The sequence below is a fragment of the Podarcis raffonei genome, chromosome 11 (assembly GCF_027172205.1).
Source record: "Podarcis raffonei isolate rPodRaf1 chromosome 11, rPodRaf1.pri, whole genome shotgun sequence".
Classification (NCBI taxonomy): domain Eukaryota; kingdom Metazoa; phylum Chordata; class Lepidosauria; order Squamata; family Lacertidae; genus Podarcis; species Podarcis raffonei.
This window is the reverse complement of record NC_070612.1, coordinates 58,545,425-58,617,513: the sequence shown is the minus strand read 5'-3', so window position 1 is coordinate 58,617,513 and position 72,089 is coordinate 58,545,425. Positions and strand designations below refer to the sequence as shown.

The following is a 72,089-nucleotide window of genomic DNA, read 5'->3' as shown; positions in this document are numbered from 1 at the left end:
GGGAAAGTGAAGTGAAATAATTCAGCTCATGGTTTTATATACTATCTCAAAGACAAATATGGTAGCCATCAGAATTTGTTATGGAATGGTTTGAAATTTGACTCTGTTTCAAGTGTAATCAAATATTTTTTTTGTGCCCACCCAGCACATATTTGTAGATTAGACCATTGGTCCCACCCACAAAATGTGGCAGAAATTTGCACAAAATTTGCACATGTTCTGATTTGTGTGCATAGATGGGCATTTATAAATTATTAGAACAATTTGAATAGAAACACAGTACATCTGACCACAGTGGGGAAGACTGAAAAGATCAGGTGATCTCTTACCCTCCTTAGCATCTCTTAATTTTGTTGCTAAGCATAAGACTAGGTTGGTAAACGATTTTTCTATAAGAGGCTATTAAAAGGTAAAGGGACCCCTGACTGTTAAGTCCAGTCGTAGACGACTCTGGGGTTGTGACGCTCATCTTGCTTTATTGGCCGAGGGAGCCACCGTTTGTCCGCAGACAGCTTCCAGGTCATGTGGCCAGCATGACTAAGCTGTTTCTGGAGAACCTGAGCAGTGCACGGAAGAAGAAGAGTTTGGATTTGATATCCTGCTTTATCACTACCCTAAGGAGTCTCAAAGCGGCTAACATTCTCCTTTCTGGAGCTCTGGAGCCAACTGACGATTCCCAGGTAAGATCCTCCCTCTATTGTGTGGGCAGGTAGTCCCTCCCCTACCTGGTCTGGTCACCTTGGACAACTGACTGAAGTAGGCGGAGACCTCCAGGTATCCCACCTGAGGGAAGGCGAAGCCAAGCCTGTGCTAATGGAGCCACACAGGGTCCAGGGGCTGCGCGCGACCACACAAAGGGCGCCCCTGTTTAATGTGGGGAGCGGTCATTCTCCTTTCCCTTCCTCCCCCACAACAAACACTCTGTGAGGTGAGTGGGGCTGAGAGACTTCAGAGAAGTGTGACTAGCCCAAGGTCACCCAGCAGCTGCATGTGGAGGAGCGGAGACATGAACCTGGTTCACCAGATTACGAGACTACCGCTCTTAACCACTAAACCACATTGGCTCTGCCTTTTACCTTCCCGCCGGAGCGGTACCTATTTATCTACTTGCACTTTGACGTGCTTTCGAACTGCTAGGTTGGCAGGAGCAGGGACCGAGCAATGGGAGCTCACCCCGTCGCGTGGATTCAAACCGCCAACATTCTGATTGGCAAGTCCTAGGCTCTGTGGCTCCGACCGTAGCGCCACCCGCGTCCATTAACTCACCTAAAAACAGGGGTGACACACAAGGAATAAGTTGTCTGACAGACAGAATGTCAATAAGTGATGGGTTCCCCATCATTGCATTTCTGTACAGGCAAAGATGTAACCTGCTGAATTTCTGCCTGCCATAAAGCGGCTAAAGACTTAAGAGCCTTGCTCTCCCGCAGCACCAGCCCTCAACCATGAGTTATAAACCAGTTTAGTTGCTGGAGGTTTTTGATTAACTGGCTGGCAATACGACATTCAGTGCAAGACCAGGCATGGTATTTTAGACTGGGGTGTGGTGGGGTCAGATGAGATTTAAGATTTATAGCAACCAAGGTTCAAATGCCTATGCTTGGATAAGTTCAAGATGAGATTGGTAAAAAGCAAGCAGTGCATTCCAAGAGCATTTGTTGTGATTATTTATAGCAGTGTTATTAGCATAGGTCAAGCGGTTGCTCTTTTCTTCCCCTACAAAAAGAATTTGAACCTTTTACATGGGTATACACATTTAAGTGCTTATACTATCACCCATAAGAATCCCTGTATTCCTCTCATGTTGCTGCTACAATAAACTTCACAGTAGCCTCCCCCAAAACATTTCTCTGGATTACAGTTTTGGATTACATACATACATAGATATATGCATCATTTTATTTGCATACCGCCTTAATAAAGTTAAGTCCAGTAGCACCTTAGAGACCAACTAAGTTTGTTCTTGGTCTAAGCTTTTGTGTGCATGCACACTTCTAGAACCATGCTCAAAGTGGTTTACAACATTAAAAATACATAATTCAAAGTAATCATCAACATTAAATAAACATTGAAAATATACACAACCAAATCAAACAAATGCCACATAAATCATAATATACAAAAATTAATGGTAATAACAGCAACAACCACCCACCCACAACCCAAAACAATGCCCCAGCACAAAAGCCTCAGCCTTTGTAGCTGGAGTCAGTCAAGGCTCACCTTGTTAAATAATTTAATTCACTGAAATTGTAAATGCTTTTATGCATTTACTTATATGCATTTAAACTATGTGTTTAAATTTGATTGGTTAGTAACTGAATTCTAGAGAGTTCTTGTGTGATTGGCTAACATTGGACACATGGGAGGCATCTAGTGAAGGAGAGACGCTGTTTTATGTGAAACAAGATGACTGTTTTAGAATCCACTGTGAACACTGCTAAGTTGAAAAGAGTGTCGGAATGCTTCTTCTCTGTTTGAAAGAAAGAGAGCAAAGTTGCAGGGAAAGGCACAAGTTGAAATCTCTCATAGGAGTTGCAAGGCATGGCCGAACTGAGGTGCAGAAGGCTGAGCTCTGGAAAGAAAGGAAAATACAGTTGTTTGGGAAGTTAGAAGAAGAGACTGTAAGCCCATGCTTGGAGAAGCACGTGACTGTAAATATTAATCTATAACTACAGGTTTCTGCAACCGGGACATGGGTGGCGCTGTGGGTTAAACCACAGAGCCTAGGACTTGCTGATCAGAAGGTCGGCGGCTCGAATCCCCACAATGGGGTGAACTCCCGTTGCTCAGTCCCTGCTCCTGCCAACCTAGCAGTTCGAAAGCATGTCAAAGTGCAAGTAGATAAATAGGTACCGCTCCGGCAGGAAGGTAAACGGCGTTTCCATGCGCTGCTCTGGTTCGCCAGAAGCGGCTTAGTCATGCTGGCCACATGACCCGGGAGCTGTACGCCGGCTCCCTCGGCCAATAAAGCGAGATGAGCGCCACAACCCCAGAGTCGGTCACGACTGGACCTAATGGTCAGGGGTATATATATATATATATATATATATATATATATATATATATATAAAGTTGAGCTTATTATTTGCAACTCTTACTTCAACACACCTTTCCAGGCCAGGTGAAAAAAGGCCTGCAAGGCGGGAAGCAGGTATTCCAGGACTCACAGCCAAGATAACATGCAGGGTTATTGTACACTACCATGGGTGTAGCCAGGATTTTTGTTGGGGGGGCAGTAGGCCTTTGTTGGGGGGGGGCAGAACCTCAGCTATGTATTGCTTTTTTATTGATTTAGAGCGGGCAGCTGCCCCTCCCTGTCCCCGTTGTCTACGCCTATGTACACTACTTTCTCAAAACAACAACAACAACAACACAACAACACTCTGTCTAACAACACTGGGCTGCAGGGCTTACGTATTCCTGCTCTCTCAACCACAGTGTCCACCCCCCCCAAAATGGGACTAGTAAAGCTGAACTTTATTTTCATTTGCTGTGGTAAGGTACCTTTTCTAACATTTATAAACTCAGGGGACTCCCCCTCCTTGGTTTTTGACATGTCAAAAGGCAAAAGACTTACAAAAGAAACCAAAAACCTTTTCTATTCTCTGTGTTCATTAAGTTACTCAGTTATGAATGTGCTGACATTGCCTCTTAAAACATCATATAATAGACCCTCACAAGCTTTTGCTCCCGTTGGCATGGGGGATATTTTAACAGTTTATACTCAATCAATCTTCCTCTCCTCATTGGTTCTTTCCCTGTGAACTCCAGAATGAAAAACGATACGCTTCTGATCTTGCATATTAAACCATAACTGATGTTTATTTAATCGATTTTCAGTCTCCCGAGCTAAAATGTCAATTGGAAAGCATTTGAAACATGCAGTTAGGCCATGAAACATCTGAGTGCGAATCTATGGAGGGAATCTATTGTAAGCATGACTATGATCAATATGAATCAATACATTTACTTCTCTTGGTCCTGTCAATGATTTTTATTCTTATTATTACTGAATGAAATGTCAGCAGTCTGACTTTATTTATTTATTTATGGAGGAAGGCTGTTCTGGAACTGGCTTTTGGTACAAGACGAAGTGAAAAAGGTCGCAGCTCAAGGACAGAGCATCCAAGGTTCATTCAGAAGGTCCAAGGTACAATTCCTGGCTAGGGCTGGCGGGGATTCAAATCAGTTCACACTGAAAGGCAAACTTTCCTAATTTGCAGTTTCCAAGACCGTATAAGAACCAAAACACAGCCATCCTTCAAAATTGACACTTCTCTGAGTTTTGCCATGCATCTCTTTCATACACATGCAAGTACCGTGTATAAAAATGCATATACGTGAGTAAGGTGCGCACAGAAATGCATATATTAGTGAAAATGACATACACAAATGCATTGCATTAGGGGAAATTACTTTGCAAGATTGGGTATATTAGGCAAAACTGCACACAAACATGTATATTAGGAGGGAGGTCATGATGACTATTTTAAAATTGCAAACTGATGTGGAAATGTGGACAAGTGAATTTAAGATTGGGAAAATGAGGGAAACTCAGGGAAACCAAAATTGACATATTTGCCCCTCTCTATTCCCAGGTAGGGCTGGGAGAAAATGCTGTCTGAAATCACGGAGAGTTGCTAATAGTCAGTGAGGACAGTATTGAGCTGTTGTTGTTTAGTTGTGTCTGATGCTTCGTGACCCCCTGGACCAGAGCACGCCAGGCACTCCTGTTTTCCACCGCCTCCTGCAGTTTTGTCAAATTCATGCTGGTAGCTTCGAGAACATTGTCCAACCATCTCATCCTCTGTTGTCCCCTTCTCCTCCTACTGGATTGGGACTGAGTGCAACACTCAGCCATAGACTGTACAAAAGAGTAGATTGAAAATCTGCCAAGAGTTTGCTCAATTTGTCCAGTACTGAACTCCCCACACTCATTGATGCCACAGATGCATGATGTCTGCAGCCGGTGCAGGGAAGAGCGAGGAAATGAACACAGGAGAACACAGGGTTGAATCAGGCTACAACTTTATTGATTACAGGTAAGAGTAGATAAGAGTTAGGGACGCGGGTGGCGCTGTGGGTTAAACCACAGAGCCTAGGACTTGCTGATCAGAAGGTTGGCGGTTCGAATCCCTGCGACGGGGTGAGCTCCCGTTGCTCAGTCCCTGCTCCTGCCAACCTAGCAGTTCGAAAGCACATCAAAGTGCAAGTAGATAAATAGGCACCACTCCGGTGGGAAGGTAAACGGTGTTTCCGTGCGCTGCTCTGGTTCGCCAGAAGCGGCTTAGTCATGCTGGCCACATGACCCGGAAGCTGTACGCCGGCTCCCTTGGCCAATAAAGCGAGATGAGTGCCACAACCCCAGAGTCGGTCACGACTGGACCTAATGGTCAGGGGTCCCTTTACCTTTAAGAGTAGGTTTGGCTAAGGCATTGTGCATGATAGGAACCCGGTGGGGTTGAACTTGTGCTGGGGATTGGACCCCAACATGGACTGGATGCCACAACCCCATGCAGGCCGCCATTGGGAGAAGTGTATTGGCCCACTGGTCCCCCACTGGACTCCCAGATAGAGTCACCCCTCCTGGACTCCTCTAACAGAGTACCCCTGTGACTAAGGATCCGGCCCAATGCCTTATCCACCCAAGTTGTGACAGCTGCTATGAGGTAGGCAAAAATCTGCAATCCGGCCAATTTGCTTGCAGGAAAAATTCCTCCCTGGCCCTGAATATGGGAACCAATTAACCACCAACGTCCTTATGCTAACCTGCCCACTCCCCCACTGAGCAGGTCCCTAACAGTCTGGGTGGGGTGTAAATCCTGTGTCGGTCAGCCAAGAGGGCAGCCTGCTCCAGGACGCCCTCCTAAATACCCCAGGGTTGGGCAGGGCACAGCCCCCATATTGATGTCCTGATAGTCTTGTGGACCAGGCCTGCCCAAACAGTGGGTCTGGCATGGCCAGGGGAGGGCAGGGCCAAGTGGCCACCCCTCTCCTCTGACCAGGTAGGACAAAGGTGATTTTCTCTGGATATGGCCACAGCCGCACCATGTGACAAAATCTGCCCGGCCTGAAGCCCCAGGTGTGCAGATATTCTCATTTCATATATTGCAGGCTTCCTCAACCTCGGCCCTCCAGATGTTTTTGGCCTACAACTCCCATGATCCCTAGCTAGCAGGACCAGTGGTCAGGGATGATGGGGATTGTAATCTCAAAACATCTGGAGGGCCCAGGTTGAAGAATCCTGATATACTGTGTATGCAAGTCACACTGGTTTATTTGAAATTGGTCTGCATGTACATCGGATCCTCCCTTAAAGAGGGCACGTGTTGCGGGGAGACCTGGCAACCAAACCCAGTGTTGTGGGTGGGTTTGATTGATTAGTCGCAACACCCAATTGGTAGATCCCTTGATGATGGGTTTAATCAGGCCAATGGGACACAAGCTAAACAGATCAAGGGACCTAGATATACCTATGCATGTGACCCAGAGCTTCCTCTTTCGGTGCGTACATCAGAACACCCGCCCACCTCTCCCTACTTTTAGGGCTTTGCGCTTGACCTTGCTATGCCATTGTGTGTCGTCTGTCATTGGGACAGGGGCATGGCAGGAATTTTCCCCACTTGGCTGATTGGCTGGTGCCATTTGGGTTTCGCCTGCCGCGTAACAAATTCTCACAACTTGTATGGTTGCGGATAGGCTCTGGTTCAGGTGATAGGGATGGGAGAACGCTCTCGCCATCCCTATGTGAAGGGTATTCCATTAAAGGAATCCAGGGACTCAATGGTTGGTCAACCCTGTGAGGGGGTTGTGCCCGTGCCTGAGTCCAGGGGGACATCTGGGTGGTGGACATAGCCTGTTCCCGGCTTTCCGCTTATCCAGGTGTTCACCCTAGGCTGACCTATGCTGGTGCCCTGGGTCAGCGCTACCTTCAACCAGCTAGTCAAACCAGAGCCTATGCAACCACTCACTTGCTGTAATCAATAAAGTTGTGGCCTAAATTCTGCCAAAAACCAAACCAAAATTTGAGTCTTGTCTGAATTTATTTAAGGGGGAGGTTTAAAGGTCTGAACACGCAAATGTGCTTAAGGCTGAGCCTTCATGGCTCGCCATAATGTTGCTTAGTGCTGCAGTATGTAACAAAAAGAGAGTGGAACCTTGTAGATTATTAGTCTTCCACGTTTCTCAGCAACTGCTCATACACATTTAACAAAGCGCTGTGCTTGAAAGAGCTTTCACGAGCAAACTCGGAGGTAGTAATAATATCTCCCCTCTCAAGGAAACAGCCAAACGTTTTCCGAACACTAGAGCGACAGTCAGTTGTCGCACAATACTCTGAACAGTCTTCCAAGTGTAATAAATTGGTCCAAGTCTAGCAAGACAAAGCACCTGGCTAGGCAAGAAAGAAATTCGGTGCACGGTGCCAGGAAAGGCTGATTAATATTCTCCCGCCCCCTGGAGTTAATTTTGCCATTCTCTCATCAGGTACTTTGAGGGAAGCTGCTCATACATGAAGACAGCTATTACTGTGGAATTATTCCACTGCAAACTTTAATCAGGGCTGGAAAAGAAGTCTGGGCAGATGAGAGGCCCTGATCCTGGCTGCGAGTTTTGGAGGGCCTCTGAGGCTGAAAGCTGACACCAGCCAGCTGAGAAACGGGACGTGTGTAGAGGCCGTATCCAAGACAACAGAGTATTTTCCTTGACATGGATTTGTGCAGCAAGGTTAAAGTTCTGTGAAAGCAACAGCTGTTGTAAAAACATTGTATTAAATATGCTTAGAACTGGAAAATGTGCATTATTCGTCTTGGACTCATGGGCAGGAATGCAGGATGTGTAAAATATTTTACATAAACTTCTTGTTGCAAGAAACCTTTTAAAAAAAAGTATTCTGTGCCCTATACTCATATGAAAAATAAGATTTTCCTGCTTGCACATATTATCTTCCAAATAAGTATTTTGTGGTTTAAAATACATGCAGGTCAAACCTAAGCATGATTACTCAGAAGAAGTTGTTCCAAGATCAGTGGGACTTGCTCCCATATACATGAGCATATGAGAGTAGTTTTACTGGGCAATCCTGGGCACGTTTGCACAAAAGTAAGTCTACTAAATTCAATGGGATTTACTCTCTAGACTGAGCAGGTTTAGGATTGCAACCTTACTGTGACTCAAATTAATAATTTTAAACTGAGCCACAATTTATGTGCACTAACATATATTTGTAAATGAGTTTTGATCCATGATTTTCCCATTGTTGTTGTTGTTGTTTAGTCATTTAGTCGTGTCCAACTCTTCGTGACCCCCTGGACCAGAGCACGCCAGGCCCTCCTGTCTTCCACTGCCTCCCGCAGTTTGGTCAGACTCATGTTTGTAGCTTCAAGAACACTATCCAGCCATCTCATCCTCTGTCGCCCCCTTCTCCTTGTGCCCTCCATCTTTCCCAGCATCAGGGTCTTTTCCAGGGAGTCTTCTCTTCTCATGAGGTGGCCAAAGTCTTGGAGCCTCAGCTTCACGATCTGCCCTTCCAGTGAGCACTCAGGGCTGATTTCCTTAAGAATGATTTCCCCATACCTCCCTCCATTTTAAGCCCCATGTATGATGTCTTTTCCAAATTCTGCACGACCACTTTCTGGCATGTGATTACCTCTGGCTAAGGTGGTACAAACATTTCTGGTTTCTCCACATTGAAGAGCTGCTTCAATAAAATGCCTCTTGATCAAATCTCTTCCCCCTTCATAAAAGCCTCTTGTTTTTATGTGCCATTTTCCAAGTCATAAGACACTCTTCGTGCAAAGTCAACGGCACAAGAAGAAATCAATATATGCTTGTGTAATACGTCATACCAGTCAACTGTCCCGAAGTTGTCTCTGCTTCTGTTTGAATTCTGGGATGCCCCACTGCCACTGCCTCTGCTCTGCTCCCACTGCCTCCGCAGCGGTCGGGGCGGCTGTGGCAGTCTCTGCCATGGCTTCTGCCACCGCCGCTGCCTCCACCGCACATCTGCAAGCAGGCACAACACACCTGGAAGCAAACTTCTAAATAATAATAATAATAATAATAATAATAATAATAATAATAATTTATTATTTATACCCCGCCCATCTGGCTGAGTTTCCCCAGCCACTCTGGGCGGCTCCCAATCAGTGTTAAAAACAGTACAGCGTTACATATTAAAAACTTCCCTGAACAGGGCTGCCTTAAGATGTCTTCTGAATGTCAGGTAATTATTTATCTCTTTGACATCTGATGGGAGGGCGTTCCACAGGGCGGGCGCCACTACCGAGAAGGCCCTCTGTCTGGTTCCCTGTAGCCTCACTTCTCGCAATGAGGGAACCGCCAGAAGGCCCTTGGCGCTGGATCTCAGTGTCCGGGCTGAACGATGGGGGTGGAGACGCTCCTTCAGGTATACAGGACCGAGGCCGTTTAGGGCTTTAAAGGTCAGCACCAACACTTTGAATCGTGCTCGGAAACGTACTGGGAGCCAATGCAGATCTCTCAGAACCGGTGTTATGTGGTCCCGGCGGCCACTCCCAGTCACCAGTCTAGCTGCCGCATTCTGGATTAATTGCAGTTTCCGGGTCACCTTCAAAGGTAGCCCCACGTAGAGCGCGTTGCAGTAGTCCAAGCGTGAGATAACTAGAGCATGCACCACTCTGGCGAGACAGTTCGCGGGCAGGTAGGGTCTTAGCCTGCGTACCAGGTGGAGCTGGTAGACAGCTGCCCTGGACACAGAGTTAACCTGCGCCTCCATGGACAGCTGTGAGTCCAAAATGACTCCCAGGCTGCGCACCTGGTCCTTCAGGGGCACAGTTACCCCATTCAAGACCAGGGAATCCCCCACACCAACCCGCTCCCTGTCCCCCAAAAACAGTACTTCTGTCTTGTCAGGATTCAACCTCAATCTGTTAGCCGCCATCCATCCTCCAACCGCGTCCAGGCACTCACACAGGACCTTCACCGCCTTCACTGGTTCTGATTTAAAGGAGAGGTAGAGCTGGGTGTCATCTGCATACTGATGAACACCCAGTCCAAACCCCCTGATGATCTCTCCCAGCGGCTTCATATAGATATTAAAAAGCATGGGGGAGAGGACAGAACCCTGAGGCACCCCACAAGTGAGAGCCCAGGGGTCTGAACACTCATCCCCCACCACCACTTTCTGGACACGGCCCAGGAGGAAGGAGCGGAACCACTGTATGACAGTGCCCCCAGCTCCCAGCCCCTCTAGACGGTCCAGAAGGATGTTATGGTCGATGGTGTCAAAGGCCGCTGAGAGATCCAGCAGAACTAGGAAACAGCTCTCACCTTTGTCCCTAGCCCGCCGGAGATCATCAACCAGCGCGACCAAGGCAGTTTCAGTCCCATGGTGAGGCCTGAATCCTGATTGGAAGGGATCCAAATGGTCCGTTTCCTCCAGGCGTGCTTGGAGTTGTTCAGCAACCACCCGCTCAATCACCTTGCCCAAGAATGGCAGATTTGAGACTGGGCGATAGTTGGCCAAATTGGCCGGGTCTAAAGATGTTTTTTTAAGAAGCGGTTTAATGACCGCCTCTTTCAGCGGGTCTGGGAAGGCTCCCTCACAGAGGGAAGCATTCACCACCCCGCAGAGCCCATCGCCCAGCCCTTCCCGGCTTGCTTTTATCAGCCAGGATGGGCAAGGATCAAGGAGACAGGTGGTCGGTTTCACTTGTCCAAGCAGCCTGTCCACATCCTCGGAGGTAACAGATTGGAATTGATCCCATGTAACAGGACCAGACAGAACTCTAGCACTCTCCCGCCCTGGCCCTGCTCCCACGGTGGAGTCTACCTCCTTCTGAATCTGAGCGATTTTATCTGCAAAAAACTTGGCAAAAGCATTGCAGGAGATCTTGGGGTCCCTACCAGGCCCCGGTGGTACAGGTGGTTCCGATAGATTGCGAACCACTTGAAAAAGTCTCCTGCTGCTGTTTTCTGCAGATGCAATGGAGGCGGCGAAGAAGGCCCTCTTCGCCGTCGCCATTGCCACTTGGTAGGCTCGACGTTGAGCTCTAACCCGTGTCCGGTCTGATTCAGAATGAGTTTTCCGCCACCGGCGCTCTAGCCGTCTCAACGATTGTTTCATCACCCTCAGCTCCGGGGAAAACCACGGGGCTGTCCGGGCTCCATGCAATCGGAGAGGGCGCTTCGGAGCCAGACAGTCAATAGCCCTGGTTAACTCCGCATTCCAGCGTGCCACCAGGGAATCAGCTGAAAGGCCATCAGCTTGGGATAAAGCATCCCCTACCACTCTCTGGAAGCCAATTGGATCCATTAAGTGGCGGGGGCGGACCATCCGAATCGGTCCCACCTCCCTGCAGAGGGGAAGGGTTGCGGAGAAGTCCAGTTGCACCAGGAAGTGATCTGACCATGGCACTTCTTTTGTTTCGCTTTTAGTTAGTGTCAGATCACCAACATCCATAGAGGTGAACACCAAGTCTAAGGCATGTCCACGGCTATGAGTTGGGCCAAACTTATTCAGGGACAGCCCCATGGAGGCCATGCTTTCCACAAAGTCCCGAGCGGCCCCTTGTAAGGTCGTGTCGGCATGGATGTTAAAATCCCCCAGGACAACCAAGCTAGGTGTCTCCAGGAGCATATCCGCCACGACCTGAAGCAGCTCGGGCAGGGAATCCTTGGTGCAGCGGGGAGGTCGGTACACCAGTAGGAATCCTGTACTGCCCCTATTGCCCAACTTCCAGAACATGCACTCAGAAAACTGGGTCTTCCCAATAGGACGCCTGGTGCAGACTAATGACTTCCTAAAAATCACTGCAACCCCCCCTCCCCGCCCACATGACCTGGATTGCTATGCGTAAGAGAAACCTGGTGGGCAAGCAGCGGCAAGGACAGGCCCATCTGCTTCATCCAACCAGGTCTCTGTCACACATGCCAGGTCAAATCCTCCATCCACAATCAGGTCGTGGATGGCAGTGGTTTCTAGAAGCAGACGCACCATTTCCATCTACGGCTGAGGGCTAGCCACCACCATGGCAGCAGAGGAGGGATAGCTGGCGAAGGTGTGGCGGTAGGCGAGGGTGGCTCTGGCACGAAGACTGGGTGGGGGCGAGAAAGAGCGCAACTCTGGGTGGGGTGAGAAGGAGAAAGACAAGGGGTTCTGGGTGTATTTGTCCCCCTTCCCCATCCAGAAATGTCAAAATCACTAATAATAATAATAATAATAATAATAATAATAATAATAATAATTTACCGTATTTTTCACTCTATTGGACGGACTGGACCATAGGACACACCGGACCATAGGAGGGGGAGAACAGGAAAAAAATATTTTTTTTCTTGTTCTCCCCCTCTAAAACAAAGTGGGTTCTGTGCGTTCAAGCTGCGTTCACCCGAAGCCTCCCGAGTTCCTGCTGGGCTCCAGAGGCTCTGGGTTCCTTCCGACCTGCTCTTTGGGGCTGGCGGGGGGGAGCGCTGCTTTCCCCCACCGCCAGCCCCAAAGAGCAGGTCAGGGAACAGCGGGAAGGCACGCTCTGCCTTCCCGCTGCCCCCCGAGCTTGTGGGGCTGGCAGTGGGGAGAAGCCCTGCTATCCCCCACCACCAGCCCAAAGACCAGGTTAGGGAGCAACGGGAAGGCGCGCTCCACCTCCCCACTGCCCCCCGAGCTTGTGGGGCTGGCAGTGGGGGGAAGTGCTGCTTTCCTCCACCGCCAGCTTCCAAACCAGGTCGGGGAACAGCAAGAAGGCGGCGCTCCGCCTTCCCGCTGTCCCCCGAGCTTGTGGGGCTGGCGGTGAGGAGAAGCGCTGCTTTCCCCCCACTGCCAGCCCCACAAGCTCGGGGGGCAGTGGGGAGGTGGAGCGCGCCAGCCACCGCCAGCCACCGCCAGCCTCCAAACCAGGTCGGTATTTATACCCCACCCATCTGGCTGAGTTTCCCCAACCACTATGGGCGGCTCCCAATCGAGTGTTAAAAACAATACAGCATTAAATATTTAAAAAAACTTCCCTAAGCAGGGCTACCTTCAGATGTCTTTTAAAGATAGGATTGCTGCTTATTTCCTTCACATCTGAAGGGCGGGCACCACTACCGAGAAGGCCCTCTGTCTGGTTCCCTGTAACCTCACTTCTCGCAATGAGGGAACCACCAGAAGGCCCTCGGTGCTGGACCTCAGTGTCCGGGCTGAACAATGGGGGTGGAGACGCTCCTTCAGGTATACAGGACCGAGGCCATTTATTGGTCCAGGAAGTCTAGAGTGGGATCACCTCCATACAGAAGGTTTCCTTCCAGTCACACCATAGCCAGAGGTTCCTACAGACATGCACATGCACACCCCACTCCACCCTCTGTTCAAGAAAACAAGAGGCAGTTACAGTTCAAAGGCACCTTCTGGCCTGACAAAAACTATAAAGGAGAGAGCAGAGCAGGGCTGGTGGGGGGTGGGGCCTGCTGGCCCAGGGAGACCAAGGAACAGCTAGAGATGCTTGGAGGGCCATATTTAGCCCCCAAGTCTGAGGTTCCCTACCCCCTGCCTCGTCTGTTTTAGTTCATTCAGGGCACCGTCGCAGAGAATGTTGCCTTCCGAAATGACATCTGCTTCATTCTGTGCATTTTCCATCGCGAAATGAGTGGAATCTACGGGAGGAGGGAGAGGAATTGCTCACACAGCCAAAACACCCTTCCTAACCCTCCTTCCCTAAGGAAGACCAGTTCTTACTTGCCTCCCCAAACTGAATGAACATGACATTTCTCAAGAGGTGTTCAGGGCTGTCGAGTGGATGAGTTCCTCTCCCCCGCTTAGCCTGCGCAGCAAACATTTATCTTTCCTGATGACAGCTCTGAAAATCAGCAACTTTTAGGATGGAGTGATGTAATGGCTTGCCTTGAATGCATTTTACTGCAAAACGGTTGGCTTTGCCCCCCCTCCACAAACAAACACCATCTCATTCATGCGTATACAACCCCGACCCCATCAAATCTGGTGCTCGATTTACCAAGGGTGGGGAGGAAGGACTGGATACCCCAAACTTGATAGTCCCCTTATTTCCTGCTTTTAAAAATTTGTCAAAATGGGGTTAAATCAGAGGATATACCAAACTGGAACCAGAGTCGATAGAAATGTGTATACTGCCTTGGTGTGATGATATCGCACTGCACTTTTGTTTTATTAAATATTGCTATGGGAAAGATGAGAAATAGATGTGGAGTGGCTGCTTCAGTGATAGACAAGAATTTGGCTTTCCGTATGTTGTTCTCTCAACAGTGGTTTCTTCTTACAGCAAAATAACTGCATACAGAAACCTCTTTTTCCAACTTGGGGGGAGAAGCATGGGAAGCAAGGAGCACGCTTGGCTCCCATCCAGAGAAAGTCGCTCAGGTTTAAGTCCCGTCGAAATTCGAAGGATGTAACTTAGCAGCCGCTAACTTGTCCCATTGCATTCAATGGAATTTAAGTGCACCTAATAGCCTTTACTGGACTGGGGCTTTATCTTTGCCCAGAAGGAGAGCACAATTATACTTTTTGTGTATACCTTTTGTCATCACTCCATACATAAAATGTTCATGTGCATACTTGGCTGAGAGTTAGCTAGAAAGTTCACAATGACATAGGAATGTGCATGATAAAAAAAAGAGGTTGATTTATAGAAGTGTTTTATGAAAGACAACCCCCATATATGTCTATACATAAACACATATATTGTGTGTAAAATAACTGGACTTGATTTATTCCCTTTCACCCTCTGGGCTGGGCTTCTTTTCATGGAAACGGAATCTGTATCTTTGACTTTTTCATCAAACAGAGAAATGGCCATACAGTCATACACAGTGTGTGTATGTGCACTTTAGTGACTATGCAGAAAGTTCATATCACAAAAGACCAGAATTTATTTTAAAGCAAGGAGCCCTGTGTGGCCATCTTTACTCAGGCAAGGGGGGAGATTTTGGAGCACTTCATGCTTCCTTCCGCAGATGAGCTTTATGGGGATGCTGATTTCATTTTCTAATAGGACTTTGTCACCTGTCTACACTGCCAAAAGTATCAAAACCTGGTTCAATGCCCATGGGATTACTGTGCTTGATTGGCCAGCAAACCCACCTGACCTGAACCCCATAGAGAATCTATGGGGCATTGCCAAGAGAAAGATGAGAGACATGAGACCGAGCAATTTGGAAGAGCTGAAGGCTGCTATTGAAGCTTCCTGGTCTTCCATAACACCTCAGCAGTGCCACAAGCTGATAGCATCCATGCCACGCCGCATTGAGGCAGTAACTGATGCAAAAGGGGCCCAAACCAAGTACTGAGTACATGTGTATGCTTCTACTTCTCAGAGGTCCAATATTGCTCTATTTGCAGTCCTTGTTTTGCTGATTTCATTTAATATTCTAATTTTCTGAGATTGTTAATTTGGGGTTTTCATCAGATGTACTCCATAAACATCACAATTATAACAAATATAGGCTTGACATATCTCGCTTTGCATGTCATGAGTTTATCTCATATATTAGTTTCACCTTTTATGTTGAATTACTGAAATAAATGAACTTTTCCACAATATTCTAATTTTTCGAGTTTCACCTGTATCTCAGGTTGAATGTGCTTCAGGTTGAGCGCTTTTGGGTTGTGCTCCGCAGCAACCTGGAAGTAACAGAGCACGTTACTTCCGGGTTTCGCTGCTCGCGCATGCACAGACGCTCAAAATGATGTCGCGTGCATGCGCAGAAGCGGCAAAACACGACCCGTGCACGCACAGACGCGCCATCGCATCTTAGGTTCTATTCAGGATGCGAAAAGGGCTCCAGAACGGATCCCGTTCGCATCCCGAGGTACCACTGTAATTTGACAAGCCAACGGAAAAGTCCATGAGGGCTGTGGGAGCACTCTTACAGGTTACCACAACAGGATCCCAGTCTGTAGGAAATGGAGCTTCTACTGCCATGGGCAATGGGGTGTGTGTGTGTTGCCCCTACTGCAACAATATTCACAAGCACAGCTTTTGCTATATGCTCAAGCCGTCAGAATAGAAACCTTGCAATTAGTGACTGGAAGGGCCCCCAACTGATTTTTCTTTAAAGCAAATGTGACATGTTGAAAAGTTCATTGCTTATTTCCCGAGCCCTAAATGATACCCATTGCTAGTGATGTAACATTTCATATATCTGGTTCTCAAACAGGTTGCCACAAAGAAGCAGCAACACATTGCTGCTATCGCAATAAGAGCTCTGAACCCCCGCCCCCTTCTGCACTATGCATTTAAAGCAGTATCGTACCACTTTAAACAGTTATTATGGTACCTTCAAATAATTCTGCAAACTATAGTTTATTAACGATGCTGAGATCCCTGTTCCCCTCGCAGAGCTACAATTCCCAGAGTTCCCTGGGAAGAGGGGTTGACTGTGAAACCACTTTGAAATTTAAAGTGATATGATACTGCTTTAAATGTGTACTGAAGACGTGGGCCGTAATATTCTGAGGAGAATTTCTTTCAGTGCATTGAATGAAGTTATGCAGATACAGATCAACCTGGCACTGACCCACTGAAAACGAGGAAAGTATTTTGTACAAACTCACAATTTGTCTTTGTAATTAGGGCATAAATCAGCCCTATGAAAGCATGTCCTTATGACTAATAAATTGAGCAATTTCAAAACAATTAAGTTTTTCTCCTGTGTAATGTTCAGCACTGTTAGCAACGTTTGCAATGGTGTCATCATTGAAGCCTTTGAAAATCAAGCAGGAAAACACTCAATAGTTTGAAACGCTGAGTGGCGTTGTTACTGTTTTGCCTCTTTTGCAAATAACAACCAAAAACCATGAGCTCATTGTTTAGCAAGCATCTTTGGAAAATGACCCCAAAGGCAGCCTGCTTTGGGTGCCCTTGATGACTTGAGAGCTACAGTTGTGTTGGTGTTTTAAGTTGTGCTACAGCTGGCCTAGTTACTGTTAAGAGTTTCCCTTTCTCTATCCTTTATATTCTCCTAAGCTCCTCCCATTCTGGTTTTTCACACTGTCCCTTCTTCAAGATGACCTCTCTCCCACCTCTGACCTCTTTCAGAGTTTTTGCCCTCGCTTTAACAATGATTTATGATGTGCCTGTGAAAAGGTCAGGCCCAGTTTTACGGTTTGCTTAAAATATTTCTTTTTAGGCTAGATACAGAAGTGCTGCTCAGTAAGTGCTAAGTAAATAAACAAAAGGATATAGCCGGCTTCCTCTTCTTTGCTAACTACTGGTTCTTTTAAACACTCGTTGTCGGAGATGTTTACTAAGTCCTCCAACAAATTAACAGATACCTATAATCATTTGGTAGGGTAATGAAATGTGTCAAGGGCTTAGGATATCCAGAAAGAGTAATTTCAAATTAAGTTGTCTCACAGTTCAATGAAAAGGCAACTGCTAGAGATAATTCAAAAGCTTGAAGAAGTATTAGACAGGGAGTCTATTTTTCTTTGAGTTTGACAGATAGATCTTTTTCAGTAAAAAAAGTAAGATGGTCTACCAACCATGAACTCACATTCAGTCCTGTCTTCCACGGTCGGTCTCTCTCTCCCCCCCCCGCCCCCGCCTGAGTAAAGATGGCCACACAGGGCTCCTTGCTTTAAAATAAATTCTGGTCTTTTGTGATATGAACTTTCTGCATAGTCACTAAAGTGCACATACACACACTGTGCAACTCCCCTCAAACCTTTCTTTAAGTGTTCCCAGTCTAGTTGCAAAAAGAAATATATCCTTGAAGATACAACGACAGCACTTATTATCAAAAAAATAAATTAAGTCAGTTGGAAGAAAGGAGAAAGTATGACGAGTTTCTCTGCTTTGCAATGCATTGTCCAGTTATACATGCTCTTTAAACTCTGATACATGTATCAATGCCTGGGTTAAATAATTCCAGATGGAATCTTTACAGATGCCATACGAGACACTTCCAGGGTTTCTTAAAGTTATGAATTCCCCCCCTGGCCAAATGTGTGATTTACTATTCTGACAACCTTAACAGGGAGACGGGGAGACATTCTTTGCTTCTTTAAAATGTTGCAAGAGTGAAAATCCTGCCAATTTTTTAAAATTATTATTTCAGCAACTTCCATAGCAACAGTGAAAATGTCATTGTGGACAGAAAAAACACATTAGGTTCTCTTCAACCGCATTTATACTTTTTCTTTTCTGTATTCTCCTTCATGGAGACAGTAGAAACATATTCACTGAAAATGCTTCTGGATTTTTTTTATTATTATTTTAATGAGGAAAGAAAATGCTATGCCAATAGGATTGCACTATAGCAGTGGTGGCAAACCTATGGCATGCGTGCCAGAGAGGGCACTCAGAGCCCACTCTGTGGGCACAAGCGCCGTTGCCCCATCACAGAGCCGGCAGAAGGCGAGGGTGGCGCGTCGAATCTTCAGCTCAACTTGGACCATGTGCATGGTGGGTCAGCACAGGAAACTGCGCAGAAGGAGCGGGATGTGACGCCCGTCTCTCCAAAACAGGAGTCACAGCTATTCTTTGGCCCAAGTTCATTGCGCCCAATTGCCCTGAGGTTTCGGATGCTGCATGAGCAGGACAGTTGTTGTTGTTGTTTAGTCGTTTAGTCGTGTCCAACTCTTTGTGACCTCATGGACCAGAGCACACCAGGCACTCCTGTCCTCCACTGCCTCCTACAGTTTGGTCAGACTCAGCACTGGAAAGGGAAATAGAGACATTCTGGGATCAAATCAGAAGCTGAGATGGCTTTCATAATTCTGGGACTGTCCCTGGAAAATCGGGACACTTGGAACGTATGGCATGCTCCCTATAAGTGAAGGTGTAATGTGATAAATGCATACTGTACAATGGAGCCAGATGAAGCTGCATCAGCAAAAGGACAGTTGAAAAAGTATATTACACAAACAAATCTGTATTCGATGGACGAAAGGTTATACGATTTCTGACATGATTGAGGATCGCCGAGCCAGAGACAAAGAAGCTTGGAGAGTTAAAATTGAGATGTGGAAATATGGAAATATCGATGAGAGGCAGGACTGAGATTTGGATATGCTTCAAGGTTCAGACTATGGGAAGTCGTAAAATTAATAATTTAAAATAAAAAAGACTTGAAAATGTTTTTTTCAGCCACATGTACAACTAAAGGCACAGGTGGTTTCTGCAGTGGAACACAGGAAGCTGCCTTAAACTGAATCAGACAATAGGTCCAACCACACGCCCAGCCTGACCTTGAGATCTTCCAGGTTGAACCTAAGACCCTCTGCTACTAAGTTATGTCCATCTCCCATCCTGACGTATCCTTATTAGCTAGTTCCTTACTCTTGTGGCAAATGAATGCCTCATTATTGCTCCCAGGTCCCTTGTGTGAATATAAAAAAAGGTAAAGGTAAAGGACCCCTGACAGTTAAGTCCAGTTGCGAAGGACTCTGGGGTTGCGGCGCTCATCTCACTTTACTGGCAGAGGGAGCTGACGTTTGTCTGCAGACAGTCCCCCCCCCCCCGGCCAGTATGACTAAGCTGCTTCTGGTGAAACCAGAGCAGCGCACGGAAATGCCGTTTACCTTCCTGCCATAGCGGTACCTATTTATCTGCTTGCACTTGGACGTGCTTTCGAACTGCTAGGTTGGCAGGAGCTGGGACCAAACAATGGGAGCTCACCCCCTCGCAGGGATTCGAACCGCAGACCTTCCGATCGGCAAGCTTCCTCCAATATTGTTGGTGACTGGCTCATCTCTCTTCTTTTATTGCCACATACTCTGTCTTTTCTCTCTCTTTCTCTCTCAAAAGTAAAGATGATTTTGTACATATCCACTTATTTACCACATATTTATTTCTGGGGCCAGTGGGAGGGGAGCTGTTTTTAATCCCAGGTGCTTTCCACAGAGTGTTTCAAATCACACACCCTCAGCATCTAACAGTGCAATCCTGTGCCTGTCTACTCAAAAGTAAGACTTAATGGGTTCGATGAGCCCAGGTATGTGTGTGTGTTGGGTTGCAGCAGGCAGAGCTATCCTAAGTCTGCCCCTTTGGGCAGATGGTGTCAAGGGCCACTTCATCCCATCTCAACACCCCCACCCACCCACAACAAGCCATATTGTAGTACTGACCCCTCATTTCTTGGAGTGGGTATGGCTGAAAGGGTATAAACAGGTGTAAACATCAATACATGTGACACTACTGGCTATCTGAAGTGATAACAATATTCTATTGCTTATGCTATAATAATTAACTACAACAATTAACCATCTGGCCTCTCTCCCTGTCTTTTCCAATATGCAGTGGCGACGCCGGTGGCTGAAGGTTAGGTCAGTGCTGCCATTCCTCTTGACCATGGGTAGGCAAACTAAGGCCCGGGGGCCGGATCCGGCCCAATCGTCTTCTCTATCTGGCCCGCGGATGGTCCGGGAATCAGCGTGTTTTTACATGAGTAGAATGTGTCCTTTTATTTAAAATGCATCTCTGGGTTATTTGTGGGGCATAGGAATTTGTTCTCCCCCCAAAAAAAAAATATAGTCCGGCCCCTCACAAGGTCTGAGGGACAGTGGACCGGCCCCCTGCAGAAAAAGTTTGCTGACCCCTGCTCTTGACTGACCACTGCATATAAATAGCCATCCCTTATCCAACATGGAGTTGTCTAACGCACTTTCAAAGCCATTTAGTTTGGTGGTCATCACTACATTTTGTGGGAAGGAACAAAATGCTTTGACATATCACAGTCTAAATCTAAAATACCAAAGCAAGCATCAGGAAGTAACACAATGCAGCTGGAATAAAACCCAGAGACAATTAAAAACCGCTTCAGAGAAAACAGCCATTATAACACATATACACACACCCCACAAAAAGCCTGTGAGGACAAAATAGAAGCTTTGAGGTGGGAGGTGATTTTTGTTGGGACTGTAGCAGGATTTGAAAGAGTACAACCTTCTCCTTTTTACCTTCTGCAGTCCAGAGGCAGCTCAGGCTTCCTGGGGGGCTGCTATTTACATAACAAAAAGGGGCACATTAACTTCACCTTGAATGCCATGGCTAGTTTGAAGAGGGGTGGGGAATCACTTTCTGCCAGGGACATACATGCCCTCTTTGGCAACCCTCCAGGGCCACATGGCAGCAATGGTTGGGGCCAGATACAAAGGCAAGCAGAACAACTAAGATGACATTAAACTTACGGTCATGCAAAACTTCTTGTCTGTCCTTCCAGGCAAGCAAGGGGCAGAATCCCAGTTCAAGTGCATTTTCCAGCCAAGCAAAGACATTCAAAGAGGGGTACAGAGCAGGTCGGGTGAAGGGCGTGGCCTGGGATGAGGGGTGTGGCCTAGGGAGACTCCTGAGGGCCAAGCAGAGAGGCTTGGAGGGCCGCATCAACCCTGTGTCCTGTAGTTCCCCACTCTAAGTTTGGCCCTCCATTTATTCATTTCATCTTGGCACAAAGAAATAGACACATGGAATAACAGAGGCCAAGGGCAGCTAGCGCATGGGTGGGCAAACTAAGGCCTGAGGGCCGGATCAAGTCCAATTGCCTTCTAGAGCCGGCCCGCGGACTGTCCGGAAATTCAGGCGGTCGGCATAGCATGTGTGCAATGGTTTTTGTGACTCAGCCAGTCTTGGGGGTCAAAAGTGAGGCGGGTGGCTGACGAGACAAGCCCCTTCTCTGTCCGTTGCGCGTGCGCAGCAATCTTTTCTTCTGGGGTGGGGAAGAGGGAAAAGGAGCCACAGTTTGGATTTCCATCATGGGGTTGCCGGTAACTGGCCTCAGGAAGGGCAGTTGCAGTGGCAGGGGCTCGGGGGCGCCCCGGGAGTGATGTCCACCAGGGTCTGTGGCAGCGGTGCTCCCCACCAGAGGAAGCAGGGAGCGCCTGGGCGGCTGCACGCCAAAGCATTTCTGCGTTCTGCTGGGGAGGCCATTCGTTGGCGGAAAAGAATGTTTTTGCTTGCTTGACTTTTATTAACCCAAAACTGGAAATCACAAAAAATACCAACAATAGAAGAATGGCAGATGAAGATGTTGGATTTTTTGGAGCTGGCTGACCTGACTGGTCTGCGACCAGAAAGAAGAGGAGACACAAGAGGATTGGAAGAAATTTAAAGAATATTTAGCTAAATATTACAATATAAGATAATTAGAAAATTCTTGGAAGTAACAAATAGGCTTAGGGGTAGAATAAGAATATGTGGTAGTAAATATTAATGATTTGAATAATAATAAAGAAGAGGTTAGTTAATGAAAGGAGTTAATATTATTAGAAATATGAAATTAGAGAACTGTTATACAGGTGATATAATGAAATTGAGATAGAGGGGATTTGAGGAAGTCAGTTACCAATGTTAAAAGATTTAGGTATTTGAAGTAATAATTTTGTTTTGTGTCTAGTTTATTGTCTTTGTTGTGTGTTTTCTCATGTTTTCTCTTTTTCCTGTGTGAAAAATTTGGAAAATCAATTTTAAAAAATTGAAAAAAAAGGAATGTTTTTGCTTGAGCGGCACCAGCCTGACTTAGCGTGGCCAACAGCTTTTCCCTTCACCCACGCATGCGCACATGCTCTCCAGAACTCACAGGAATGGCATGCTTACCTCACCTCACCCCCCCACCCCCACCCCACCTTATGAGAGAAATAAGAACTGTCAACACATAAAATGCAAAGGAAGCAGTGTGGGTGTATGAGGGAGCCTCTCCCCCAAAAAAATCACATTTGGGCAACGCTGGGGTTAGTCCCAATAAGGGTTTTTGTCAAAAATGTGGGTAATAATCATGGCAATATATAGTTTGGCCCCCTTCAAGGTCTGAGGGACAGTGGACCGGCCCCTTCCTGAAAAAGTTTGCTAACCCCTGAGCTAGAGACATCCTCATACAAATGCAGGTAGAGAAGAGGAATTAGAATAATTTATCTGGCTAATTTAGTGTTGCTCGATCTTTGGGGCTCTGCATTGAGATTGATGTAAACCTCTTAAAGATGGCTATACAAATTGTCAAAATAAATAAAATGAACTTTCAGAAATATTTAAAATGTTACACTTCAAGTCTAGTTTAAAGATAAAGACCCATAAGAAGGGTGAACAGTTAACGTCAAGGTCTTCTTCTTGGGTGAGCATAAGTGGCCATGATAGTCTTAAGTCCTCTATTTTTGCATTAAAATTCCCTGTGCAGGAAGAGGGCTTTTGAGGTTGAGGGAGGACTGCCTCCATTTTACTTCAAATTTTGGATTCATTTTTTTGTACCATACTAGAATTTGGCTGTGGAGCACACACTCTGTTCATGTGGTATGCCAGGCATCTTGGTATCAGCATGCTAGATTGATGTATTGCTTCTAGCCAAGCTACTACTGACCTGTAAGTGCACCCCAAATTTCCAAATTTCATGCACAATACCAGCCAGGCTCAAAACATCACATGCTTCTGGTCTGCCAAGCAACTAGACATTCTCATGGTTCTTCAGACCTTATCTCCTGAATCTGTTTTTGATCACCAGGGTTAAATTCTGAAACAGGTAAAGTCAAGTTAATTTTAAATTCCTCGGAGCTTGTGTAGGGTATTTATTTTGACACAGTACCCCAGTCCTGTCCCCACAATCATACTTACTTAGGATTCAGAAGCAAAGCTTCTAAGGAAGATGGAATGGAGGACTCAGCCGCGCACGTTGCCAGCTAACCCAAGACAGAAGCAGTTCACGAGAGATTCTGTCCTTATACTAAATAGCTTGAGACCAAAATATTCTGCCACATTAGTCTGCTCCTCCACTGCATTCTCCAATGAGAAACCATGCTCTGCATCTTGGGATGTTATCAGAAGTCCACTTGGCTGGGTAGCACGTCAGGAATAGAGTGTTTTTGGTTGTGGCTCCCAAATTGTGGCAATTCCTACCTCAGGAGGCCCAGTTGGTTTCCTCTTTGTTGACTTTGTGATAGACCTTTCTTTTTTGTCAATATTTTGGATTGATTTAACTTTTTCTGGTCTCGTAAGCAATGTACAGTTTTTAGCTCTCTTTTTTTAGCTCTCTGATTGGTTGGTTTGTTTTTTACAAATTGTATTATATTTTTAACCTGGAATTATGATCTGCCATGCATAATAATAACAGTTGTTATAAATGCATTTATACACTTACAGTGACCATAAACACAAATTTGGAACCCTGTAGGAAAAAATCCTGGGGTGAGAGTTAGAATGAAAAAATAGTGCGTAGTAAAAGGGTTAAGCATATACCCCTCTTTAGTCCACTATTCCAAATTTCAGTCTCCCTGAACTATTTTTTAAATGGTATGGTGGATCCTAGTCCACATATTTAACACAGTGTGTAGTTGAGCCCCTAAGTAATGTTCATATTAACCATGATTTATAACTGGCCTCAATGATACACACCTTCACCAGTGTGGAAGGAGCCTCTTTGGGCAATAAAATGCCATTACAACCCGAGATGAATATGAATATATATGTGTGTGTGTATGTATATGTATATATATATATATATATGAAAATACACATAGATCATGTTTTCATTTTGAGGAGCCACTGTTATCTGGGAAGGAAAAAACAATAATGAATAGGAGATGGCATGAGAGAGAAGAGGCCTGAAGGCTAATGCATATTATTATTTTGTTGTGTCTAAAACACCTCCGTGTGCTGGGATTCTTCTCTTGTAGCCTTGGCTTGAATTCAAGTCAGGGCTGCAAAGATTCTTGCAGAATGCAGAGGCTGTATTCAGCACAGAATTTCAACTCAGCACCAGCTGCAAATTTCTGCTGTGGGGAAGTATTAGCTTGACTTGTGGGCTCATAAGAGGACTGCAAGCAATGTCAGTAGGGCTTGAATTTAACTCATCACTGACTGCAAGCCCCCCTCCTTTTCAGCAGAGAGTGGCTCAACTCTGGACCTCTGATTGGGTGCTCTCAAGTGGAGCCAATAGCAGTGGGGCTGCATTTGGTGCCAACTGGGAGTGCAATTTAAGACTCCTGGTTGTACTTTTGAAGCTGTGACTTTAGCTAACCCACACCAGATGCCATGTGGCTTCAGGCATGGGCCAGGTGGGCATGGCTGGGGAAAACTGCCTCTTGGGCAAAATTAGGACCTTGCCTAACTTGTAGGCTGGTTGTTCCCTATGCCTGCTGCTATACTTTAGTAGTCTTTTAAAGTCCAGTTCATCATTTAAGGGAGGCACTCTGCTTGAAAGGAAGAAGAAGAGAAGAGTTTGGATTTCATATCCCGCTTTATCACTACCCTAAGGAGTCTCAAAGTGGCTAACATTCTCCTTTTCCTTTCTCCCCCACAACAAACACTCTGTGAGGTGAGTGAGGCTGAGAGACTTCAGAGAAGTGTGACTGGCCGAAGGTCACCCAGCAGCTGCATGTGGAGGAGCGGGGAATCGAACACGGTTCACCAGATTACAAGTCCACCGCTCTTAACCACTACACCACTCTGGCCTCCAAATAAGCAATTTACATGAACTCAGAGTTACAAGTGTACCTTGCAATTCAAACTGTTAGCATGGAGTTAGTACTTGGCCAATGCAATCGTAAACATGTTTGCTCAGGAGTAAGATGAGTATCAACACAATTACGTTCACATTAGGGGGAAATCCTATTTCTGGTGTCGTAAGCCAGTCAGGCCTTATTTTCTGAGAGTACATCTTCTGTGGAAGAGGCCCTGGGCCCTGCAGAGAACCCTAAAGCAGCCAGTAAGCTGTCCAACTCACCTGGTCATACAGACATCTTGCCTGGGGGTCAGGCCCCTACGCCAGACTAGCAAGCTCACCCAGTTCATCTCCTGCTGCCCTCCCAAGAGCTAAGTCAAAGGGAGCCAGTGGCAGATTGGTGGAGGAGTACTCACTTGGCTACAAGGGGACTTCAGGACAGAGGTCGATTCAGAAAGAGGGGTCTACCCAAGATGAGGCACCATATGCATTTTATAGCCCAGCTCATGACCAGGAAGGAGTGAGTCTACCTACTATCTCCCAGTATGACTTTCTTTTGGACAGCTGTACTTCCAGTCCCTGTCTACCTGGCTTGATGCAGAGGAGGAGTGGGAACCCCCAAGGGGAAGACGACTTAGAGGCAGGTGGTGGGATGATGGTGAGTGGTCAGAGGGAGAAATAGGAGAAGACTGGGAGGAGGAGGTGTCAGAAGCCAAAGGGGCAACAGGGTTTAGTGAGCAGGAAGCAACCATGGCAGAGAGCAGCCCAGAACCAGAGGCAGAAGCAGATGCTGGAGAGGAGGGGGACAAAGAGGCAGACATGACACAGGCTGCTGAAGAATCCAGGGAGTCTCCACTTCCTGCTGTGACCAGCTCCCCCACTCTCACCCTGGTTCCTCTTCATCCTGGAGAAGAGTGACTAGTGGGGTGCCACAGGGTTCTGTCTTGGGCCCGGTCTTATTCAACATCTTTATCAACGACTTGGATGATGGACTCAAGGGCATCCTGATCAAATTTGCAGATGACACCAAACTGGGAGGGGTGGCTAACACCCCAGAGGACAGGAACACACTTCAAAACGACCTTGACAGATTAGAGAACTGGGCCAAAACAAACAAGATGAATTTTAACAGGGAGAAATGTAAAGTATTGCACTTGGGCAAAAAAAATGAGAGGCACAAATACAAGATGGGTGACACCTGGCTTGAGAGCACTACATGTGAAAAGGATCTAGGAGTCTTGGTTGACCACAAACTTGACATGAGCCAACAGTGTGACGCGGCAGCTAAAAAAGCCAATGCAATTCTGGGCTGCATCAATAGGAGTATAGCATCTAGATCAAGGGAAGTAATAGTGCCACTGTATTCTGCTCTGGTCAGACCTCACCTGGAGTACTGTGTCCAGTTCTGGGCACCACAGTTCAAGAAGGACATTGACAAACTGGAACGTGTCCAGAGGAGGGCAACCAAAATGGTCAAAGGCCTGGAAACGATGCCTTATGAGGAACGGCTAAGGGAGCTGGGCATGTTTAGCCTGGAGAAGAGGAGGTTAAGGGGTGATATGATAGCCATGTTCAAATATATAAAAGGATGTCACATAGAGGAGGGAGAAAGGTTGTTTTCTGCTGCTCCAGAGAAGCGGACACGGAGCAATGGATCCAAACTACAAGAAAGAAGATTCCACCTAAACATTAGGAAGAACTTCCTGACAGTAAGAGCTGTTCGACAGTGGAATTTGCTGCCAAGGAGTGTGGTGGAGTCTCCTTCTTTGGAGGTCTTTAAGCAGAGGCTTGACAACCATATGTCAGGAGTGCTCTGATGGTGTTTCCTGCTTGGCAGGGGGTTGGACTCGATGGCCCTTGTGGTCTCTTCCAACTCTATGATTCTATGATTCTATGATTCTATGGTCTCCTAGAACATGCAGAAAAATGAAAAGGGCAGAAGAAAGTTTGGTTATGTTCAGACGCAGTCTATGACTGCTTGGAGAAATCCTGAGAGAGGAGGGGACTTAGATAGCTGTGGGACCTCCAATCCTCTCAACTTCCTCATTGGGGCAAGACCTGCTGTTAAAAGTTGCTGTTTTGATTTTGACTAAAGAGTTAACTTCGCTGACACCAGTGTTTTCTAATTGTTGACCTTCACCTGACTCCGGCTCCTGACACTGGTCTTGGATTCTGTTTTTGTGCAGCTGCAACTCTTGGGTCAAATTCTGCCTGGACACACCTCAGTTCTTGGGCTGCCTTGGCTACAGTCGTAGCCGCTACTGCCCGGAGTCTCAGGTGAGTCAAAACTCGGTCTCTCTGTCTCAGCGTTGTGCTACCAGACCTCCTTAGAGATGCTGAGGACTGAGCTTGGGACCTTCTGGATGCAAAGTAGATTCTTTCCCACTGAACTGCGCCCCTTCCCACGGACCTTGGAGATTCGCACTGAGACGTTTTGACTTGCAGCGTCGCTATGTCATGAGCTACTCTTCCTGATACTATGAGCTTCTGTATGTTGCAGTTATACTCAAGCCCTACACATGTGCTTCCACACACAATGCACATGCATTGCTATCTGTATTCCTACAGCTGGCCGAGAGAAGCACTATACTCTTACATTTAAATACACGATCCATTTCAAACCAAATGCAACATATGCACCACAGATGAGTTTTCTGTGTCACCAGCTTTCACATTTTTAAAAAAATGTGCATAATATTTTATCTTTCTAGCTGAAAACACTTGGAGAGGAAGAGTAGGAAAAAGACAATTTAGAGGAGGAGGAGTTGAAATAATCCACCTAAGAAGATTGCTGGGGGTGGGGGGAGATCTGCGAATTTCCCCTTAAAACATTCCTATCATGCTGTTTCATATTCATTAATTAGTCTGAGGGTTCCTTCGTGTTTATTTTACAAAGGCACTTAAACCCACGCACCCATTCAACATATTTATGACCCCAGTTTTCTTTCTTTTCTCTGAGACTGTACCGTAATTGTTCTCAGGACTCAGGGACTGCAGAGGGCCTTCCCTGATGAAAAGAGACAACATAAAGAAGGAAATGAATGTGTGAGGGATGAATACCTTTGACAAAGCAACTGGGTGCAATTTGGCCAATGGCCCCAGGGGTCACTTTAATAGAGTGGTGTCTCAGCCTCTATTGAGTGTACGGGAGACTATTAACTCTTAACAACTCTTGGTCTCAGGTTATTTATTTATTGCTTAAATGATTTGTTATTGCTACTTGAATTTAATATATCCTCTGGGAACTGAGATGGCAGCATCGTGTTACAAAAAACCTACAAGTTATTTTAAAACTGTAATTGAGATTTTATGAGCGCCATAAAATCTTTCTGAACAAATAACGTACCATTAGTCAGAAACTACAGCAGGAGATCTGTAAAATTAAGCATATATTAGAACAGTACTGTATTTGTGTGCCTCTCTTAAGGCCTGGTAATGGGGAAGGGCAACAGAAAGGCTAAATATTTACTGCTTTGCATGTTCATTATTACCATTAGAATTTAATAATGCTTAACACTTACGTAGCACTTGATAATAGTAAAGGCAGAACAGGCAAAATGTGAAAAACATGATCACATAAAATTTGGAAGCTTCTCACATTTACAGCAAAAGCCATATAAAATTGGCCCCTTCAGGGGGGAAAACTCCTGTCAGGCATAGCACAGTATCTCTATCTAGCTAAGGAATCTGAATCTAGCTAAGGCATCTGAAGAAGTGTGCATGCACACAAAAGCACACACTTAGTTGGTCTCTAAGGTGCTACTGGACATTTATATATATGTATGTATATATATACAGAGAGAGAGAGAGAGAGAGAGAGAGAGAGAGAGATTAGCTAAGGATTGCCCAAGCTAAAGCTTCCGTCCTGTACACTGTTTGGGTCCCAGTAACTTCAACAGGTGAGTAAAGTAGTATCTGTGCAGAACTGCAGCCTAAACTCTTGCTAAAGTTAATTTTAGTTTACTTTTATTCCTTTCTTTTGCAGTGCCCATAGTACATTTCACATGCCCACATATTTCTTCTAGTCAATGCTTTTTAAAGCTTAATAACAATAACTATGTTCTGGTGTCTGCGAATATCCAGTAAATCAATCAATCAAATGCCGTGTGTGCCAAAAGCATGGCCACAAAGTGGGGAAAATATTGAGGTGGATGTTATGAGTTTGTTGTCTGATTACTGTCAATAGGTTTGTTTCTATAGTTTTGACAAAAATGAAGGTTTATTGGATTCTGGCCTTTTACGAAACACACGTTCAGTTGACTCAGAGAAGCCATGTAAACAGCCACGGAGCTACTCTCCACATTGGTAGAGCAAGAGACTCTTGGTAGGGTCATGGATTTGAGCCCCATGTTGGGCAAAAGATTCCTGCATTGCAGGGGGTTGGACTAGATGACCCTCGTGGCCACTTCCACCTCTACAGTTCTATGGAGAAGCAGGGTTTTCTTGCCAATCCAGCTGCTGAAGATGCAATATGAGGTTGGATTAGGGCAGGGGACGCGGGTGGTGCTGTGGGTTAAACCACAGAGCCTAGGACTTGCTGATCAGAAGGTCAGCAGTTCGAATCCCCGTGACGGGGTGAGCTCCCATTGCTCAGTCCCTGCTCCTGCCAACCTAGCAGTTCGAAAGCACGTCAAAGTGCAAGTAGATAAATAGGTACCGCTCCGGCGGCAAGGTAAACGGCATTTCCGTGCGCTGCTCTGGTTCGCCAGAAGCGGCAGAGTCATGCTGGCCACATGCTGTACGCCGGCTCCCTCGGCCAGTAAAGCGAGATGAGCACTGCAACCCCAGAGTCGGTCACGACTGGACCTAATGGTCAGGGGTCCCTTTACCTTTAACCAACATGGACCACAACTTTCATGAAGCATGACAACTGGACTTGCCTGATGGAGGTGATGGGAGTCGGAGTCCAACAAAATCCAGAGGCCCACAAATCCCTCACCCTGGATTAAGGCTATACAGTAGTTTCTAGGTGAATTTGGGAATGGATGGAGCAATGTATAAGGTGATTGAAGAGAAGGTGGAGAAATGGAGAGGTAAAAAGAACACGAGGTAACAGATTATGGGACCTAGTGTGGATTTTGCTGTCTATTCCCCATGTTTCTAAGTATGCATACTCACTGTGTGAGGTTACCTGGGGATTTTGAGTGAGGTGTCACCCATATGCAGGTACCATCCAGCTCTGTTTTTCCTTGCCAGTGGCATCAGAAAAGGCTGTGGAAGTGCTGAACCACTGTCTGGACTCAGTGGTGGGTTGGGTGGTTCCCAAAAACTGAAGCTGAATCTTGACAAAGTGGAGGACCAAGAACTTTGTGTATTACTTGATCTGGTTGGGGTTCCATTTCACCTGAAGGAGCAGGGATGGGGCTTGGAGTCCTCCTTTAACCACCATCGCCAGCTGAAGCTGGGTGGCTCAGACCACCTTTTACCAGATTAATTTAGTTTACCAGCCTTTCCTGGATAGTGGTAGCCTGGCCAGAGTGATCCATGCTCTTCTAGGATTGCTGCAATGTGTGATATGTGGGGCTACCCTTGAAACTGGTTTGGAAACTTCCAACTAGTACAGAATTTGGCTGCCAGAATTCTAGTCTGAACCATGTTACACCAACTCTTAAGGAACTACATTCTGACCATTGAAGACTGTACTGTGGTGCATATCTTTCAGTGAGGAGTGGAGTATTTTAGGAATATTGTATTGTACACCTCTTAAAATTTGGCTACTAGTTGATTTTATCTGTTTGAATTTAATTTTGCTGTTAAGTCACTTTGAGACACTTCTTTTTTGTATAAAACATGGTAGGCAAACTAAGGCCCGGGGGCTGGATCCAGTCCAACCACCTTCTAAATCCGGCTGGCAGACAGTCCGGGAATCAGCATGTTTTTACAAGAGTAGAATGTGTGCTTTTATTTAAAATGCATCTCTGGGTTATTTGTGGGGCATAGGAATTCGTTCATTTCCCTCCCCCCCAAAATATAGTCTGAGGGACAGTGGACCGGCCCCCTGCTGAAAAAGTTTGCTGACCCCTGGGCTAGTGCTATAAACAAAACAAACAAACAGTAAATAAATAAAATTCTCAAGAGCAGATTGAGCAGAACAATAATGACACACAAGCATGCATATTCGGGGGGGGGGAGCTGTGAAACCAAATCAACCATCACAAATGAAGACGTCATTCATTTTGATATGGTTATGATGGCTGTTTTCAAAGATGGTGGAGTGTAAAATGGCTGCCATATCATTAAGGAACTGCAGGCCCATGCCTGGAGTACTACTAACCAGGAATTCACCAGGAATTTCCCTACCAATGTGTGGAAATGGGCTAGACACTGGGGCTTCTCTGTAAAACAGTACTCGCCTGCACTTCAATTCAGAGCCAGGAGAGCTGAAAAGGCTATCACAGGAGAGTCAGAAAACAGGCAGCACTAGGAGTTTGCTGCCTTCCTTCGCATAAGAAAATGCAGGGACTATGCTCAAAAAAATCACAGGAATAACCCATAACCAGATTAGTAAGTGCAGAGCGCAGTCCAGAGTAGCACCCCATGTCTGCTGTATCTGCTGCTGAAGGAAATGTATAGACCAGGCATCCCCAACCTTTGGCCCTCCAGAAGTTTTGGACTACAATTCCCATCATCCCTGACCACTGGTCCTGTTAGCTAGGGATCATGGGAGTTGTAGGCCAAAACATCTGGAGGGCTGCATGTTGGGGGTGCCTGGTATAAGCAATCAGTAAGGGGGTGTCTACATTAGTACAGTGGTACCTCAGGTTACATACGCTTCAGGTTACATACGCTTCAGGTTACAGACTCCACTAACCCAGAAATAGTGCTTCAGGTTAAGAACTTTGCTTCAGAATGAGAACAGAAATTGGGCTTCGGCGGTGCGGCAGCAGCAGGAGGCCCCATTAGCTAAAGTGGTGCTTCAGGTTAAGAACAGTTTCAGGTTAAGTACGGACCTCCGGAATGAATTAAGTACTTAACCTGAGGTACCACTGTAAAACAATGTCAAGAGAAAGAGTTCAGACCCTTCGAATCATCCAGGGTCCAATTTGAGGTGGAATTAATTATCTTCCAAGCTGATGGACACTCAACCATGGTTGGAGCCAGGATTTTTGCTAAAGGAGGCAGGCCTTTTGTGTGGGGGCAGAACCTCAGTCTGCTATATATTTTTATTTATTGGGGGGCAGCTGCCCCTCCCTGCCCCCCCCCAGCTATACCCATGCGCTCAACCATCAGAGTTTGCTATTTGATGAAATGATATTATGCACACACTGTAAGTTCATATAACTCATATACAGAAATTATATTTTGTTCTCTGTTTTGGCATTCTTTAAGGGTATTGCAGGAGGTTTGCAGAATATAAAATACAAATACAGAAAAAAGACCTACATTTCTTGCTTCTCTTTGACCTCAGTGGGCGTTCATCCAGGTTTATTATGTATAAAACTCTTAAGTTTGTTCCTGATGTGATAAATACTCATTATCTTGAACTGAATCCAGCTAAGTTAGCTGCAACTGGTTCCCATTTAAATCAACAGGACTTTGGTTAAGTCGCAGCTAACATGCACCATCTATTTCAGTGGGATCTATGTAAAACTAGTTTAGGGTACAACCCTAACCTTACTGGGAATAAAGTAAGCACCATTTAATTCACCTGGACAAACTGTGACGTAGACCTGGTTAGGGTTGTGCTTTTAATCTGGATCCAGTCCTTTACTGAAAATTTTCCTGTTATTTACTTCAGTACACCTACATCTCAGGAATTCAATTGGTGTCTTAGGCTGCAGAAAACTGAACAATGATAACAGTGGTTATGTGAAAAATATTTTAATTTGTGTACTACCTTTGTTGTTGCTTTTCTAATTTCAAGAATTATCTTTAGTCTTCCATTACATTTCCCCAGAAAAATTGGTTCATTGCTCTATATGGTGGCTTCTGATAATTTATGTGATTTAATATATGTTGACCTGTTAATGAGCTAAAATATTATATGGACCTAGGCAGGTTCTGTAATTTACTGCTGTTCACATTTTTATCAGAAAGTTATCTTATTTTACACTCTTGGTGCTCTCACAAACAGTGTGTTTAAAGTGAATTAGAGGTTGTAATACTTAGCATATTAGTTTTTCCTGATTACTCTAGAACAGCTTGCCCCAAAGAGAAGAAGTTATGTGAACAGATGTTTGAGTTGCAAGTAATTTAATACCCAGCGCTGAACTGAGCAAAGAGATTCAGGCTACTTATGCTTCCTGAGTATCAGTTTCACTGGTAATATTTGGTTCAGTGCTACTCTGTACCATGAAGACTTATGAAATAAGTGTTTGTTTCACAGATGAAATGCTTAAGTGGCATAGCTAATGAATTATTTGAAGGAATGTTGCTTGGCTTATTACTGTCCATAAAAGCTCCACAAAGCTCAGCAAGAAAACTTTCAGATTCCATGAATGGAATCTTTAGGAGGGAAGTGAAGCCTTCCTGGAAGTTGTGCCCTGTTCCCTAGGAAAACGATTGTCGCCTACACATTGCCAAAAAAGGAGTGGATGTATCACTGAAAAAGAAAACACACATAGCATTTCCATGTGCTGGTTTATATTTCTAGGTGGGAATTTAGAAATAATTACTATAATTTAGATAGATATACCTGTGTGCCTGCTGAGTCTGCTGTCCAGGTGCTGATTGTCAACAGGCAACTTCAAGACCTTTGTTTTTCCTTCTAATGTCCTGACCTGGAACAGGCCCTTGAAATGGGGGACGCCTTCAATTAGAGGGTGGTCCTCTGTAAAGTAGGACTTATGACTACTCCACTTGGTCAAATGATGGAGCATATCAGGTTGGTTATGCCCTTGTGAAGTGAATTTTTTGTTATGTACGCAGGCTGAGACCCTACCTGCCCGCGGACTGTCTCGACAGAGTGGTGCATGGTCTAGTTATCTCCCGCTTGGACTACTGCAATGCGCTCTACGTGGGGCTACCTTTGAAGGTGACTCAGAAACTACAACTAATCCAGAATGCAGCAGCTAGACTGGTGACTGGGGGCGGCCGCCGAGACCACATAACACCGGTCTTGAAAGACCTACATTGGCTCCCAGTACATTTCCGAGCACAATTTAAAGTGCTGGTGCTGACCTTTAAAGCCCTAAACGGCCTCGGCCCAGTATACCTGAAGGAGCGTCTACACCTCCATCGTTCTGCCCAAGGGCCTTCTGGCGGTTCCCTCATTACGAGAAGCAAAGCTACAGGGAACCAGGCAGAGGGCCTTCTCAGTAGTGGCGCCCGCCCTGTGGAACGCCCTCCCATCAGATGTCAAAGCGATAAACAACTACCTGACATTCAGAAGACATCTTAAGGCAGCCCTGTTCAGGGAAGTTTTTAATGGGTGATATTTTAGTGTTTTTTGGTTTCTATGGAAGCCGCCCAGAGTGGCTGGGGAAACCCAGCCAGATGGGCGGGGTACAAATAAATTATTATTATTATTATTATTATTATTATTATTATTATTATTATGTGACTACTACAATTCCACTTAAGGTTTATTATTGAAATTGAAATACTTTATTGTCACTTGTACAACTTGAATACAGTGAGATTACATGAGCACCCCCCACTCAGCTCTCTTAGTCTTAAATCCCCTCGTTTCCTGACGCACACCCAACAAACCCGAAAGTCAGTTGCCCTGTTGTTATCTTTTCATTCAGCAGCCTAACAGCCCATGGATAGAAGCTGTTCTTTACCCTGTTGGTGTGACTAATCCTGCTTCTATATCTTCTGACTGAGGGCAGGAGATCAAGAAAGTGCTGGCCAGGGTGTGAATCATCCCTGAGAATTTTCCTCACTCTCCTGAGGCAACGTTCTTCCACTATTTCATCCAGTGGATTCACAGGACAGCCCATAATATCTTGTGCTGCATTCACCACCCTCTGTAGGCACTTCCTATCAGATGATGTCAAACCAGCGTACCACACCGTGATGCAGTATGAAAGGACACTTTCTATTGTTGACAGGTAGAAGGAGATCATTAGAAAAGTAAATAAACCAGACATTATTCATATGATGGTTTTAATTTCTTAAAACAAACACCACCACCCAGGCTTCTCACTGATTGTATTAGGGGATGGGTTTGCTTATTCTGGTTATATGTCCAATTACTTTTTCTTCATGTATGTATTATGTAACCAAAAAGGGATGCAGGTGGTGCTGGGTCTAAACCACTGAGCCTCTTGGGCTTGCCAATCAGAAGGTCGGTGGTTCGAATCCCCGCAACGGAGTGAGCTCCTGTTGCTCGGTCCCAGCTCCTGCCCACCTAGCAGTTCGAAAGCACGCCAAAAAAAGTGCAAGTAGATAAATAGGTACCGCTCCAGTGGGAAGGTAAATGACATTTCCATGCGCTGCTCTGGTTTCGGTGTTCCGTTGCACCAGAAGTGGCTTAGTCATGCTGGCCACATGACTCAAAAAAACTGTCTGCGGATAAATGCCAGCTCCCTTGGCCTGTAAAATGAGATAAACGCCACAACCCCAGAGTTGTCTACGACTGGACTTTACTGTCAGGGTCCTTTACCTTTTATTATGTAACCACAGGGGAAAAGAAGTTAAATGTAATTCAGGACAAATAAATGTAATTAATTAAAAAAAAAAACTTCTCAGGAATTCATGCAACTGGTTCCAAAGTCCATGCTATATATAAAAGGTCTGTGGTCTTAAGAAACACTGAGCTTTGCAGGATCATGTCCATTGTCTGAACATGCCCTTAACAATACCTTCCATCAAAATTAATTATGCAATGTAGGATCCAAAAACCTACAATGCAGGATCCATGAATCTGATAGGGCTTTACGCTTTCCCCCACCCTCCTGCCAACTGTGGCCCCTGGACTCATGTGGTAAATTGCTCCAGGAGAATTTCAAAATACATTTGTCATGATGTTGCATGACAGCCAGCTGTTCAAAGAAGAGAAGTTACACATTCAAGCGGGAAAGCACGAGCCCTTGAACTAGCTTAAATCCAGCCATGACTGCTATCATTTAAGACACATCTCGCAGATTCTATAATGGTGTTGAGTACACACATCTATGTCAATTTTGGTAAAAGAGCACTTTTGGCTCAAATTGTGAATGGTCACTCTTGACAGCTTTGAAATTAACACACTATTGTTTGGTTTAAATTACAACAAGGAGGCTCCCTTTTCATGTGTTCCTCTAGCCAAGGGAAATTAGCTCTGATGCTCACAGAGACTGAAAAATTGCAAGGTCATGTAAATGAATGGGACAGGGCATTCAGCCTTAATTATTGTTGCACTTAAAAACAACAGTCTCATTAGTACATGATTGCAACCAAATGAACTTTGGTATTTTCTCTGACAAGGGCAGAAAAGGAGGGGTAAGAGGTGCGGTCCCTTGAAGGCAACAAGTGCAAGCAGCCAGTAATTTCAGTAGGACTTGTGTATGAGTTTTCCGGACGGGGTGCCAACTTGAATAAAATATTGGGGGGGAGGTAAGCCCGCCCACACAATAAATCACATGACATGGCACACACACACACACACACACACACACACACACACCATTTGAATGGCAATGTCCTTCAAATGGGGGGCACCTCAAATATTTTATTGGGGGGGTGAAGGGACCTCAGCCCCTAGAAGTTGGCTCTTATGCTTCCTTAAATGATTCCCTAGAAAACTGGTATGGTTTAGACACAAATAATTTTTTTGTAAGCTGGATTGTCCATGTGTGAATAGAGAAAGCTACTTTGGGATGCAATCCATCAGGCATTGATAAAGATGGTATAGCAAAATTGAGGAGCCTGCAGCTCTCAAGATCAGGTTGGCCTTCAACTCCCATCATCCATGACCATGGGCCAATGGAGGACCATAGGTTGGTAGACCCGCCCAGTAAAGCTTTCTTCATCTAACAATCAAATCTCTATAAATTATTTTAGTTGGGTACAGAAGAGCTTAAGGAACCTCTTCCATTATCAGAGGAAGTTGTTCTGGATCCAGCCCTTACATGTTAAATCATGTCCATTTGCAGGTGATCTAGGGGGTAATATACTCTGTGTGTGTGTGTATGGCTCACAAAAGCACACACCACTTTATTTAACATCCAGCCTGAAAAAGCATTCGAAAGAGCTCAAAATCTTTTGTGACACTTTAGTTGGTCCTACTAAAAGTGTACTGTGCTGTAAGTTCTGATGCATTATTTTTGTCATGGACAAACATGATACCTACATCTTTCCCCAGTTTTTTTAAATGATTGTTTAAGTGCTTACATTTTAGTAGTGTGAACTGAAGGCTTTTTTTATTTTCCAGCAGCAGCAGAGGAATCGTTGCTTTTTGTTTTCAGTTTTTGGATCACAGAAGAGATCTCGGCTTTCATGAGCGCCTAAGACCTTTACTCCTCATAGTTCTCAAGTTCTTTCCCTTTTTATTTCCCTTTTTACATACAATGTACAAAAAAATGCGAAAGTTTCCCTCCCTTCCCCCACTCCCCCACTCCAGCCTTTCAAACTGACTCAGTGTAATTGAATTTTGCACTCTTGATTCCTCAGGTACAGTTCCAGTTGCCCTGTTTGGCGGGCAGAAACAAATAATAATAATAAAAATCGAATCGGAATGACCACAATCAAAACAACAACAATCAAGAAAGGGCAAACATTTTCAAGGTATTGGGTCTCCACACTCTTCAGTTAAGAGACCCCAGATTTCAATGTACCCTGAAAAGGGTGATTAATATAAAGTGAGTGGAGTCTGTTTCTTTAAGACAAGCTCATAAATCGTGAAAGATCACCACTTCTTTTCAAAAGACTCTCCACGGTCTGAGTTTCCCTTCTGGGTCAGTAAAGGCATTGAAGTTTTAATGGCATGCCATGGCAGATTACACGATACAGCTGTCCCGGCACCGTGAAAATTAAGTTATGCCCCGTGTCAGCAAGGGTTTTTTCCCCCCTTTACTTTCCCTCCCCTCCCCCCTCTCCCTATTTCTTTCTTTCTTTCTCCCCCCCTACTCCTTCCCGTCCTCTTTTTTTATTCCTCTTTCTGCTGGGAAGTGCACATCCGAGAAGGAGTTTGGGAGCCTGGCGGGAGCTGTTACTGCTGCTCCTGTCAGGTCTCAGCTATTGAGCATTAGTAAATGGAGATGATGGGGCCTTACTAGTGAAGAATCATCAAAATGGAGACTTTTGTTCTTTCTCCCTCAGCACAAAAATCACTCTCCTCTCCTCCTCTAACGCACAACCTTCTTATGGCTTTTCTCTCTCTCTCTCCCCCCCCCCTTCCACTCTGTCTCACACAGCCCATTAGGAAATTATTGAGCGGCCCGGCTAATTTATACATTTGAGCACTGTGCAACAAATGCAAACCAAACCATTTCTGTGTTTATGGAGCTTATCGGGAGTCCTTGTGGAACTCTGTGAATTAAAAAACAAAGCCTTAAAAATTTTAGCCTAAAAAGCTTCGAGCACTTGTGAGGTAGACAATACCTAATACCCAAATGCCTTAAGGTCTCCTAAACTAGGGCTTCAACACAGTTTAAGCTGCAACATTATGGCCAGTTTTCTGGGAGTAAGCCCCGCTTACCTCAGTGAGATTTGCATCTGTGTAGACATGCGTAGGATTGCACTGTAAAGGCTACTGAACATCCTGGGACATAATTAATAGTATTTATGCATAAGAACAGGTTGTAAAAGACCCCCAAAAAGCCAATCTGTGTCGGTCTAGATTTTACTCAGCATCAAATCCAGAATTTTATAGTCAGAATATATTTTTTGAAATTGCTTTATTCTCTTTAACCTCCTGGTTTATTAATCTCCTTCCTTCTCCTTCCTTCCTTCCTTCCTTCCTGACTTCAGAAATTCCTTATATAAGAAGCCCTTTTAATTCTCACCACCCCAAAACCTTTTGAGGTTGTATTATCCACTGCTATCCTTCTCTGTGAAAAGAATATGCAACTATATAATCCTATGTACTGTACCTTATCTATCTACAGTGGTACCTCAAGTTAAGTACTTAATTCGTTCCGGAGGTCCGTTCTTAACCTGAAACTGTTCTTAACCTGAAGCACCACTTTAGCTAATGGGGCCTTCTGCTGCTGCCGCGCCGCCGGAGCACGATTTCTGTTCTCATCCTGAAGCAAAGTTCTTAACCCGAGGTACTATTTCTGGGTTAGCAGAGTCTGTAACCTGAAGCGTATGTAACCTGAACTGTATGTAACCCAAGGTACCACTGTGTTGTGAAGAGGATCTCTCTTAGCAGAAAATCCCACAGCAACAGTCAGCAATGCAATACACGTTTAGGACCTATTCATACATTACTTATTTAGGTAAACACAATGTTCTTAAAGTAACCATACTAGGCATGCAGGAATGGCTACAGCTCCTCATGGTTTGCATAACTAGTGGGAAACTTGGTTTCGCTGTCCACCATATGTTAAATGGTCCTTTTTCAAGTGGACAGCCAACAAAAGAAAACACAGTAACTTCTTGTTGGGATGTCATAATGCAGTCCACATTTTGAATCCACTGAGTTTGGGCACTGTGGTACCAAAGCACTCTGAGGGAATTCCTTTATTTCAATTATGCTGATTTATGAGAGTAATACCCAGGTTCTCTTCAATTAACTATTCTGGACACCACCATGAACTCCCTGGGCACTAGCAATTATTATTATTATTATTATTATTATTATTATTATTATTATTTTATACACCGGCCATTTGACCAGAATGCCCCTGCCACTCTGGGCAGCTTCCAGCACATATAAAAACAATTATAAAACATAAAACATTAAAAACTTCCTGATCCAGGACTGCCTTCAGACGTCTTTTAGAAGTCATGTAGTTCTTTATCTCCTGGATATATGATGGGAGAGCGTTCCACAGGGAGGGCGCCACTACTGAGAAGGCCCTGTAACTTTGCTTCTCGCAGTGAGAGAACTGCCAGAATGTCCTCTTCGCCGTTGCTATCGCCACTTGGTATGCTCGATGTTGAGCTCTAAACTGCGTTCAGTCCTATACAGAATGAGTTTTTCGCCACTGGCGCTCTAGCCATCTCAGAAATTGTTTCATCGCCCTCAGCTCCAGGGAAAACCAAGGGGTCATCTGAGTTTCATGCAACCAGAGAGTGACAAGTGAACACCACCTAGCTTCTGCCTTCTCAAGCTACAGGGCATGATATTATTTCCAGTCAGCTAATAAAGGGGATAAGGAAAAAGCCTGTACTTGTGCTGCTTTAATTCGCTTCAATACCTCCTAATACTGAACTGAGTTAAAGGGTTTGCTGTGCAAGGCAAATGATCCTACAAAGCAGACATCCAAGGCAGACTGTGGTCTGCAGAGAAGTTACAGAACAGTACAAAGTATCTGTACTTTACTTGGGCCTACATTTGATTTGATTGGACCATAAAGAAGGCTGATCGCCGAAGAATTGATGCTTTTGAATTATAGTGCTGGAGGAGACTCTTGAGATTCCCATGGACTGCAAGAAGATCAAACCTCTCCATTCTTAAGGAAATCAACCCTGAGTGCTCACTGGAAGGACAGATCGTGAAGCTGAGGCTCCAATACTTTGGCCACCTCATGAGAAGAGAAGACTCCCTGGAAAAGACCCTGATGTTGGGAAAGATGGAGGGCCCAAGGAGAAGGGGACGACAGAGGACGAGATGGTGGGACAGTGTTCTCGAAGCTACCAGCATGAGTTTGACCAAACTGCTGGAGGCAGTGGAAGACAGGAGGGCCTGGCATGCTCTGGTCCATGGGGTCGGACACGACTAAACGACTATACAACACATTTGATTTATTCTGACAATGTAGTTCAAGGCTGTTTTGACCAGGGTCCTATTTTGCCTTGGCCTGGGGCCTGTGATATCAGCATACTGCATTGGAGAAGTCTGCTAACATCACCCTAAAAATGGACCAGGTATAGGGGCCCTTCTCATCCGCTAGAGCAGGCTTCCTCAACCTCAACCTCAACCTCAGCCCTCCAGATGTTTTGAGACTACAGTTCCCATCATCCCTGACCACTGGTCCTGCTAGCTAGGGATCATGGGAGTTGTAGGCCAAAAACATCTGAAGGACCGAGGTTGAGGAAGCCTGCCCTAGAGCCTGTGGTTTTTGTAATGTAGTGCTAGCCTTGAGGATGATGTTGGTGCTGAAGTGGAAGAAAGGGTTGATTAAGTTGTTTCCAGTGCCGCCGCCCTCTGCCCCAATTTTTCAGTAGTCCACAGAAAAGGGTTTAACAACCACCGACATTAAGTGATCAATCCCTCAAGAGTGCCTACAGAGCTGATAATGGCAGGATGGGCAGGGAAAGTGTGGGAGAGAGTACCGTATTTTTCTGTGCATTAAACGATGCTTTTTGCTGTAAAAAATTAGGCAAAATGTCATCTTATACATGGATAGTGACTGCAGGGGGGGGGATGTGTGACTAATGGTGGCAGCAAGCAGGAGATTGGCAGCGGCGATTGGGCGGGTGATTGGTGGCTGCAGCAAGGCCTGCTGGCGATTGGCTGTGGCTGCGGCAATTGGGCAGGCAATTGGCTGCTGTGGCAAGTGGGCAGCTGGGCTGTTGGTGGTGAGCGGGCAGACAATTGGCGGCTGTGGCAAGGTGTGCAATTGGCAGTGGTGGGCAGGCGGGTGAGCGATTGGTGGAAGGAGTTCCCCACCACCAAAGCTAAACAACTTAATTTCTTAATTTTGGGTTAAAAAACATAGGGGCCAAAATATGGTAACTTCTTTATTGTCAGAGTCAAACTAGGTACCACACAGGAAAAATATGAACAGTCCTCTGACATTGCTTAGTGTATGAAAAGCAGCCATGGAAGCCACAAGTCAGAGCAGAAAAACAGTGTGAGGGAGAGGGTAAAGCAACCCCTCCCTCACACTATTTTTCTGCTCTCACTTGTATGAGAGAGGGCTCACTTGACCCTTTCCCTTCTGATCATTTACTCAGAATTTGCCCCTCTCCAAGGTGCTTTCTCACCCTTGGGTGGGGGTCAGAATATACTCGCTTGCAAAGTGAAATGCACATCTAAGAGAATGATTTTATGCAGGCAAATGCCAGGAAGAGAAAAGTTAAACAAAGCAGACATTCCCTCGCTATTCCTCCATTGAAACTGGCAGCTGCATTTTCATTAAAAAAAACTCCAAACACCTGGAAATTGTTTGTGGGTCTCTTGGTTTTGGACCATTGTCCCTGGCCTTCAGAATATTCTGTGGCGGGGCCAGAAGATGGCGCTTTTCCATTCCCCTCCCCACACATTCCACATGAAGAGTCCAAATGGACTGGCAATGGCCTGGCATCTTTCCCCTGAAGGCAGCAGGCGAAGTTAAGGCGTACAGGCCAGAAGGTCAAGCGGTGCACTTTGGCTACGTCTTCCGACACCTTGCCAGCACTACTCTCCATCCCCACTGGAGATCAGCTGCATTTAGATTTGTTCTCCTGCTTATCTCTAAAAACAAAATGTGAGGGGTTCATAAACGCTTCCACAGATGAGTGCTACAGTAAGAGGTACACTTAACATCTGAAGAATGACTTATTTGGATAGAACACTAAAGTGCATGTTACTTAAACACTGCATCCAGTAGGGCGTATGTCCATATAAGCAATGCTCTTCACATTTCCCTGAGTGTAAGTTCCACTTCACTCAATGGGACTCCCTCACCCCCCAATACCCTTTTGGTATATTCTTCCATAATGTCATGACCAGTGTACTGAAGTGCGCTTCCGTAAGGACCTATGGGTTATAGTGGCTCTGCTGATGAACTTAATGGGACTTTCAAATAAACATGCATGGGCTTGGCTGTTTGTTTGAGTATATATATACTGATGCTTTTGAATTCTGGTGTTGGAGGAGATTCTTGAGAGTCCCATGGACTGCAGGAAAATCAAACCTCTCCATTCTTAAGGAAATCAGCCCTGAGTGATCACTAGAAGGACAGATTGTGAAGCTGAGGCTCCAATACTGTGGCCACCTCATGAGAAGAGAAGACTCCCTGGAAAAGACCCTGATGTTGGGAAAGATGGAGGGCACAAGGAGAAGGGGATGACAGAGGACGAGATGGTTGGACAGTGTTCTCGAAGCTACCAGCATGAGTTTGACCAAGCTGCGGGAGGCAGTGGAAGACAGGAGTGCCTGGCGTGCTCTGGTCCAGGGGGTCACGAAGAGTCGGACACGACTAAACAACAACAACTGTATCCCACCATTCTTATGACTGTATATTAACAGTGACCTGATGCTTAGCTTTTGGTTCTTCTAATTTCCCTTGTATGTTGGCTCTCATTTGTTTGTTTCCTTGAGAATAAATAAATAAATAAATAAATAAATAGGTTATATAGGACATAGATCTTGCACTGATAGAAGCTGGCTGGTTGCTTCTGAACCATCGTTCATCATGATGACTATTGTATTGCTTTACTTACATTGCAAGGAGTTGGGAGGGAGAGCGTTTTAAAGATATTGCTGTATTAAAGTAGTCCTCCGACAATTTTTATTCCCTTAGAAGACTGCAACATCCCAGAGTGATGTTTTTCTCCCTAGTTGAACCCCTTTTTGCTATAGTTTCTTTATGAAAGCATCCCCCCCCCCAACCTTCTTTTTGATTGAAACTACCACTTGAATGACATAAATGGGCAGGTGTAATGTTATGAGAGAGAGGCCCCCCCATTCCCTAGTAGACAATAAGATGAAATCACTAATTTAAAAAACAAAAAGAAACCGGCACCGGTTCATATACAGAAACTCTTCTCTCATAACAAGCACATTTTTGATGCCTTGGAGAAGTGCCAGCTACAATTGCCACAAACTAAACACGTCTTTATGTTTTCTCACTGATGCTTTGATTCCTCATACTTGCCTTTCTGCTCCTGACTAATTTCTTGATCCCATTTCATGGGTCACAGAGCAACATACCAACCACTTAGAAGACATACTTACCCACTTTGTGGATATAGAGTGAATATGATGTCATCAAACTTAACAGAAGCCAAGAACTGTCCAAGATGTTACCAGCAAATATGTAGGACTTTTCTTCTTTTACTTCTTCTTCTTCTTCTTCTTCTTCTTCTTCTTCTTCTTCTTCTTCTTCTTCTTCTTCTTCAAAAATCATTATAACTGTAGATTTTATAGTTTTGTTTTTGTGGCAGGCAATTTTTGTCTCAATGGATTATACTACAATATATTTTTGAGAACAGGAAGTCTGCTGGCTCTGATAAATGCAAGAAATTGTCTTCTTTAAATCTTCATGTTTAATGTGCTCAAATGTTTTTTCAGGGTGAATCAAGAGAGAGAAGGGAATGAAGGCAATTATAGCTAAAGCCGAACCCTCTTCTAAACAGGGGAGGCACCTTTACAATAAAGTTTTAAAAACAATTTGTCAAGGAAATTGAACATTATGAGTGTTTCTGTGTGTGCACTCACACTGCTGTGTGTGGGTCTGTGTGTGTTATGTGTGTGGGGAGGTTTGAGAAATGCTAATCCTTTAGCTCTCAGGACCTGTAGAGTTAGACTCCATCTGGTGTAACTGGATTAAAAAATCTTTTCTCATTTCAAAGGTTTGATCTCAACAAGGGGTTGATGTGATGAAATCAAAGTGGCAGCTTGGATTGGGAAACGATTTGGGATTTCCTGAAACCCAGGTCTGAAGAACTTGGTTAGCGAGGTGGCAGTGGGCATAAATATATGGAAAGCACCAGTGCATTTCAAAAGAATTGGTTGCACTTAGCTGAACCATTATGTGGCGCAACTGGTTTTATTACTAAATGAAATGCATTTGGAAATACCAGTGCAAATTAATTAAGCTCTCTAACAAAGCACATTTTCATGAAGCCTTTCTGTCCCTAGGCTATGTGCTGCAAAACTGGTGAGACAATGTTAATTATTTTCAACAGGTGGAATTTCAAATAATTAACATTGGTGCTGGGGGAGGGCAGTGAGGGTTTGCTACTGACTGTACTGGAACATATACTGAATATGTTTCAAATGAATCAGTTCCTCAGCTCATCTGTTAACATATCATTTCTTTCATTTAACACTAAAAGAGATGTGCAGCCACAGGAATCTATCCAGTACAGTGTAAGTATGTTATATACTCAATTTTTTTGGACATTTTTTATTTAAAAATATGGGATGCTTCACGAATTTGCGTGTCATCCTTGCACAGGGGCCATGCTAATCTTCTCTGTATCATTCCTATTTTAGTATATGTGCTGCCGAAGTGAGCACTGTTCATTGAAAGTATGTTGTGCGGGTCTTGTTCACCTCAGATATTCCAAACCCCTTTTCTGAATTTGCAGGTTTGGGGACATATGGAAAACTTACTCTAAGAAACACACATCTTACTACAGTGCAATAGGTCTAATACTGAGAGGATGCATTTGTGGAGCTGAAAACCTGCTTCTTCACGTCCATCAAGGCCATGGAGTAAGCTCAATAAAGGCCCTCACTTCACTGGTTGGACATGTTATGAGTTTTTCTCCAGGCATCTTATCATATGTTCATTACCTTCAGCTCAGGTGTATACCAAGGAGCCTCATGGAAGCAAGTGTTTGGGAGAGATCACATCAACCACCACTCTCCATTCCAGAAGCCAACTGGGACTTCAGTGGCATCAACTCAACCACTTGGAAAATCCCACAAAGCCCTAAAAAAAGATCTATCAAAATCCATTTGCCTCTGTGAGCAAACCATTTGGGTAGGTCTTTCACTCCTGCAAAGCAACTGGGAGCCTAAACCTAAACAGGAAGTGAGCTGATCACAGCAGGAAATCCCCCGCCCCTATTTTCAGTCCATCTTGTTCAGTTGAAAAACAAAAAATCTAGAACGTGTCCTGATTCATGCTCTGAACTGATTCATGTCCAGCACATACGTTTAAGTACCCCAGTACAATCATTCTGGGAGTTTTCAACAATTTGAAACAGAACAGGAGGGAAACGACCTCATTTCATTTTTAGATGGTAATATGTACATAACCTTGGTCAGATATCACCCTCAACAGATGAAAGTAGCAGATAATTGCCTGTTCCCCTGTCCCTAATAACCTAATCACCTGGATAAGGTTTAGTCCAGAAGTTTAGAATATTTGTCCTAGATTTCCTGCAGTTTTCTCCAGAAAGCCGCCCCACAAAGCCTGACATTAATTTTTATTTTTAAATCAAGATGTTTTACTAGAATTTCACCATCCGATTCACTATTTTTCCTTATTCAAATGTGTGATTTGGAGCTAGATTCACAAGATGCTGTAATGAGTTGAGTAATGCCAGCTGTACAAGAGCAGATTGTTTGCATCTTAAACACCTCGGCCACTTTGAGATGCTGGATGGAACAGCTTATCCATGAATCCGTTGGAATCGGGGCCAGCTCCCAGGCTGAGAACCTCGGAGGACCTCATGGACCTCAGAGCAGCTGTCCTCAAACAAAAGTGCATGAACCCAAGATCTCAAGAGGGACAATGGATTCTGTTCTCATTGGTGAGAGAAGGCATATCCTTATTTACATAGGGTTATAAGATAAAGCTTCTACTGAGGTATTTCCTTTTAAATCATAAACAACAGCCCTTAGATGATTGCAGTAGCTCAGTTCATTTCAGGATCTGATATATCAGGATTTGATTAGTGTATGAGAACTCAAGCACATTTTTAAAAAGTTTATTGCCAAGGTGCTACATTCTTTTTATTTAAAAATAAAGAACCACGGACTAACACAACTCTAAATTTCAGTTTTCCGTTATACATACAGTGCAATTTTAAACACATTTACTCTGCAGCAAGCCACATCCATCAAACTAGGGAGTTTACTCCCTAGTTCCTAGTAAGTGTTCTTATCACAGCAGCCTTAGTAATGGCACAGAATGAGCTCCTGGTCCACAAATATAGCTGCTGGACTCGATTTGAGGATGTGAAAGTGTGTTAAAAGGATTTGTCAGTAGCCAAGATCCCACAGTGCCACTCATTCCTGTCCTAAAAGCTGAAGGTATAATGGTCTGTGAAATCCTGTGCAGCCACGCAGCATTGTGGCTGCCACCTGCACATTGACATACACAATGTGCCTATCCATTGGCAAGCACATACCATGGGAGAGCTCTCTCAGGGGTTTCTGCTCGTGTTCCTCAGTCTCTCACGAGGGCATATGCAGCTCTCAACACTAAAGGAAAACCTACATGGGGAAAAAGTGGTGAAGACAGCAGCTTTGCCCAAGCCAAAATCTGTTACAATCGAAAAACTGGATCTGCACAAAGCGAACACATCACTTTCTCCCCCACCCTCCCTGTAACATTTTGCTATCTTTCTTTTACATCCAGTATGAAGAATGGGTGTTATGAAATCATTACAGCATAGTGGATTGTCTCAGACTATGGAGAGCGGCATCTTAAATCCCCACTCCACACCCCCCCCCTCGTCTGCCCCATCCCCATCCTTCAACGCACTGGGTGGTCCTGGAGTCACAGTCCTTGTTCGGCTTCAGCCCCTACCTATAAAATGGGGACATAATTAGCAATCTATCTCATTGGGATGTTATGAATGAGATAATGGCGTAAAGCGTAAAGTATTTTTCAAACCAGTAAAGTTCCAAGCGACAAACAGGGGCGATATGAAGGGATAATGGCATTTCTCTTTAGTATTCACAGTATAATGAAGAGGAGAAGGGAAACTGATCAGCTCAAAAGCTGAAAGAAGGAGGGACACACAACACAAATCGCAAAGAGACGGTGGCAACAAAGGCACTTCTCACACGGCAAAGTGCAGCATCACTCCTCAGTATAAAATTCCCTCTTTAAAAATCCCTCCCCTCCTTTCTGAGTATTCTGTGCACCACATCTGTTTATTGGGTTGCCATGGGTGGAAGTTTTGTAACCTTAAAAGACATCGTTTGTCCTTTCTAAGTATGTATGTGCTTTCCAAATAAGCCATACAAAAAAATGAGGATTGGAGCAAGCTTTCAGCTTTTAAAAGACCCCAGGAAATCACTGTAGAGAGAGTTCCTACCGAGACTTCAGAAAGGAGTTGTCTAAGGGATAAAGTCTTGTCTGAAGTCTCTTGGTTCTGCCTCTTATCTGGTAGTCACAGTTGTGCTAAACGTCTTACCATTTTTGCATCAGAGAGCAGAGAAGGACTCAAAAGGCCTAGGCCAAAGCAAACGTTCTGAAAAGATCTTTATGAAATCATTTCTCTTTGCAAATCCATAAAAATCGCCCTGGCCTCCTTATCAATGGAGAGGCTTAAAGAGGGTGCAGAAGTCGTTGAATTATGATGTGCTTGTTTTAATGAAATTCCACCCCTGCGGAGATGTACCCTGCAGATTTTCCATATTTCAGCATGGGAAAGGTTTGATGCTTTCCTGCCGGTGCCAAGAGTTAATTGAAAACATTTCAGGAGAAATTCAGCTTGGGGGCCAACGCTCCCATGCCTTCATTATTCTTAACAATACCAGAGGAGTAAATAATTATTAATAGGCATGTTGCATTCTCTTATAGTGGCTGTGCATTTTCAAGATACGTGACTTTCACATTCTTCCCACCTACCCCAATAAGATATTTGAAACAAATTAGGAGAATAAAAAGTTCTGGAGAAAAACATGTCGATCTAATATACTATACAGTTTGTCACTTATCTTTCACACTAGACAGTCATAGCTAATTAAGTGGATGGTGTTTTAAAAAGGCACACAATTGCTTTTTTCTTCCGGTGTGCTTTTCATTAAAAAGCTAAAACACCAGCATATCATGAATGATTTTTGTTTGTTGGCTTGCAGCCTTTTCAACTGCATGAGAATTCTCAGAAGACTAGTGTTAGAAAGACACACATGAAAAGGGCTAATGTGGCAATTGCACAATATAAAATTATAGTTGCTATTAATATGCCTAACCAGTGTTTTAAAAACTTTAAACTGATTTTGAAACAAAAACCTTATGAAGTTAGTGTTTTTAAATGCTATTTGAAACAATATCTCTCCCCCCACACACACCCCTGCATAGAAATGATTGTCTTATTGGCTGGTTTACTAGCTACCTCTTCCCTCCCAAGGCAAGCTGTTTATGTTTTAATTTACCAGCATCTCTTCTCAGTTTCATACTCTGGCTCTGTGCCTTGACACTTTCACTCTTCTTTTTATGTTACCTTCCCAGCGCAAGGCGGAAGAATTAAGCAGGTTTTGCACTACGAGCTGAAACATTACAGAAAATTATCAGGGGTTGCCTGCATTGGTGTCCCCATACCAATAATAAATATAGTGGTACCTCGGGTTACATATGCTTCAGGTTACATACGCTTCAGGTTACACACTCCGCTAACCCAGAAATAGTACCTCGGGTTAAGCACTTTGCTTCAGGATGAGAACAAAAATCGTGCTCCGGAGGCGCGGCAGCAGCAGGAGGCCCCATTAGCTAAAGTGGTGCTTCAGGTTAAGAACAGTTTCAGGTTAAGAACGGACCTCCGGAACGAATTAAGTACTTAACCTGAGGTACCACTGTAGTTATGTGGTGCTCTGCTTCTCCAGTCCATTTTTAAGTGGAAATGCAGGAAACTGACAAATGGCCATAGCAATGGATCTGAATTTCACAACATATAAACTAACAACAATTGATATGTTCAAGGTTCTTGTGTTATTTCACAAAGCCCTAAAAGTACCTTAAGGACCCCCTGATTCGTTATGCTCCACCTCAATCACTGAGAACTTCTGATGAGGCACTTTCAGTGGTCCCCTATGCTCCTGAGTTTTGGCTGGAAACTTTAGTGACAGGCCCTGTGGAACTCATTGCCATTAGAAATTAAGCAGGAGATCCTTAGCAGGCTGTGTGGAAAGGCTTGCCAGACAAGAGGTTCCCTACTTCCTTAGATATTTTCCCCTAAAGTTTTTTTTTTGGGGGGGGGTCCCCAAGCCTGTGGACAACTCCCTCTTTTATGAGGATAGTGCAATTTAGCTACATAAGGATCCACACTCAGAAAAAATGAGTTTCCTATTAATATATACAGACTCTGATAGATAATTTTCTCTCTTTCTCTTTGCTTTCCACCAGCCCAGTAGCCATCGGCACCAGAGTAGCTGTGAATTACTGGGAGAGGGAAGGATGTGATAGGGGTGAGCACTGAATTGGTTCTGCCACCGTGTTTGCACCACACCAACTGCAACACTGCATTGTCCCTTCCAGTAACTCCCAGTTTCCCTTGTTTTAGAATGGAGTTAATGGCTCATGAGGGGTGGCAAATTATGGATCCCACCTCCATTCTATAACAAGGGATACAGGGAATCGCTGGAACTATAAAAAGAGAACGAAAACTGAATGGCATAAGCTGCAAATTGATCAGCAGTAGCTGTGCAATTGAAACCATGAGACCATAATCTTTTCAGCAAATGGGGATGTTTTCAGTCTCTGCTGTTGCTAAGCAAACTGTGAAGTACATATTTTGGAAAACTGTAGTAGTTACGGCAACAGCTCTTATTCCTGTAGCTATTGAGCACGCAACAGAATGAAATTATATGAGTCTGATAATGAAATTGTAGAAGAAATCTCCATTCTGTGGTACCTCATTCTCTTTTTCGGTTGACTCTCTGGGTGTGTGGCAGAAACACCAAATGCTTTATAGTTCCGCTGCTGCAACAAACTTATGGAACACCAAGGAACCCAAAAAACACAAATGCATGTATTTTGAAAGGATGAAAGTCACTATTGTGAGAAAAACCTAATTTGTTCATGGGACTTTCAAGGTGGGCCTTCTATGTACCAGTGGATAGCACTCATAGGGTACAATAAGATGGAGATGTATGATGGTGCTGGTGAGAGTGATTTTTCACTTCAAGTGTGAAAATGTATTGAGACTTTGCTGTGCACAAGCTCACATCCACATTTCCAACCCTGCATGCTTCCTTGTTAAATCTGTTAACTGTTAAGACTTGAATCAACATATTTACAGCAATATTACAGATTTCAAATACTCATCTGGGGCTTTTTTTCTGTGCTCTGATACAAATGCTTTTGTACAATTGTCAAAAAACAACTATTTCAGAGCCAATACCACAGGGTTATGAAACACAAGGAGGCTGCAGAATAATGGTAGGATATGCAAAGTCAATGTTCCTTGTGTTTAGTTGCATAAAGCCCCATTCTTTGGCACCTAAAAGAACTTACTTTGCCAAAGTTTGAGTTTACCTGGACCAGAATATGACTTTCACAAGAAAGTAATGCTCACCTGAATTACACACCAAGTGTATTTTCACCCCATAAATTCTTCTTTAGCTTGTAATGTGTGGGACGCAGGTGGCACTGTGGGTTAAACCACTGTGCCGCTTGGGCTTGCCGATCGAAAGGTTGGCAGTTTGAATCCCCGTGATGGGGTGAGCTCCTGTTGTTCGGTCCCAGCTTCTGCCAACCTAGCAGTTCGAAAGCACAGCAGTGCAAGTAGATAAACAGGTACCACTCCGGCAGGAAGGTAAACGGTGTTTCCGTGCGCTGCTCTGGCTTCGCCAGAAGCGGCTTAGTCATGCTGGCCACATGACCCAGAAAAACTGTCTGCAGGAGCAGACAAATGCCGGCTCCCTTAGCCTTTAAAGTGAGATGAGCGCTGCAACCCCAGAGTCGTTCATGACTGGGCTTAATTGTCAGGGGTCCCTTTACCTTTAAATGTAAACAGAGCTCCTTCAGCAAAGAGCCCTGGGAAATGTAGCTTTCCATAGCGCCTGTGTATCTGGTAAAGAAGTCAGGTGCCTTGGAAATTATGTAGTCTAAGACTCCTTGTACATTCAGGAATGTTCCAGGTGGAAGAAACCATGGAAAATGTTGGTTACATCGCATCATATATTCAAAACATCTCCTTAGACTTAGTTGAGGGTTTGGGGGATGAGGCTGAGGTAAATTGGGGAAAGACTTAGCAGCCAGCAGCAGTTCTTTTTAGCCACTTGCAGTATCTGGAACCTCATGACCAGGAGCTCATGATCAGGACTTGTAAACAGGGGCCTTCAGTGGGAGAGGCCCAGAGTGCTGTCTCACACTGTATGTCAGGCCAAGAGACATGGGCAGCAAGGGGCCTTCTGCAGTGACCTGCAAGTCCGTTGCCATGTTTGTCTTCCTATCTGCAAATTTGCAAAACTACACCTGCAGCAACTACAAGCTGGTTGCCTTGCTGGAGGAGAAGCTGTAGCAACTTGAGGCCTGACTATCCACACTTTGAGTTGTCGGGCAAGATGCAGAAATTCTCAATAGAGCAGAGTAGATTGTCCTGGAACAGCAATGTGCTGGTGGGGGACTGCCCCCTAGGGAAGAGGAAGGTTGCACAGTGCAGGAGATGAACCCCTGAAGGAATGTGACACACACAAGCAGGACTATCAGGACCCATGCTGTATCACGGGAGCTGCAAAATCAATTCTGTGCCCCCACCTAGAACACTGATTCTGGGCCAGAGGAGCAAGGACATCAGCTGCAGAACTCAGAACAAACCAGTGTGGCTGTGGAAGGTACAGTGCACAGAATGATTCCTGCCACCCCCAAGAAGAGGCAGAGACATATAGCAGCGGTAGGTGACTTCCTACTGAGCAGGAGAGAGGCAGCAGTGTCTGGTGATAACAGGATGCCCTGGGAGGGGTCCTGTCTTCCAGGTGCAAAGATTCATGATGTGACAGAGAAGTTACCAAGTCTTATAAATCCCACTGACTACAACCCCTTCCTTCTGATTCATGTGGGTACAAACGATACTGCCAGACACAGCCTTCAACATATAGCAAGGGAGTATGAGACTCAGGTGGCGCTGTGGGTTAAACCACAGAGCCTAGGGCTTGCCGATCAGAAGGTCGCCGGTTCAAATCCCCGTGACGGGGTGAGCTCCCATTGCTCGGTCCCTGCTCCTGCCAACCTAGCAGTTCGAAAGCACGTCAAAGTGCAAGTAGATAAATAGGTACCACTCCGGCGGGAAGGTAAACGGTGTTTCCATGTGCTGCTCTGGTTCGCTAGAAGCGGCTTAGTCATGCTGGCCACATGACCCAGAAGCTGTATGCAGGCTCCCTCGGCCAATAAAGCGAGATGAGCGCCGCAACCCCAGAGTCATCCGCGACTGGACCTAATGGTCAGGGGTCCCTTTACCCTTTACCTTTATGAGACTCTAGGTAGGAAACTTAAAGGCCTTGAGGCATATGTGGTTTCTTCATCACTCCTTTCTGTTGAAGGTCGTGGCCCAAGAAAAGAGAGGAAAATGCTGGAAGTAAACAACTGGCTGCCCATACGGTGTCACCAGGAAAGGTTTGGCTTCTTGGACCATGATCTTCTTCCATGAGGAAGGACTTCTGGCAAAAGATGGGCTGCACCTCAGAGCAGTTGGCAAGAATGTGTTTGCTAAGAGTCTTGTGTATCTGAGATCAGGAGAACTTTAAGCTAAATCCTAAGCAGGATGGAGACAATATTACAGACAACAGGGAAACACCTGTTACTGGGGATAATAGCTTCAGTGATGCACAGGAAACTGAAGCAGTGCTACAGAAACCCATTAAAGGGCAGAAAACTACAAGATGGAAGCAGATGGAGGGGATGACTTTTTTGGAGAAGCTGCTAAATTGTGGGCTGGATGAGGCTACCATTAGATGCATCTGTAGTTGGGTTGACTGGCAGAACCCAAAGAGTGTTCACTAATGGTTCCTCATCACCCTGGGAAAAAGTGACAAGTAGAGTTCTGTCAGGGTTCTGTCCTGGCTGCGTTATTGTTCAACATCTTTATAAATGACTTGGATGAAGGAATTGAGGAAATGTTTATCAAATCTGCAGATGACACCAAGCTGTGAGTGGCAGCCAATGTCACAGAAGACAAAATCAGGATTCACAATGACCTTAAAATATGCCCTTCTAAGTTCCTTCCAAAGTGCTGCACTTCCCTAAGCACAGAAAAAGACTACACTTTTGGTAAAAATTGTTTACATACAAACTCTCCGAAGGTTAGATTCATGTGCTTTTCCATACAGCAGTCAGAAAACACAGGCAGTGAAACTTGGCTTAGTTACAGTGGTGAAAGTTCCTAAATTATTGGCATAGGAACACAAGAACGGCTCATAAAAGCCTTGTGGTCTGAGCCTGGAGCAAACAGCTGAGAACCTCTTCACTCGTTGAGCTTCTCTGGTAGACTGAAGGGGAACAATATATTTGATTAGCTCCCTCCCAAGATGTGGAACCTAGCTAAGCCTAGCAGGACAGCTTACTCTATGGTGTTAACCCCTTCATGCATTGATTAGACTTAAGCATGTTGGTTATCCCACAATATGAGTGTGTGAGCTAAGCTTTCGTTAACAAAGACATTCTTACCTTCAGGCTGTTAAATTGTGTGCACCTAGACTCAGAGAATTGGAGATGGTAACTAGAAGTACACCTGGATTCTTATTTCCTTCTTCCAGATATTAAGCACAGCCTGATCAGGGATAGAAACCTCCTACATGCAATAAGTATTCTTTACCACTTGTAGCTTCTAGTCATCATTCAGAATTTGATCTCATATCTATACTTCTGGTTGTACAGGTGTATGCATTGTTTTAATGCCAATTGATTCTTATTTTCTCTTTTAATTTGCCATTAATATTTCCTTCCATGATGATAGCAAAATCACCACTTCCCTCACAAACAGTTTATTCACACTATGGCAGTTTAGTGTCTTGACTACTCTTAATTCCAAATATATGCTCTCCTCACAATGTTCATCCAATTCTCCTTCTTGGCCATCTTGTATCATTTACTGCCAGAGGTACCAACTTGAATAAAATATTTTGGGGGCCCAGGTAAGCTCTGCCCCACATAACTGATCACATGACACAGCACGTCTTGAATGGTAATGTCCATCAACTTGGAGGGACCCTGGCCTCCTCAAATATTTCTTGGGGTGGGGCAAAGTCACCTAGGAGTTAGCTCCTATGTTTACTGCACAAGTCATATTCTGATTTCTTGTCTCTGACATGACATTTTAAGCTTCATCAAGAACCACCACCACAAATCTATGTTGAATCTTTCCTGTTTCTTGCTTTTTCTTCTCCCTAGACCTCACCTCTTTTATTTTCATAGCACATTCACTATGGAGGTACTAAAATAGTTACCGTATTTTTCGCTCTATAAGATGCACCAGACCACAAGACGCACCTAGTTTTTGGAGGAGGAAAACAAGAAAAAAAAATACTCTGAATATCAGAAGCCAGAACAGCAAGAGGGATCGCTGCGCAGTGAAAGCAGCAATCCCTCTTGCTGTTCTGGCTTCTGGGATAGCTGCGCAGCCTGCATTCGCTCCATAAGACGCACACACATTTCCCCTTACTTTTTAGGAGGGAAAAAGTGAGTCTTATAGAGCAAAAAATACGGTAAATTATATTTTTAAAATGTAGTCTATTGTCTTTTATCCACCACAATCCACATATTGCAGGCCTGCAAGTCCATATATTTTATAGAAAGAACATCTGAAGTTTTGCATTCTCTCTTTCAGTTTGGCAGCCTGGGCATTTATGCATATTTGGGATGAACTTGGTTTTTCATTATCTTCCTATCCAAATCCTTAGAGGCTACTGAGGCTGTAGATGTATGGATTTGTTGAATTGCAATAAAATGCCATGGACTCGTAATAAATCCAGTCAAAGAATGAATTGGAATAAAATGTCTTGTCCCAAACTCTCCTCCTGCATGGCTGCCCATCTCCCTCAGTTATACTCTTTAGTAAAGGAGTTTGTAGGTAAACCTCCAAAATATTCGCTGAAACAAGCTCTCCAGAAACCAAATCTTTCCCACATCCTTCCCTGCAGTTCCTCTTTAAGAGGTGTCAGCATGGCTGAAAGAATGAAGTGGCTCAGCATTGTTTGCCTGAACTATTATGTGCTTAACATTTCCATGACAAAAGTGCCACTCGACTTCTCCCCGATTAATGCAGCTTGAGGGCTCTTGTCCTCCTTTAATAAAACATTGTTGAAATCATTTATTTAGAGTCCCTGGTTACTAGTGGGAGAATGACCATCTTTGTGCCAAAATATAGTGTATACAGTTCACTATTTTGTAGTAGATCATTCCATTATTTGAGAAATTGATTAAATGGATGCCTTACAAAGTATTTATGCTAATAGCGCATTACTTGTGTCATTCAGACAGTCAGTGTGAGGCTTTTCAACTGTCTACCACAACCAATACCTCAAGTAAAATACAGTAGGCTTGTATTCGCACATGCTCTCCTTGGGTTCAACTGCTTCTTACCCTGTGTTAACCTCCATGTTAACTATTGCAGTCCTGCAGCATTTGTAAGCAAATGGAGAGAGCCTCTCCTCTCCACACCCCAAGGTCTGTTATTTTGGGCAATACATAGGGGAACATTCTGTACTGCTACATACTGTGGTATCTGTCAGAAATGATCAAACCAGTTAGGTCGGTGCTTCACAGAACATTTCCCCAGACTGCTCAAAAGCCTTGCTGGATCATGAAATCAAAACCAAGTCTTACTTAATAAAGAACATTCATTGGCGAAGTCCAGCTTCTACTGTACAAAGGGGACTTCCTGTAGCAGTTGCGTATGAGTCAACCAATGAACATGCCCATGCTTTGATAAGGCCACCTATATTTTCCAGTTGAAAACTAGGTGCCCAGACAGGAATACATTCATTTGTATTTTGCTTGAAATATGGATACCATTGTTGGGTCCAGAAGACACAAGTACTAGGATCGCGGCATTTATTTGCTTTTTATTTTTTAAAGAATGCAGTGCTTGATTCTCAGGAAACATAAATTCTTCTGCGCTGCTATTATTTAGGTACAGCAAGCTTCTTGTTAATGCACAGTTCCTTTGAACCATAGAGCATTTCTTGGGAGATACTGTGTGTGATTTTGAAAGCAATAATCTTCATCTCGTGACTTGGAAAAGAGACTGGCTGGAATCAGTGGTTTTGCTTAAGTGCTGTTGCTTTTCAGTCTACTTGATTTGGTATTTGCAATTATTTTCCAGGTGATGTATACTTGCCTGCGTACACTGGTTTATATTGTTAAAAATAAACAGAGACCTTATGTTATGCCTATTGTGATTGTGTACAAAAGCCCCACAGTGCTCTTGGGTGATCAGTGAAGCTTGAATCTCCTTCTATTTACTGTATGGTCACTGTCAGTTCAATGAACTGCCTTCTTGTTCTCCACCATTGTCCCACACTCCCTTAAACATTTGTCACTGAAGTGCCTCCAAAGACAAATAAACTGTCACCGAGAATTCAAACCTGGTAACTGGGAAGAAAGGGGGCACAAGGAGACCCAGTGGATTATTTTACATGAAATTGAAGGGGGGGGTGGAGAGAGAGCGAGAGAGCGAGAGAGGGAACCTTTCCTCCCCCAACTCATTTTGTCAGAGGTGGACCGAGGCTTGTAAATATTTTGAAAATCTTGGAAACGTCAAAGGTTTCCGGGTCCTTTCTTGGAAAGCACATTGCCCTCTGAGCAAGTCTCACCTGCTTTGCAGAATGCAAAGTCAACTATGGGACCAGAAGGCTTGTGAGAATGGAAACCAATGTGTCATCTCAGAAATGCTTGAGAAGCAGAAACGGTGTGTGTGTCCTTTTTGGTATGGACAGTTATTTCTTCAGCGGGGAAAGAGAATCCTCTCTAATGATGCTTAGAAGTTCGTTTTTAAAACCCTTTATAATTGCTATTAAGGAAAGGTAAGTTGTGGCAGATGCCAGTGTCTAATAGAGGCATTGTAGTGTTGAAATACAAGTGTGGATCCCTTCAGGATACAGGCCGTGAATTCCTCAATAACGTTGATCCCTTTTTGTTAGTCAGTTATGGATGCAGCAGAGAAAGTGCAGCTGTGTGCCAATGGCCAACTTCTACATCCAAATGCTCCAGGAAATATACTACAGAGGTGACACAAACACAAAAAGCATTGCATTCCCAACCCAACACCAAGATCAGGGTCAATTACTTCAGGCAGCTGCTTTTGACAAGAGCTTCGCTTCTCAAATCAAAGTCTTCTTGTGTTTATTGGAGCAGTTATTTATCGGTCCTTTCCTGTGTTTCTGTATTATTTACTCCTTCCTGGATCAGGAATGGACCCTAAACATATCTCCCCACTATCAGGGATGAGTTGGCATTGTATCAGATCCAGAAGAGGGGATAAAACACGATTAAAATATGCTTGACCACAATCCAGGGAGAACACCAGATTGCATCCTTAGAGGACTGCAAACTCAGTAGTTAAGGCATCCAATTCATTTCACTGTTCTTTGTTCTTCACATAAAAGTAACCATTTCTGTTGTAACAATAGGTTTATTCTACCATTCAAGTTAACCTCAGCAACAAATGTAGATCATACTTGCAGAATTGTTATATGATATCTCAGCTTCCTTGGTTGTGGCTGTTTTTGAAGGGGGAAAACTCATAAGGTTTTGCGAACTGATGGGAAAATTGAACAAGTGATCTAGAGAAAATGGTGAAAGGCATGGTGGGAAGAACAGATCTTATATAAGGAAATTGACTATTTTGCTAATTGCCTCTAAACAAGTAGCAAGCCTGTTTTTTACCTTTGCTCGGGGTTTTAAAAAGCCAAGCAAGTTAACTAAGAAAAAATGACAGTCCTTGCTGATCTTCTCCCCTACCCAAAGTCAAGGTTTATTTGTTGTGGCTTTTAATCTTCTGACTTGTCTTCCAATCACAGCGTTGAAAAAGAAAAGTTTTAAACAAACAGAAGGGATACAAGATAAATAAACTCTTCTCTTTTTTAAAAAGCAAGTGCCTAGCTTGGCACAGTTCAAGCTCAATCCCCTGGAGGGAGGACTGAGCGCTCTCTTTTGTGTTAATGTTTAAAAGATTTCCAAATGCCGGAGTTTATTCCAACTGCAAACATTTCTATTTACAAGGTCAATTGTATCAGCACTCGAGACAGCTTAAGAGCGTAATTATTTATCTAAGGGCGTTTGAGTGTAGATCAGTAGCTCTGGCAGAAAACCAGCCATCAGCAGGCTGCAAAACAACTGCGCAGGCCAGTATCAGACAAGGGCTTGTCATTGTTGGTCACACATGCTTGTTTGTGTCTGCCCTCTTCAGCGTGGAAGGTGAGCTGGTATGCAAAGTGCCCTCAATTCTGTATCAAATGCAAGCATTTGAAGGGTATGCCCCCTTAATGTGTTACTAGCACTCGTGGAATGTGACCTCCTTCAGTAATGAAGGACTGCAAGCAAGACTTGTGTACTAGCACAGGGCTTTCTATGAAACTGGCCTTCACTCCTTCAAAGAGGAAGCTGTGGCAACAGCATCACATTTCTGTGGAAAGACAAAAAGCATCAGTGGAATTGTCCTCCCCAACTTTAACTCTACCTCATTGTCCTACCAATGCAGCTCTAGATTTATAAATCTACCATTGGGAATGTTTTCAAAGGGGCACTGACTTCTTCCAAGTAATTATTCACTAAAATAGGGTAAGCCATTACCAACAGCTACATAAGTGATAACTAGGATAACCTCCAGTTGCTCATATGCAAGAGAGTCTCACAGAATTCCATGGGCTTACTTCAGTGTAAGGTTTTTGAGGAATGCAACCATACATTAACTACTTGCATGTATGTTCCCATTGCCTCTAAGCTACCTCAAGAGCAGTGCAATGCCTAGAAAACAACTTCACCAGATATATATTCTTTAAAAATCTCTCTTTACTAATTTACACATAAAAATACACAAGCAATAGATACTTAAGACATGGGACCTTTTCGCACATTCTATAAAAATACAATGTTCAAGGCAGTTCAGAGAGGCATTTATACAATTCTACAAAGTTCATCAAGTCTCTCCAAACAATACAGATGTTAACTTCAAATCTATAAAATACACTGTACATTTGATCTAGCATTTTTCCATGGGAATTACTGTTGCTTGTATCCCTTTACATATCAAATGAGATCTGTACCTTTGCAACAAAAGAATAGCAGATGCATTTATCTTGCAATTGGGGTGCATTTAAATCTTTAATTTCTTAAAAAATAAATTATTCCCAAGTATACAATTTATAAATTTCTATATACATGCGAAAACGACTGGTAACAAATCCCAGTTTTAAATACATTTTATATAAGATTTACCAGAGGTCAGCCCCCTGATAGGATTAGAGGCAATATAACTTTTCGTGATGTTTGCAGATACAAGTTCTTGAATTTTAAAAGTGTCTTTTGAAGATGGCAGTGCAGAGCTCTTTTAAGACAATGGTTGCATTGTTCGATGTAGCCAACAAATCAGCATTATTTTTCCTACTAGGTTGAGGCAAGAGAAAATTGCTGATGAATTGTATTGTATTGCATTGCAATTCTGAGTGGTGCAAGGGCCACTTTGAACATTATGGGGTAGGGGATTCCTTGTAGGAGAAAGCACGAAAACAATGTGTGAAGTTCATACACACACCTATTTTACTGAAAAACCACAACTATAGCTTCCCAGCATACATGCACCATGAAAAAGAAAGCATGTGCAATCCTCACACGTGACAAAAAACTACATGGGGTTTCCATACCTTAACACAGAATGAAGTCCCTATCGCTAATGTACAAAACAACCCTGAAATAAGGTGTTGGAAAACCCTCACATATACTCAAGTCTCCTTCACTCAAGCACACACCCAGTTAACAGGAATCGAAATTTGCATCTTCTTTTAGGCATCATGATGAATGCTGTGAATGGGAGGAGAGAAAGGACTCCATTTCAAGATGCTGGCTAGCTCCAGGGAAGAAGCTTAACTCTTACCTTCATGTCTACAGCTTGGCGGGGGGGGGGGGGAGTGGAGAGCCAACATTTGCTATTTGCAAGTTGGTTTCGTGGTGTGATGAACCACGCTACACATTTATTGTGAATTCATTTTCTTGCTTCTAAGGAGCAAAGTAGCAACCACTTGCATAGTGCAGTGAGGGGTGAATCACGCCTTTCCCCTGACATGGCTGTATGCAGGGGCAAAGTGTGTGTGGGGAGGGGAACAAACCATTATACACACTACTGCTACTTACTTTCCTGCATGCACAGGGGAAAGATTAGGAAGCTGCAACTGGTAGTGATTTGCACACAGGGAAGAAAGGACTGCACAATCTTTGTATGTGACAGGCATATTCAGGTTGCTTCATACAGTCCCACAGGGGGAAAAATGCCAGGAGTAAAACATCTCTAAGGCTGCAGTCCTAAGCACGCTTATTTGGACATGCACGGAACGCTTGGAACCAAAAGTAACAAATACCACAATTCTGGGGTCTGATGTACAAACAGTGGCTAAACGTTTGCAAAAAAAGGATTCGGATTCAATGGCCCTTTCCCTTTCAAATATAATTTTAGAAGTGGGAGGGGGAGAATGCCCAGATATAGAGAGATGAGGACAGAAGGAAGGAGTGACCACAGCGCAAAGAAACCATAACATCCAGCCCAGCATCTGTTCCAACTAGTCAGGCAAGGCAACAGGGCCCAGTGAGGACACGGCGGGGATCCCCATCAAAACCAAAGGCATACTGGAGGTGCAGAATAAGGCACACCGCTTGAATACAAGGCTCGGGGGGGAGAGAAGGGAGGCCCATCTGCCTGGGGCGAGTTCAGAGTCCCCGGTCTCTGCGGGGCCGCTGCTCGGGGTGAGGCTCTCCTTTCTCCGTGCCCAAGCCCCGTCCTCCCGGAGCCAGGGCCCTGGGGCGAGCGCAGGCTCCTTCCCTCCCTCTCCTCGACCCGGCCCGGCCTCCTCCAGCGCCCCTCAAGAGCGCCGGGCTGGAAATGGCTACGAGAGCAGCAGCAGCAGCAGCAAAATGGAGGCCGTGGCGCCAAGCGTCCAGGGAGCCGAGCGCGCCGGGCAGCCGTCCTTGGGCTTCCTGGGCGAGGCGGCTTCGGAGCCGGCTCCGGCCACCGCCGCCACGTCGTCCAGGTCGTCCCTTCCGCGCGGCGCCAGCTCTTCGTCGTACTCCTCTTCCCAGTAGTCGTCCATGGCGCCGTCGGAGGCGCCGCTGCTGCCGGGCCCCACGGCGTCGGCGCCGAAGCAGAGGCGCGCCATGTTCTCCTTGACGGACTCGCAGATGGGCCGCTCGAGGCCGTCGCACACGCAGTCGTTGAGCAGCAGCGCCTTGGGCACGGCCAGCATGTCCTCGATGACGGCGCGGCAGTCCTCGGTGCAGCGCACGCCGTTGAAGACCTTCCCGCAGTAGGTCATGTAGCGGCCCAGCGCCGCGCTGCAGCGGCTGTCCCAGTCGCAGCGCCGACGCGCCTCCGTGCAGCCGATCACGCCGCCCGCCCCGACGCCGCCGCCGCCTGCTCCGCCTGCTCCGCCACCTCCGCTGGTCCGAGGCAGGCACGGCTCGATGGCGCGCTTGGTGGCGCGGCAGTTCTCGTCCTGGTCGCAATCGCAGTCCTCCAGCGCCGGGCCCCGCCTGGTGTGGTTGAGCTGGATGAGCGCCGAAATGCAGTGGCTCGGGCACCGCCGCCTACTGGACGGCGACGCAGCCGCCGCTGCAGCAGCGCCCGCGCCGTCCCCCGCGGCCATCAGCACCGGCGCGCACGCCTCGGCGTACTGGTTGTACGCGTAGCTGCAGTCGGGCTCCTCCTGGCACTGCAGCATCGCCTGCCAGCAGATCAAGCGCCGGCCGTCAGCCCCCGGCGGAGGGGCAGCGGCGACCAGCAGCAGTAGCCCCAGCCGCAGCGCCACGGCGCCGGGCAACGGGAGCAGCGCCGCCCGCCAGCGCCGCCCGCTTGCTGCTGCTGCTCCTCCTCCTGGCCGGGCTGCCACCATCGCGGCCGGCGGCAGGACAATCGCGGGCGGGAGGCGGACGACGAGGGCGAGCGGGAGGCGCTGGGGGTGGGGTCGCAGCCGCCGGTGGGAAAGTTGGCCGAAGTCCTGCGCGCTGTGGGCACGAGGGTCCCGCTCATCAATCCATCCGCGCGGCGCCCCGGCTCGGCCTGCGATCCCTCCGTCGGCGGAGAAGCGGCGCCTTTTCTTGCCGCCGCCGCCGCGCGCAGCAGCCTCCGCCCCCTCCTCCCGGGCTGGGGAGGCCGCGAGGCGGTCAGTGGAGCCTGGGGCTGCGGGGCCGGGGGCTCCCTGCTGAGCTCATGCCGCCGCCGCCGCCTCCTCGCTCCCGCCGATCTTCTTTCTTCGCTCTCAGCGCTCGGCGGGCAGCATCGCCGTGCATGCCAGGTCGCTGGGGCAGCCGCCGTCGCCGGGCGCCCGGTGCGCGCCGCGAGCCTCCTTCCTCGCCCGGCGAGCGGGAGGCTGCACAAGAAAGAGGCGCCCGGCTCGCGCTCTCGCCCTCGCGCTTCCTCACTCCGGGATGCGGCTGCTGCTGCTGCTGCAGCCACCGAGCCCCGCGAGCCGTTTCTCTCCGGCGGATCCTTCTGCGGAGCTGTTTTCTTTCGCGAGGCTTTAAATACAAAAGTACCCTCCAAGCTGCCGCCGCCGCAGCAGCAGCAGCAGCGTGCTCTGATCAGCCCTCATTATGCATGCATGGAAAAGCAAACAAACAAAAAAAAATTAGCAACGCTTCTTCTCCTTTTACACATCCCCCCCTCCGCCCGAGCTCCCTGGCTGGCTCGCTCTTTCTCCTTTTCTCCACTTTTTCTTTCCCCCTCCCGTTGCTCGGCCCCTTTTCCTCGCTCCGCGACTTGCTATTGGTCCGGGCTGTTGTTGAAACTCCCCCCCCTCCTTTCTTTTACGATCTGCTGGAGAAAGGGGGAGGGTGCGGGGCGGGGGGCTAGTGGGCAGCTCACATTCAAAGCTTGAAAGGAAAGGCTTAAAGAGATTGACAGCAGCCCCCGAGGAGCCCCTCCTCCCATTTAGGAGGCTTCTCCAGGCAGCTTAACTTGCAGCGCTCTCAAAGCAGAAAGCAGAAACTTTGCAGTTGTTTGCAGCGGGCAGAAAGGGCTGCTGCTCGATTGACGGTTTTGTTTTGTTTCGCTGGCGGGTTTTTTAGGCAGAACGTGGCTCTGAAAAGTTTCTCCGTGTGGTGGAACCTTGAACCGAACGGAAGGGTTAAAAGGTTCTTCATCATAAATAGGTACACACTTGTTTATTTATGCTGGAGAACTTCCGAAAATGTGGATCAGTGGCTTCCCTGTGAGTTGCTTGGTTGGGAACTTGGAGACAGAAGTGAGTCCTCAAAGGATCAGGGATCTCACACACGCTCTTAAATCCTCTCGACAGGGAGGGAACCTTTCCCTCAAACTTTCACTTAAGACAAGATCCTGGAATTCCATGACCAGAGCATCTGTGGGAGAACCCTTGCCTTCTGCTCCAACTCATTCAAAACACAAATTTGCATTAAAGTTAAGCTTTTGCATATGAATTCCATGGGATGAAGCACATGGATTTAGAGGCAGGAGCAGAAGAAGGGATTCCACATGTAGATTAACTTGAAACATGTTAAACATTTGTAACCAGGATAACTGTAAAGTTTTGAAAGTGTCTTTCTTAGGGTGGAAAACAGTAACAATTCCTTAAAATCTGTGACAATGCTGAGAAGGAAATAAACCCAGCCACTCATGTCTCTTGCTTGGCATTCGTTGCCACCTAGAAAAGTCAAAGGAAAAAAATTAACCTAAGGGATTAAAAACTTTGGCATCAAGAGTGTCCTGCACACAGCCACAGTTGTTTTGTTTTTAGTTTAGTGCTACAGTACCTTAGTTTCAGAGTTTCACAGTCATTTGACCACCAGGGGCATCAGTGTCTACGGCCTGTCAAAGACGGACAATTCTTTCTCTAGGAGACTGTGGCTCCATCTGTCATAAAAATCAAGACTAAAGCTATTTTCCAGAACCAAAAGGAGCTTGGATTTGTGAGATAAATGTTGTCTTAAAATCTCACATTATTATGGAAGTGCCCAACAATTAGGAGTCAATCTGACAATCTTTTTCGAAGCATTTCCCAGCAAGCATGTGGTTCTGCATCTGTTTTTACACTCAGGAGATGATTCACAGTTTAGAAACTTAAGACTCTGGTCTCTTTCACACAAATTCCCTCTTGTGTAGGAAATAGTGTAAAACTTACACAACTATCTCCCTTGTTTATATGCTGCAGCACATAATTACATTGCACATATGAATATAGTTGTGCCATCCTTACACACGATGATGGATGTGTGGTGTTCCTTTACATTTATATCTTGCTCTTCCTCCAATGACTTCAGAAGGCACACATGGTTCTGCCCCTCCCCATTTTATCACCACAACAACCCTGTGAGGTAGGTTAGGATGAAAGATAGTGACTGGTCCAAGGCCACCCAGCCATCTCTTTGGCTAGTGCCAAGGCCAGGCATTGAACCAGCTTCTTTGTGTCCCAAGTCCAGCATTCTTAACTTGCCATTCCACACTTGCTTTGGATTCCCATCATTATTCCTCAGACTCAAGGTGAGTTTTGTGGTTTGGTGGGGCTTTTAAATCAGGTCTCCTCAGTTCCAACCCAACACACCAACCACCAACACCAGTGTCCCCAGACTTTTTACTTCCATGGACCTCTTGAAAATCACTAATGGTCTTGGTTGACCACTTAATGACTTTTCTGCCTGATGTAGCAAATGCACTGTGCTAGATGCTGTTTGATCTATCTGCTGTGCCAGTCATTTAGATTTGAAAAGGACTTGGATCTTTGCAATTGTCCTTCACAGGATGGAAGCTAGGAGATGATCTGCACATGCATGTTAATCACTTGATGGCTGCAATGTCAAGTAGTGTATGAATGGATGCGCATTCAGGGTGGGTCCTGAAAACACACACCTCAGGGTAAAGAGGTGGGTGTGAAGGCATCTAGTTGGCCACTGTGAGAACTGGACTAGTGGGCCACTGGCCTGATCCAGCACAATCTTCTTATGTTTCTATGATGAGCATTTTTATGACAAGTCAATATTAGCACTTCAGACCAGTAACCTTGAAATCTACTAAAACCAATGAAGATGATACATTTTCTCTGTGAGAATTATTGTTTCTGCATTTCAGGAACTGCATAATTGCTGTGCAAAAGAGTTACCAATGGCGCAATTGACTAGGGTGGTAAAGGTAAAGGACCCCTGGATGGTTAAGTCCAGTAAAAGGCGACTATGGGGTTGCGGCGCTCATCTTGCTTTCAGGCTGAGGGAGCCGGCGTTTGTCCACAGACAGCTTTTTCCAGAACATTTGGCCAGCATGACTAAACTGCTTCTGACACAACAAGACACTGTGATGGGTGCCAGAGTGCACGGAAATGCCATTTACCTCCCCACTGCAGTGGTACCTATTTATCTACTTGTGCTGGTGTGCTTTTGAACTGCTAGGTTGGCAGGAGCTGGGAGTTCACCCCATCACAGCAATTCAAACTGCTGACCTTTGGCAAGCCCAAAAGGCTCAGTGGTTTAGACCACAGCGTCACCCACGTCCCAACTGACTAATGAAGGTCATCATCTAGGGACCCAGTGCAGCCTCATACTTCTGTAGAGTGTGAGACTCCAGCAGGTGAGTGGGTATCTTCAAAACACATTTCTACTCTGCTTGGTTGTCCTCTTTCAGAGGTAGGTGTCTATGTATGTGGATATGCTGCCATCACTGTTCAGAAAGGAAGGTTTATTTTCTCCTTGAATATGAAAATACAAATTCCAGAAAGCAGCACATAAATGCTTACACAAACTGTCCTTAAAGCTCTTCCCAGTCTGTGGGTCTTTTGTCTTCCTAATATATCATATTTGCTTGCTTGGCTGCCTCCTTAAAAATGAGATTGTTATTTATATGAAATGTAAGTATTACGGAGGGTATTTACCCCATGTATGGTAAACATAGAGATATTGCTCAATTCTTTACTGGATCACTGCTTTATAAACCCTTTCCCAATATAAACTGCAAACTGGACCACACATGTTGCTAAAACAAAGCTACAAACAGAAGAGGAGTCAAATACCCCTTTATTTTTGACTTTACTAACTGTAAGGGTAATTGTTAAGCCAGGGGAGGCAAACCTGTGGTCTTCTGGAAGATATTGGACTCCAGCGCCCCTCAGCCTCACGGATGATAGGGTTTCTAGTTCAGCAAAATTTGGAGGTTCACAGGTTCCCCAACCCTGTGTTAAACAAATACATGGATATCTGTTAATCCATCTACATGGGAGATTTTGCATAACCAAAGAGAAGTGTTAGCCACACACACATTGTTTATATGTACCAGACATTGCAGATAGCATTTTTATGGGAGTTATTTCTTTGTGTTCGCAGACAGCTTTGTATATGCAGACAGCTGTTGGATTGTTTTATGCTGTTCTCTAGATCAAGCTTCCTTTTGTGGCTACCAGAGCCTAATTGAAAATCTAGAAGTGCTAAAATCAAAATCAAAATCTAGAGATGCTGAACTTCCCAGGATGCTGCAGGTAAGTTAACCCAGGCTGGACTCATCTTTAGGTGGGTTTCATGGCTGCCACCAAAATCAAGCACCACACCTTCCTTCCTTCTTGATGTGCTATCGTTGTCCTGTTGACTCGTTGAATTTCCTTGTCACCCACTCTGCCCTTGGCTCCTGCTTGTGGGTGGGGAAATTCAAAGCATGGGGATTTAGAATAACCAACTGTTGGACACGAGGGCGAGAAAATCTAATAGGCACTGCCCCATCCCAACTAGATGGCAAGTGTGAAAGAAAGCAGTTGGAGATGTGCTTGTTGTCCCCCTGCTGTGGTGCTCTTGAAAAGTTCTTATGTGATGGTTTGTCTTTTTGGAAGGATTAGTTGATTTTTATCTTTGTTTTCGGCTACTGTGAGTGTCTTCCCTCATGGAAAGACTGGACAGAAGTATTATAAGAAATGTTGGGTTGGGTCAAGACTTGAGTTAGATCATCACTTGCTAATCCCAAACCATATACAGGGCAGTAGGGCTGGGTGTGGCTTGAAGACTGAAGAGGGGAGGAGATAAACCCCACCTGCTCCTCCCATGTCCTGGCACACAGCCATGGCGAGACCCAAAAGTGGCTTTTTGCTCTTCCTATGGTTCCACTTCAAGAATGCTCCCATCCAAGCCTCTTTTGAGGCCAGGCGGTGGAGTGATAAAATAGTGAACATTTGGCTCCTGAAACAAATAATTCTGTGTCTGTGCCACAAGATTAGGATGGTCATGTCCTCTACAGAAGACTGTCCTCTATTTACAGGGCTATCAAAGGGCTATCAAAGGGCAGTCCTGTGTTTGAAGGCGGCCTTTATTTGAAGGGCTGTCTGGTCCAAGTCTGGTTGAACAATAAAAATCCATAAGAAAGGAAAGCAGACCTAGTGGGCATGTAGCTCTCCTGATCACTGTCTTCCCCACTATGGTGATGTGTATATATTTGCATTTAAACAGATACATTAGCATATATACATATTATACAAATTGGTGGCCTCCCCCCCCTTGGCAATTCAAAAGTGGCCATCCTAAGCATGATGTTTTAAATATGTAAAACAAACATAACTACAATGTTTCTACGCTAGCAGAACCTTTGACTGCTTCATAACTCTGTTTTAAAAGGATTTCTGCTTTAGATTTCTTTAAAAAAATATTATAGAGTAATCTCAAACTGCCCCACCATGAAAGAGACACCTAGATTCTGTTTAGGTTCTCAAAGAGCAAAGTCCAGGGCCTTGACTTGTACACAGCAAATATACAAGTTTAAGGGAAACTGTCATAAAGAGATTTAGACAGCCCACAGCAAATTACTGTCTAGATAACACTTAATCTGTTTATAGATGGCCATGTAAATCAGTGTTCCCCAACCTTGGGCTCCAGCTGTTTTTGGACTACAACTCCCATCATCCCTCGCTAGCAAGACCAGTGGTCAAGGATGATGGGAATTGTAGTCCAAAAACAGCTGGAGGCCCAAGGTTGGGGAACACTGATGTAAATGACCACATTTTTTGTGGTATTATTGGATAGGTTTTCTGAGCAGCACCTTTTGTAACATTTGCATCAGGGTGCTCCCTTACCTGCGTAGACAATGAGCAGAGAAATGTTCCCTGGTTTGGCTGAGGTTTGGTAATTGCTTGCTATTAAAAAGCCAAAATGTCTGGGAAGAAACTGTGGTGGAAGGAAGGCTTGCGGGGCTTGGCACTCCCTGCAGGAAGGTGGGTATGAGCTTGGCACATAAATAAATCTTTCACTGGGTAACATTTCAAGTGGTTGGAAGGCTTGTCAGGGAAGCATGTAAGGTTCTGGCTTGGAGAGGAATTCTAAGAGGAATTCCCTGGAGGGTCTGTTCCGTCCCTCCTGTGGAGCTTTGAAAGAAGCTACACTCTTGAAATGGATTTCCGCAGTTGGACACACAAATCTAATAACAGGAGCATAACCTCTGGAGAGTATCTTCCAGGAATCAAGCCCTATTTTCCCCACCCCAGAATCAACTGAGTCAAGTTCCTCTGCAGGTTTAGCTGTGAATAGAATCACACGATAGTTCTTTTTGAACTTGGGACCCTTTTTAAAACATGCCTATTTCCAGTTTTATCAGCTTTAGTTTTTTTATGAAATGATAATCATCAGAAAACATACATTGCAGCTGTTAGAATATGACAAGATCTCATATTCTGTATAATCTTTCAGACATCAGAAGAGAAAAGCTTTCCAGTCATAAGACGTTGCCATTTTTTTGCAGAAATGAAGAGATTGATAACCATTCCTAAATCTGAGTTACCCATGTTAGTCTGTAAGTATTCAGCACCAGTTTTCTGGAGGAGAATTATTTATCTATTAATTGCACAATATTATCTACGCTTTAGTTCATATGCATGCCTATACTATGATGTATGTAAGAAGGCTGATCGCTGAAGAATTGATGCTTTTGAATTCTGGTGCTGGAGAAGACTCTTGAGAGTCCCATGGACTGCAAGAAGATCAAACCTATCCATTCTTAAGGAAATCAGCCCTGAGTGCTCACTGGAAGGACAGATCCTGAAGCCGAGACTCCAATACTTTGGCCACCTCATGAGAAGAGAAGACTCCCTGGAAAAGACCCTGATGTTGGGAAAGATGGAGGGCACAAGGAGAAGGGGACGACAGAGGACAAGATGGTTGGATAGTGTTCTCGAAGCTACCAGCATGAGTCTGACCAAACTGCGGGAGGCAGTGGAAGACAGGAGTGCCTGGCGTGCTCTGGTCCATGGGGTCACGAAGAGTTGGACACGACTAAACGACTAAACAACAACAACATGTAAGATTAAGTGTGAACCGGGCACTGCATACAAGCATTAGATTACACTTCACAGTCTGTTTTCCATCTCCTCTGCCATGATCGGGCCAGTTTGAACAAATGTCTGGAAGTAAGAAAGATCCAGCCCAATCCCATGACTGCTCAATTCAGCCATGCTCCATGCAAACTTGGACACTTAATGGAAGATCTCCCCCTTCCTTAGGCTGAATACCTTAGCTGATTTCTACCAGTCTGGATTAGGCCACTGATTTCCACCTGATGGTTTTGAAGGTTTTCACCATGCCACGCCTGCAAGCCTTTTCAATATGCTTGTGTTTCTAATGCTATTGTTTTGTTTGTTGGAATATTTTTTTTGGGGGGGGGGAGAGATCTTGAGGCACCTTTAACTGTAGTTGTGGAAGAGGGCAATAAAGAACCACAAGGTGATTTTCTTTAAAGAGCACAGTAAGAAATTTTTGCCAAGATTTGATTTCACCACAGATCTACAACATACTCTCAGGTTTTCAAAATGTTGCTGATGGATAAAAGTGTTATTCTGCTCATTAAGGAGGGCAAGGAAGCTGTTAAACAGTATTGATATGAGCAAATCGGCCATGTATACAATGCTTTATAAGAGCAAGAGTTACCTGAAATGTAGCTGAGCAGTGCACATTTTGTTCGGATGCCTGTGAATGGTTTAAATATACCCCTTGTAAAATGCTTCGGCTCCGGAGCCAAAGGGCACTGCATTGAAAAGGATATGCTGTCCTCCAAGGTGAAATACTCTGAATGGTTGTTTGCTTCATAAAATCATGCCTAAAGCAATACCGTCTTTAGCCTGTTATATATATTGCATTTCATGAGTTGACTCTCAAATTGAATTCACTGCCATCATTTTGTACCAGAGAACATCTTGAAAAAATCAGGCTGCAAATAATGACTGCTTTTTTAAAGGTCAAAAGAAATTGAAGAAAGAGTGAGAGAAGGGAGAAAGGGGAAAAAAACTCAGAAAAGAACATCTTTGGGGAGGGGGAAATCTTCAGGAAGCTGTGAATATTTATTTACTGATATCATCTTTAGAGCCCGAGGGTATTTCCAGGCACAGGCTGCTACAGTTTTCAATAATAGTAATAATAATAATAATAATAATAATAATAATAATAATAATAATAATAATAAAGTTTTCAAAACTGGGTTTCATATCTTATATTTCATACAAAACAGCCTGAGTTCTTTATCTTTTGTGAAACTTTGTGCTTTTTGACCTTCATTATTTTAAGAATGGCAGAGGGATAACCATTGTCAATACTTTCCAATATTCTGCAAGAAAATCACCTGTTTCCTTTGGAGCTGATCAGGAGTGACATTAGAGTGATTTAAACGTGCCAGGGAGAGGGAGGAGTTACACAAGCTTCAGGTGTTTCTGCAGGAATCTCGAAAACTCTGGAAAAAGGAACCCTCCCATGCTAAATTTACAGGCCCAGCTTAATGTGAAAGAGGCTGCCATAAAAGGTAGATTGGACATGGAAGGTTATGGCGCTCACTCCAGTTCAATTCAGTTCACTTTCTTTGGGGGAAACTGTTAATCGCAAACAATTATTAGGCAGCAGTGCCTCCAGTCTTAGACAGGTCTGTGCTTGTGTGGTTTTGTTCATGCTATCCTGCAATTGCCTTGTAGTGTTTGCTCCTTGGTATAA

At 45.0% G+C, this 72,089-nt stretch overlaps 1 protein-coding gene, 1 long non-coding RNA gene and 1 other non-coding gene across 3 annotated transcripts; 1 reads left to right on the top strand and 2 right to left on the bottom strand.

Annotated features, from left to right (window-relative positions):
* The first annotated feature begins 27,359 nt into the window (after window positions 1-27,359).
* LOC128423575 (uncharacterized) lies at window positions 27,360-55,390 on the top strand. Its single transcript, XR_008332799.1, has 3 exons — window positions 27,360-27,633; window positions 52,708-52,839; window positions 53,486-55,390. It is a non-coding gene; the product is annotated as an uncharacterized LOC128423575 (long non-coding RNA).
* On the bottom strand, window positions 45,453-45,559 carry LOC128423794 (U6 spliceosomal RNA). Its single transcript, XR_008332858.1, has one exon. It is a non-coding gene; the product is annotated as a U6 spliceosomal RNA (small nuclear RNA).
* Window positions 55,391-61,308: 5,918 nt separating the features above from the next.
* On the bottom strand, window positions 61,309-63,044 carry GAS1 (growth arrest specific 1). Its single transcript, XM_053408893.1, has one exon. The coding sequence runs from the start codon at window positions 63,035-63,037 to the stop codon at window positions 62,036-62,038; it is 1,002 nt and encodes a 333-aa protein (XP_053264868.1). The 5' UTR covers window positions 63,038-63,044; the 3' UTR covers window positions 61,309-62,035.
* Between the last annotated feature and the right edge of the window lie 9,045 nt (window positions 63,045-72,089).

Excerpts from the sequence above, each read along its gene's own strand:
- GAS1 (XM_053408893.1), bottom strand. The coding sequence starts at position 63,037 with ATGGTGGCAGCCCGGCCAGGAGGAGGAGCAGCAGCAGCAAGCGGGCGG.